This window comes from Sorex fumeus, unplaced genomic scaffold (assembly GCF_029834395.1).
Source record: "Sorex fumeus unplaced genomic scaffold, SorFum_2.1 ptg000030l, whole genome shotgun sequence".
In the NCBI taxonomy this organism is placed as follows: Eukaryota; Metazoa; Chordata; class Mammalia; order Eulipotyphla; family Soricidae; genus Sorex; species Sorex fumeus.
In genome coordinates this window covers 26568690-26638784 of record NW_026606087.1, presented here as the reverse complement: position 1 = coordinate 26638784, position 70095 = coordinate 26568690, and the positions used below count along the sequence as shown (strand labels likewise).

Below are 70095 nucleotides of genomic sequence, written 5' to 3'. Positions count from 1 at the left end.
TGGTATAATGGACAATAAGAAATTTTTTTTTTTTTAAGGATTCTCCATATTGCTTTTCATAGTGTCTGCATCAATTTACAATCCTACCCAAAGTGTGGTATTCATTTTCTCTAATACTCGTTTCTTGTCTTTTGAAGAATATCCTTTCTCACATCTGTGAGATTTTTTTTCTGGTTTTTCATCTAAAAACACGCACGATTTTAACTAGCTAAAAGATAATTAAATAATATAATATAAATAATACTATATAAACAATATGTTTAATTTATATAAATAAAAATAAGAAATAATATAAAATAATATATGATTTAAATAATATATGAAAGTGCCCAGGATTGCTTTGATAGAAAGTAGGAACTCAACCAATAGTTGCTAGTGAACAAATGGGTAATAAAAGTGGTTGACTTTAAAACCAGGGTTGGCCCTAAAACACAATAATGTAAAGCCCAGGAAGCATTGAGGAAGGGAGATGTGAGTCGGTGGTAGCGAAGACATCGGACAATCTCTTGAAAAAGTTTACATTTACGTATCATTGGAAAGCACACTAGGCTCAGCAAGTGCTATGGTTTCAATATGTTTCAACCCGATAAAACATAACCTAGTATATTCCCTGCTGTCTCAAATGCGAAGCCAAACAAAAATCACTTTAATAGTAATAATGAAAAGACTAAGTATAAATTGGGAAAACTAGTCCTAGACAGGGGAGTTGAAATTCAGATTCTTTTTCCCTCCAGAAAAGTGATTTTGAGAGGTTGCAGCTGGGGATTGAAAAGTAAGAGTGGTGCCTTAGACTTGAAAGCTCTGCTGAATTCATTTCCTCCTTGATGGGCCAGGAAGTATTTTCCGGAAGGAACAGGCAGGTTTAATGCAATTATGCAGGGGTTGGCCCTCCCCAGCTTGTCCATGTGCTAGGCAACTCCAGCTGGCCTCACACAAGAGAAAGCAAACTTCAGCTGCCCCTTGGGCCATTGTTTTAGCAATCCACAGAGAAGTGTTCCAGCGGCTGATAGAAGCTGCTTAAGCCGTTTAATTGAATGAATTCAACCTCATATAATAGGATCTAGGTCTTTAAGCACTTCTGTCTGGCTCACCGGATATTAGGCTATGGGCGGCTCAAGTTACTGTGCTTGTTGAGGCTCTGGGTGTCTCTGGCGTCACATTTTGCTAAAACCTCTATGGGCATTTGTCACATTTGGCTAAAACCTCTGTGAATTGAGGGTTTTATGCTGCACTCCACACTGATTCAGCTGAAATTGAGTTTTGAGTTAGCTAAGTGGGGTAAACTATGTGATATTTGAATGAAGCCAGAACAAAAGGAAAGTCTGTATTGGGAGGCTATAATTTTCCTCTTAATGTGAATTAACACATACATATCATCCATTTCTTTTGAGATATTATTTATGGATCATCAAAATTCAAATTTAAGCTTTTAAAGTGTATGACTCAATATTATGGTATATTAACAAAGGTTTGGAGCCATCATCATTATTTAATGGTGCATAATGGTGCAGTAACAACAAGTCTCACGATGGAGACGTTAATGGGCCTGCTTGAGCAAATCGATGAACAACGGGAGGGCTGTGACCGTAATTTATGATTCTCTAAAGAACTGCACCCACCAATAGGCAATTTTAGGAAACTTAAATAAAAATTTAATAAATTCATCAGAAATTATAGCAGGAGGACACTGTTTTTAAAATAGTAAAAATAATATATATCAGTCAGAGCAACGAATGCAGGTGCAGATTTTCATGACCATGACCACATTCAGTTCAACCACAGATAGTTTCAGGGCACATTATTGTGACAAATATCCTGTTCATCCAAAACTGGATGAACAGAATAAAATCAAAGACTTAGAGATTAGAAAAAGCAAGACGTTAATAACAATTTATTATGGTCTTTTAAGATTGGGTGGCTGATGAATAGGCCCACTCCAGCATACAGGAACAGGAGTTCCTACCCCTACTCTAGGGCCCAGACTATTTTCAAGTACTTCAGTACCCATTGGTCAGGGTACTTACAGATACCTGGTCCAAGTACTTACAGGTGTAGCTTTCAAATTTGGTTTTAAGCTATATCTCCTTTGGCTTTGAGGCCAAAGACTCCATTTTTTAAAATTTTATTTTCATGAAGTTGTTAACAATAATTGATTACTTTCAATATTTCAACAGCAATCCCACCACCATTACCCCTTCCCTCCACTATTATTTCAGTTTTTCTCACCACCACTAAAGCCTGCCCCACAGGCAGATGCTAAATAATTTATTTTGTATTGCTTGCTATGAACAGTATAAAACTTTAAATACTTGGGGTCAAGAGAGATCTCTGTGGTGAGCTGCCATCTTCCAAGAGTCATTCGTGACTCTCTGGATCTTGCCCGTTAATGCGCTTAAATGGTGCCTTGGGGCAGTTCATGGACATGAAAGCCAGGACACCTGAAGGGCAGGGAGATGGGGAGGAAAGGCCCATACCTGCCTCCATGTGGCCTGGAGTTTTCAGTCACTGGTCCCGTGTACCTGGGTTTTTCTTCCAGAGGTTTGTGGTCACTGGGGTCCATCTGGAGTAGGCGGGGAGAGAGAGAGAGAGAGAATACCTGCTCCATCTGAGGTACTCTGGTAAAATCAGCTTGGCACAGGGTCAGAAGGCATCTCTGTGGTGAACTGCCGTCTTCCATGATTCATTCATGAGTCTCCAAAGACTCCATTTTTATACTAAAGTGAATACCTCTCATCTTTAACAGGACTCTTTAATAGAGGACTTCCACATCAGTATTAGAAACAGCACTTAGGGTCAAGTGTTAGTGTTACTGCCCTGTGGATGATTCATAGTTCACTCTCACATTATACAACTAGGCAAACTTTTTGTACTTTATATTAATATTGAAGGAGGCATCCTCAGTTTACACATGCCAGCCAAAATGTTGGCTTACCCATCCTACATTTTTGACTCCCTGAAAATTCCTGGGATTTTCTGATAAACAGGGAGTTAACAATTGTTCATCATAAAATTCTGTTCCAGTGCTTAGGCTCACAGGGAGACTAAGATAATGGACAATACCCAAGGCAGATGGCCAGAAAGACTCAAAACAGCCCGACCACCCTATAAATTCCCTACATTCTCTGTAATAACTTGTTTATTGTTATTAATGCAAGGGTCCTTTAAAAAGGTCTACGCAGAACTCTTACTTTTAACTTAGTCTATGCTTAGTTCCTCCCCACTTGGGAATCTCCTTTTCTTTTCTCTTCTACTTTCCAATAAACTTTTCTATTTTCCAACTCTGAACCTGAGCATCTTCATTATTCAATATTTTCACTCTTCATCAATACTATATTAGAAATTCAAACTTGCAATTACAGGTGGTTGAGAATAACATCAAATAGCTGGTGATTATGTTAGGAAATTCTGAATATTTTGATCAAATCAGGCCCCTTGTCTGTTATTCACTCATTCAAGTATTCCCCCCTCCCTTTGTTTCTGGAAATATAATCTGATGGACAGGGAGCCTCCATCCCGAGTTCACTGTAGTTGTCTACTCAGATCTCTGGGATAAAGCATGGCTAATTTCAAATAACAAGTGGTAATATCCCCTGTGGTCATTGTAAAGCATAGGTAAACATGTAATCTACTTAGGGTGGAGCAATAGCACAGCGGTAGGGTGTTTGCCTTGCACGCAGCCAACATGGCCAACCCGAGTTCGATTCCTCTGCCCCTCTCGGAGAGCCCGGCAAGCTACCGAGAGGATCTCACCCGCACAGCAGAGCCTGGCAAGCTCCCCGTGACGTATTCGATATGCCAGACACAGTAACAACAAAGTCTCCAATGGAGACGTTACTGGGCCCGCTCGAACAAATTGATGATCAACGGGAGGGCCTTTACCTTTACCTTACTTTGGGCGAGTGAAATATTTTTCTGAAGAGAGGTTAATATTCTGTAGAAAATTATAAAGTCATCTAGTCATCTAGGAAAGGGCTTATTGCATTTTTGAAATATGTATGTTATGTCTGGAAGCAAATCAGGCAGCTTGCAACTAGGAGGCACTTACATAAGAAGGGAAACAAACACATCAAGGAAGATGGAGCCAAAAAAATGAGTGTGGGTTCATGGTTATAGTAATGAGCAGCTAAAAAAATACCAGATGTTTCTCACACACTTGCATCTGTCTAGCATCTCAAATTTTATCTGACCATTAGCCCAATTACAATGAATAAGAAGTTATAAGCCAGTATTTCCCAATGTAAACGATGCTAACCTCTCCATCCAGGGTGCTGGAAAAATCCAGGTATGTGTTAGTAACCTCAAGTATATTTGAAAGGAGTGTGGCTTTCTGGGTTTTTTTTTCCTGGGATGGCAGAAGTTTGGAAACCTCTGTAAAAACCCTAACTCAACATTTCATCATATATTAATCTTATGCTAATAATGTGCTTGAATACTTTAATCTGGGTGATGTTACAGAATGGAACTTCCAATTCCACTTTTGCCTGCATTTGCTTCTAAAAAGTATTCTTTAATGCTCCTTTGCAGTATATTTGTAAAATTTTGAAATCTTTCTTAATGATTGGAGGGCTGGAGCGATAGCACAGCGGTAGGGCGTTTGCCTTGCACGCAGCCAACGTGGCCCACCCGAGTTTGATTCCTCGGCCCCTCTCGGAGAGCCCGGCAAGCTACCGAGAGCCCCCGTGACGTATTCGATATGCCAAACACAGTAACAACAAAGTCTCCAATGGAGACGTTACTGGGCCGGCTTGAGCAAATCGACGAACAACGGGAGGGCCTTTACCTTTTACCTTTACCTTTCTTAATGATACATCTTTTATTTCCCTTTTGGATAATTAAAGAAAATAATCACCTGTAAGAAAAAAATTGAAATTATATGTAATAAACTCTTTTTACTACAGTTTAATTTCTAAAAACCCCATTGTGTGTGTGTGTGTGTGTGTGTGTGTGTGTGTGTGTGTGTAATTTTCCCCCCTTTAATTTGCTTAGTATAGTTTGGATCACATGCTTACACTAGTGTTGACTCTTGTAGCTTTTATGTCCATAGTTGCCTTGTTTTCACATCACCAAAAGACTCTGACCAATGCCCTTTTATAGTAACTGTCCACCTCCTATTTCCTCCCCACTCACCACCCACTACCCTTTTCTTCCTTGACATTTTCAATTCTGTACTCCTATTGTTCATCGATTTGCTGGAGCGGTCCCAGTAACGTCTCCATTGTGAGACTTGTTACTGTGTTTGGCATATTGAATATGTCACGGGTAGCTTGCCAGGCTTGCCGGCCGAGTGCAAGGCAATCACCCTACCACTGTGCTATCACTCCAGCCCTAACATATATTGCATTTGGGGGCTGGAGCAATAGCACAGAGGGTAGGGCATTTGCCTTGCACATGGCTGACCTGGGTTCGATTCCCAGCATCCCATATTGTCCCTTGAATACTGCCAGGAGTAATTCCTGAGTGCATGAGCCAGGAGTAACCCCTGTGCACTACCAAACATTAGCCAAGCAGCACAAATGTTGGCCGACTTCGATCGTGAGTGTGGAAAGGTCGGACTACAGCTGAATCTTACGAAGACAATGTTTATGAGAAACAGCCTCGTTCCTGACGCTCCATTCGCTCTCAATGGAATGACCATCTCCGAATGCAACAGTTACGTGTACCTAGGTCAAGAAGTCAACATGATGAATGACCTGGCACCCGAGTTGCGCAGGAGGAAGAGAGCGGCTTGGAACGCCTTCAAAAGCGTGGAAGAAATAGCTAAGAGGACAAAGAGCTCCCTGCACATCTCTTTGATTCCACTGTTCTTCCTGCATTAACATATGCCTCAGAGACCTGGGCCCTATGCAAACAGGATGAGAAGCTATTCAGGGTCTCCCAAAGAGGAACTGAAAGAGGTATGATTGGAGTATCACGTTTCACTCAAATGAGAGAAAGAATCCGGAGTTCCAACCTCCGACCTCTGTTGACGATCAAGAATCAGGGACGCTCTTTTGTTTGCCAAGGCATCAAAAATCAGATGGGTTGGGCACGTAATGAGATTTAGAGAGGACCGCTGGACAAGAGCCGTTACCGACTGTATTCCACGGGATGTCAAAAGACCACGTGGCCGCCCACCTACCAGATGGTCAGACTTCTTCATCAAGATCATGAACGATCGGTTTGAGGCTCTTCGTGTTCCTAAGAACGAACAGACGCCATTGGGCTACACTAGCACGCAACAGGGACAAATGGAGACGTTACTGGTGCCCGCTCGAGTAAATCAAAATTAATGAGAAGTCAAGTGATCAAGTTGTCAAGCTTTATGCGTGATTTATGTGTTTTTCATCTGATATACTGTGTGCAAATATCTTCTCTCATTCAGTGAGGTGTCTTCTTACTTTAATCTGAGTTTCTTTTACAATGGAGAATCTTTTACTTTTCATATAATTCCTTTGATTTTTGGTTCTGCTATCTTTGCCAGTAGGATTGCATAATTGAAAACATCTGTGAGGTCAAGATAACGTGCATTCTGCTTAAATTTTCTTCAATGTATTTTATAGATTCTGGTCTAATCTCAAGGTTTTAAAACACACTTTGAATTAACTTTTGATTTTAGTGTGAGGTATGGATTCAGTTTTATTATTTGAAAGTGATTATCCAGTTTCCCCAGCACTATTTATTGAAGTGGCGTTCCTTGATCCACTTCATGTATCCTATTTCTTTGTCTAGATTAACCATCTGAAGCTTAGTTTCAAATCTGTTTCTTCTTTATATTTTTACATACGTGTTCAAAATAATCTTATATGACTGTCATGCCCTTCTTTAAATAAAGAATCATTGCCCAAATAGCGGGTGTGAGTGGAAGCTATAGCCTTCAGCATTCAGTCACTGAGGGGTTCCTCCTCTTCCAACCTGACATCACATCATTTGTTGTATTTTATTATGGTTAAGGTGATAGAGTTGCAGGAGTATTCAAGGTTCTGGTATTGTTGTACAAACTTACTGCACACCACTGGCACTGAAGAATCCATGATTATCCTCCCCACCCCTATATCTCCTCGGATCAAACCTTTCTTCCCTCCCTCTGCTGCCAGCAATATTTGTTAGTTGATAGTTAATGTTTTCAGAGCATTATTACCTCCCTGAGAAACAACTCTGTCCTCCAGATTTTCACTAATGTTTCCATGTTACTTCCCACAACCATTTGTACCCACACCCACTTCCCCACAATCTGGCATTCTCAGATCTGCATTCCAGCACCCAAGGCTTATTACCAATTGGTAGTCTACAAATTCTTGATTTATTTCTCTTTATGCTACAAAAGAATGAGATCATCCTGTGATTGTCCTTCTGTCTCTCGCTTATTTTGCTCAGCGTGATACTCTCAAATCCCATTCAAGTTGTTGCAAACTGCTTGCCTTTATTTTTTCTAGAGGTTGTGAGGAATTCATTATGTATAATATATACCAAAACTTCATCTATTCATCTTCAGTTGGGCATTTAGATTACTTCTATGTCCTGGCTACTGTACTAAGAGCTGCCATGAACATAGCTGAACGTGACTATAACTGCTAGCTGGAGAAAGTGACCTAGGACTCTACTAACGGGTTATCCTTGCACTAGGGTCTCTCCAGACTTGCAGAGATTTGTCATATGTACTAAGTACCTGAGGTGGTCCCAGTCTGATGTGGCTTCCTTTTCTACTTCACAGGTCTCAGATCTGTACTCTAGTCGGAAGTTATTTCTGGTGCAACTCAGAATTTTCCCCCTTTATCTTTCCTAAGTATTATTCCTCAAAGCAACTGGCATTAGAAACTAATATGTCATCTATGGCATATTAAGTTCTCCTAGTATAGTTATAGCACAAAATGTTGTTAGATTAGTATTCAATGATTATTCTGTTAGTATGTAAATGCTATTTAAAGTACATCTATACTGAGACGGAGTTTACTGTAGAGATTATTATTACCTGGTTACACTAACTGCCTTGTTTTATGGGAAGCTTGGTCTTGTCTCCATATTTAACTAACTCTTACTTAAGAACATTAATATACAAATAACAACTTGTTGGAAAGCAATGAACAATTATCTAGTTAATCTGGGTAGCAGAATACCCAGCCCATAATTGATAAAGCACAGTAGGATTATCTATTTTGTCTTAAACAAGTCTGTAGTTCAGGAGTTCCAGTGTGGGTTATTTTAGCGACATTATGATATCATGGAAGATCCAGGGGTTGCTCATAACTTTTGCTCTACCAATCTCAGCATGCCGAGATTTTGTTTTCTGGCTTGACCCAGCATGGTCCTGAAAATGGCTTCAAGCATCATTCTCCTTTTTCTCTTTCTCTTAATTATTTGATTGATTAATTTATAGGTTTGGGGCTGCACCCAGTGTTGTTCAGAGCTTACTCCTGATTCTGTGCTCAGGGATCACTCCTGGAAGTTAAGGGGAACAGATGGAATGCTGGGGATCAAACCCGGGGTGGCAGTGCGTAAGGCAAATGGCTACCCTCTGTACTATCACTCCAGCTCAAGCAGTGGTGCTGAGGGATGTTCAGGCTACCTCCATCTTGTTTTTTAGGGGGAGATGGGGGAAGAAGGGCAGTTACACAGTGCTTGGAGCGGCCTCACTGTCAAGCCGCCTCCCTGGTACCTTCTCTCTGATTTTTGGGCCACACTTGGAGGTGCTCAAGTGAGTTTGTAGAATACATTAATTCTACAAAATTTCTTTGTTTTGAAACTATTAAATGTTTTCTCCCACATTTTTCTGACTCTCTTTTCTGAAATTACTATCAGAAATTATTATTACAGGCTGAACATTGAATATCTCTTTGACTAATTATTCTTTCTAGGTAATTTCCTTAATTTTTACTTCTCAGTACTTCTTTAAATACAAAGTTATGTGGATTTTTTTCTTATTTGTATTGCTAAATCCTCTGCAATTTCCCCCCCACGCCCCCCATTTTTCTGTTATGCATGTTAGAGTTTTTACCAAAATATTTGATGACATTTGGATATCAATGGTTATTTAAGAGTCCATAAATAAAAAGTTCATGGAAAACCATTTTTTCTATTATATAATTAACCCTTCAGAGAAAATAATTCTAAATTACTGGTAGGGTAGGCTGCAGACATGCTGAACTTCATATAATGTCATGGTTTTAGGAGGAAAACGTTCACTTTTCATTATACAGGAATTATCTAACCTGTGCCATTCTGGTTATGTTTCACAGAAAATCAACTGACTTGTTTTCAGTCTAGGCGAGAGAGAGTTTACAGGTGAGTCCATGCGATAAGTAAGGGATCTTAGAACTATTATTTCTTTTACAGGCTTCCAAACAATTCTGTTTTCAGCCTTACTCTGCATCATTGCATTTCAAGTCCTGAAGCTTTTGTGAGTTCTGTGATCCAAAAACTGTGATCCAGTTTTCAGATTTCTTCTTCCTTGTTTATTTTTGTGTCATTAATACAAATTATTAGATAGAGATACATTAACGCCAATATGTATGTTTTGCATTTTTATTCATCTTATTCACCATATGCAATTTAAAAGATACCTTTTTTACTAATTTAGTAGGAAAAAACCTGCTTTTGAGTCACTGATCTATTTTCAAAAGTTTGTAATGTAAGTGCAATATTATTAGTAAACAATGTAACCATTAACAACTGTAATGTGTAAAATATACTCAGTCTTTGTAATACACATACAACTAATAGGATGTGTTTATCAAAACAAGTTGCAATTTATGCGAAAGCCACTATTTTTAACTTAAACCTTATGAAATATATGCAAACAAAATTGTTGCAATCCCTTTTCCTTTGAAAAGACCACCTAGGGTTCACTGGAGTGATCATTCACCAGTAATTACAAGCAGAGTATGGAGGGGATAGGCACTGCTGACTTGTCCAGGTAAGGAGAATCCAGCACCATGGTCATGTACATAATGTTGATTGCCCTGGTTTATCATGACTCTAAGCATTCTATAGAAATTAAATAACCAATCACAGATGGATAGATAAAGAAGTTATGGAATATATACACACAGTGAAATACTATGTAGCTGTAAGAAAAGATAAAATAATGCAGTTTGCTGTAATGTGAGTGGAACTAAAGGGTAGGTATTATGTTAAGTGAAATATGTCAGAGGGATAAGGATAAATACTGGATAATCTCACTCACTTGTGGGATAGCGAAAAACAGGACAAAGGAATAGGCAGTACTGAGCAATGACAAATCCTTGGTTTTGGACTAAGAAACTAACAATGTGTGTGAGTGTGTGTGTGTGCACGTGCATGCAAGGAGAGGTGACTAAATAAAGATCACACTAAAGGTGACATAGGGACAGTGGTATAATGTCTGTGGGCCCTTTGGTGGTGGTGGAATTGAGTCACTTTTTACATCAATACCATAAACATTAATAGTATTGTAAGTATACTACCTTCACTTGATCACGTGACATCCCATTACTCATTAATTTGCTCAAGCAGGTAATGTCTCCATTTGTTTCTGTTGCATGCTAATGTAGTCCAATGGCATCTGCTTGCTCCAGGAACACTAAGAGCCTCAAACCATTTGTTCAGAGTCTTGACAAAGAAGTCTGACCATGTCGTAGGTGGGCGACCACATGTTCTTTTGACGTCCCATGGAATCCAGTTGGTAATGGTTCTAGTCTAGCTGTTGTCTTCAAATCGCATTACGTGTCTGGCCAATCTGATTTTTGACTCCTTGACAAACGAGACAGCGTGCCTGATTCTCGATCATCAACAGAGGTTGGAATTACGGATTCCTTCTTTCACTTGAGTGAAGCATGATACTCCAAGCATAGCTCTTTCAATTCCTCTTTGAGAGACCCAAATAGCGTTCTCATCCTGTTTTCGTAGGGCCCAGGTCTCTGAGGCATGTGTTAGTGCAGAAAGAATGGTGGAGTTGAAGAGATGTGCCCAGAGCCAGATGGTTCTTCATCCTCTTAGCTATTTATTCGACGCTCTTGAAGGCATTCCAAGCCGCTCTCTTCCTCCTGTGCAGCTCAGGTGCCAGGTTGTTCATCATGTGGAGTTCTCAACCTAGGTACACATAACTGCTGCATTCAGAGATGTTCGTTCCATTGAGAGAAAATGGAACATCAGGAACTAGTTTGTTTTTCATAAACATTGTCTTTGTGAGATTCAGCTGCAGTCTGACCTTTCCACAGTCACGGTCGAAGTCAGCCAGCATTCGTGCAGCTTGGCTAATGTTTGGTGTTATTAGAATGATGTCATCTGAGAAGTGGAGGTGGTATAGTTGCCGACCGTCTATCTTCACTCCCATTCCTTCCCATTCCAGTTGTTGTATGACGTTCTCTAGGGTGGCACTGAAGAGTTTCGGTGAAATGGTATCACCCTGCTGAACCCGTCTCTTGATTTCGATTATCAATTCCTTGTAGAATAGTGAGATCCTGGTAGTGAATCCGTAATACAGCTCATGGAGGATCCTGATGTACTGAGTTTGAATGCCATGCTTGGCTAGGGCTTCGATGACCACTACAGTCTTAACAGAATAAAAAGCCTTCTTTAAATCAATGAATGTTAGACAGAGCAGCATCTTGAACTCCCAAGAAACCTCAATGAGCTTGGTTATCATGTGAATATGATTGATTGTGCTGACCTCTTTTTGGAACATGGCTTGCTTGTATGGTTATCCTTCATCAAGTGTTCTACCAATCCTATTCGAGATGACTTGAGTAATAGCTTGTACACGGCGAACAACAGGCAAATTGGGCAATAGTTGCTGATGTTGTGGATGTCTCCCTTCTTGTACAGCAGAATGGTCTTGCTGGTTTTCCACTGGGATGGAACCTTGCATTCAGACAGGTAACATGTGAAGAGCCGAGCCAGTGCATTGATGAGTACTGGTGGCAGATTCTTCAGGTGTTCAGGTCTGACCTTGTCTGGGCTGGCTGCTGTTTGCTTCTTTACTGACAAAACGATGTCTCGAATTTTGGAAGGGAGAACGTTGGGAATAACATACCCATCCTGCAGAATTTGGTATGTGGGCAGGTGGACATGTCTCTCAAAGAGATCCGAGTAGAGTCATGGATAATCTTCTCCATTGCCCTTCTGGAAGACGTAATAGATCCATCAGGACGTCGGAGGGCAGTCAGCCTGGTCTTGTAGTTGGCAAAGGACAGACAGGCATTGGAATACTTTTTCCGGTTTCTGCTGCATTGGCCAGCACTACCGCATCAGGCTGATAAAATCTCAGGTCTGAAGTAGGCGGCCAAAACAAAGAAGGACTAAAATGATTGTACTTTCAAAGCACGTACGCTGGCATTGGAATCATCCATTGAGGACCAAGCAAGCGCAGAAGATCAAGTACGACAACAATGGTCTGACCAAGACGAGAAGGCATCAATCACATCACGCCACTTTTGACACTGGAGAAGAACTGTTCCTCAAAACATATGACAATAAAGGCATTGGTGGTATCAGTGTCCCCATCAACACAAACTTGGCGATGAGCCTTGTTTCATTTGAATGCCTAACAACCCGAATTGAACACTTACTCTTGCATAGATGTGGCTCATTGGCGGCTGTTTGTATCTTTGTCGTCTACACATCAATATCCAATTACTATGAAGAAGAAATTGAGAAGTTCTACATGGAGCTGGAGAAGTTCTATAAAGAAGACCACACCTTCTACAAGATCATTGTCGGTGATTTTAATGCCAAGATAGGACCGAGAAGGTTGCCTGAAGAACTCCACATCGGGACCCATGGTGGAGTTGGAATGGAACGAACAGGGTGAGAGACTGTCTGAGTTCATCATGTTGACCAAGACCATCCATGGTAACTCACAGTTCCAGAAGGCCGAATCTAAATGTTGGACATTGTAGTCTCCCAGTGGACAGTTCCACAACAAAATTGACCACATTATATTCAATCGATGGTTTTGCCTGAATGATGTTGCTGTTGTCCCAAAATTCTAAATGGGATCGGACGACCATCTTCTTCATGCAAAATTCTACTTTACAGAGTGGGGAGAAAGGGGCTGCAAAGTTTAAGAAGAGAATTCCCAGAATGACCATCAACTGGGAGCTCTTTGGCACTATTCTGGCAACATGGAAAAATGCCATCTTTGACAACATCAATATGTTTGACTGGTTCAGCAGCTCCACAATTGTGTGAGGAACGCCGAGAGAGAGGAAGCCAAAAGAAGATACCTGTCTTTGGAAACTCTCGAGCTTATTCACCAATGTGGCTTGGCACGAGCCTCAGGCAATCACAAGCTAATATCCAAGCTCGCAAAGCAGTACAGGGAAAGTCTTCGATAAAGGAAGACCTCAAAGAGAGAAGTATACTACCTAAATTATGAAAAACAAAACAAATGCCACCAGATGATCTCACTCCTCTGTGGTGTGTAGGGAAATAAATCAAAGAAATAGATAATATAAACTGACAACAAACTTGGAGTACTGGATTACAAATTGAGAAAAAACAGATGATGGGGGAGCAGGTGGGCTGGAGATGGCACAGGGATATGGGCTGAAAGTGTGGGGAACTTTGAGACTGCGAAGAACAGGTTAACTGTATACATCAAGACCATAAATGTCAACACTGTTATAAACACACACAGCAACTATAATAATTTTTTTAAAAATTAGACAAATGCGGATTGTTAGTATTCTTTGCAGCTTACAAAGCACTTTCACACCCATTGTCTTAATTAGAGTGGGCAAGTCAGGAATTATTTGGCTCCAGAGATAATTCTGAGGTATTCATTTTGAATATACTGAGTTCATTTCTTCAGTTGCATTTGATAGATTTGTTGGAGTATGGACTATTCTTGTCCAATGAAGACTTTTTAAAATTTGCTTATGAAACTTGTATAACAAAGCATTTATTGGCTTAAAACAAAAATGTTTTATTTCCTGTGACTCTTTGGACTGGCAATCTGTTATTTCTGCATGCTTTTCCAGAGACTTCTCAGGGAGATTTACTCTTTGGTGAATGAATGTTTGAAAAATAAAATGTGACCTGACTAGCAGATTTGTAGAGATGCTGACTGTCGGCAGAAGCTCCTCAGTTACTCTGAAATTGTTCATATCACATGATATCAGTGTTTGAAAGCACAAAAGTGGCAGCCTCAATGTTTCTCAGGTTGCAAAGTTGCAAAGAAATCTGTTCACTATATCCAGCCCCAGCCCCAAGGAAAGGAGCTCCTTTTGCCATATATCCCAATGGGAAATGTCATCAATATCGTAAAGACAAGGGACTTGGACTCTGAAATCAGCGATTCATTTGGGTCATTGCTATGACTGACCATATTTGCTGTGTTTCTATAAATAGAGAATTTGGGGGTTTGATTAGTTTTATGTTTTTTTATACTATCATAAGTTTATATGCACACAAATACATGGAACAATCACAATATTATAAGGAATGAAATAATTCGCCCTCTCCTCTCTGGAAAGAAAGATAGCGGCCGCATGGGAGCCTTGTGGAGAGCAGGTCTGAGCCGGGGGTGGGGGCGCGATGGATACCTCATGGGATGGGGGGCATTCCGGCCCGTCCTTCACGCCCTACCGAGGTCAGCAGTTGCCCCCCATGAGCGGCTCTCTGGCACGGCCATGGCCCCAGAAGCACAAGGACTTAATACAGAAAACCAGCAGCTTGGAGCAGAAAAGCGAACGAACTATGCATTAATCCATGCCATCTTGCCTGCCTGGAGGGGAAAGGGTGTTGCCCCATTTGCCCTCTCCTCTCTGGAAAGAAAGATGGCAGCCGCATGGAAGCCTTGTGGAGAGCAGGTCGGAGCCGGGGGTGGGGGCGCGACGGATACCTTATGGGACGGGGGCGTTCCGGCCCGTCCTTCACGCCCTACTGAGGTCACCAGTTGCCCCCCACGAGCGGCTCTCTGGCACGGCCACGGCCCCAGAAGCACAGAAACCAATCTCTTAATTATCTGACTCTCAGTAGAAATAGTTCCAGGGTTAATAAATAAAATAGCAGAAATCCAAAACCGCGCAGCCGCTATTGCGGCCGCACGACATCATTTAATTCTTGAACCCAGCTGTAGAAAGCAAATCATTTCACAATGCTTTTTCAGCATGGCTGATTTTGGGGGGGGGGGTAAAGTCTAAATAATAATGGTGCAACTTTTATCAAAACAATGAAGCTAGTCAAAGTAGACAGAGTGTTAACTAGAATTCATCTACCCCACAGACATTGGGGGTGGGGTGGGGGGGTTTATTGGGGTTCTTCGTGATGAAAAATAAGTATTGGTAAAGGGAAATGTGATTGATATTTGCATGACCGAGACCTAAACCTGAAAGCTTTGTAACTTTTCCCACAGCGATTCAATAAATAAATTTAAAAAAACATAATGTACAATTCTGGGATAAAATTATCTTAAAGTTCAAAAAAAGGAATGAAATAATTACCACAAACAACTTTTTCTTGGTTCTACTTTTGTTCTTAAAGCATACATCATCAGAGATAGATGAAGTATGTATTTGAATAATCTAATTAAAATGTCTTAAATTTACTTTTATAAAGCTTCTATGTGACTATGCCACAGTTTCAATACAATTAGGTTACTTTGTTTTACTTGGATTTATATTAAAAATCTTTTTTATAAATCTCTAGTTTTGTTTCGGAATTTTAAATAAACATATAGGTTTCAAAATGAGAGTACACCACAGAAGTTAATTGGAGAGTGGTTCTCTTCTCCCTATTTTTCACAGGAAACAGGAGCAAAGAAATTATATTCAGTAACACTAGGAAGTTGAATTAAGCTAATAAGTTCAAACACGTAAGAAGCAACACAAGATAATGACCCACTTTCTTCAACAACCAATACCAAGGTAAACAATGTAAGGTTTGCTCAGGAACAAATGTAGTTCTTTCTTTCTTTCTTTCTTTCTTTCTTTCTTTCTTTTCTTGGGGGGAGGGGTCACACCCAGTGATGCACAAGGGTTACTCCTGGCTCTGCACTCAGGAGTTACTCCTGGCGGTGCTTGGGGGACCATATGGTATGCTGTGAATCGAACCTGGGTGGGTCACGTGCAAGGCAAACACCCTACCCGCTGTGCTATCACTCCAGCCCCATCAAATGTAGTCTTATGAGAGCTTTATCCACAACTGTGAAATCCTTATGTTTCATTGTAATCTTTGTGATACTGTGTTTTCCTAGAAATTAGAATTCCAACTTTTTAGTATTTTCTGGTAAATTCCTAATGTAAAGTGAACTTCTGTCAAGTGTTATTTATATTATAAGATCTTTAATTGTGGGTTTGTAAACCTTTTGGACATCTATAGAACTGATTTAATGCTTTTGAAATAATACTGCAGACTACAGTTTTGCCATGCTAAATGAGATAATGATTAGCAACTTGTTTCCAAACTTTTCTGGAGATCATGTTGTATTGTCAAACTGGATTGTTATAAGGAACTCTTTAAATTGTATTTGAGAATTTTTTTAATACTTTTTTGTGAGATCTATTGCAAAGATATTAGACAGATGATCTAGACTACCATTACAGTGCTCTTAGATAATTGGATACTTCAAAAAGTTACAGGAAATCAAAATTCTCAACTGACGTTAAAGTGTATGCTCTATATCGATAGATCCCAATGCTTCTCTTTAATAGGACCCACAGCAAATGAGTATATTGCATCTCATTGTGAGTAAAGTGAGACATTTACTTTTCTCTTCCGTGCATCTTCAGTACATTTTTGATGCTACATGGAACTATGTTGGTTTGCATAAATCCAGAAAAATCTTTCCTTTCTGTCGTAGGGTCTACTCCTTATACAAACAGGAACACCAGCTATGGGACTCCAAAGCCCTCTTTCAGGGAAACAGAGTCAAAGGGATTGGTTAATGACAGAAACAGATATTTAACAGGTGCTGTTAATAGCTCCCTACACATTTCAGGGAGACCCTAGAGGCAGGCAGGCTCAAGGAACGAATGGTAATTGCCTCTGCTGTAGAAAATGAGGAATCTGTAGATCGGGAATCACCGACTCAGCCTGGGCCCTTCTCTCAGTGTCAAGAAAAACCTGGAAGCAAGAATCTCTCCCAGCATGAAGAAGAGATGGGTTGGACTCCTTTCTGCCAGGACAATCCTACAGAAAGTGAGAGGCCCAAGGCCAACTCCAGCTTGCCCAGCAGTCTTGAGGCCACCTCCAGCTCATTGTGGGGCCTGATCTTCACATCTTCACAATGGCTAAGCCTATATAGCCCTGAGGTGAGAGGTAACATGTTAATGCCATTACTGGCGTGTCTCTTTCTCTGTTTTAACCAAGCCCCAGGACTTCTCAGTAAATAACTGGGTATCCCAAATAGAAAGGACTCCATATTGCTGTGCTTATGAAAAAGAACAAGTCAGGTTTATTAAGTCATCTGGCAAATTTAAGGTGAAGCTAGAGGGAAAACTTTATTTTTGTAACTTGCACTCTATAGAAATCAGAAGCTACTCCTACAGAGTTATTGAACAAATGTATTCTAATGGGCTTGATTAAAATACAATTTAATAAACCTAACAGTCTGGTTTGTTGCCCCAGTTGTAGGACCTTTAATTTTAATAAGGATATCTTGTTGCTTGAATCTATGTTTTCTGTTTTGCACCCTCCCACCTAAATTTCACCTTGGTGTGGGTATGAAAATCTCTGGGGTAGGGCATCTGCCTTGCACGCAGCCAACATGTCCGACCCGAGTTCGATTCCTCCGCCTCTCTCGGAGAGCCCGGCAAGCTACCGAGAGTATTTGATATGCCAGACACAGTAACAACAAAGTCTCCAATGGAGACGTTACTGGGCCCGCTCGAGCAAATCGACGATCAACGGGAAGGCCTTTACTTTACTTTTACTTTACCTTTAATTACCTGCATTCCTGGTTGCCAACTGACACCCTCCTCTCCCACCCACACATTGAACCATAACTACACCCTATTCCCGCCAGATGTAGCTAGAGAGATATCAGCACCCACTTTTAAAGAATCAAAACCACTAGTATGTAAGATTTGTTCGGAATCAAATGGCAACCAGCTGATGAGATAGCAACAAAGATCACCCTGCACCCAGCACGGAAGTCAGAGCTTATGGTTCATCTGGTGACAGGAAGCCACCAGGCTGCATCACCTGCACCCACCTACAGATCAAGTGCATTGGTCCCACCAAGATGGGTCTTGATTCCCCATACTGCCCAAGACAACTTAAATCCGGCTTAGTCTGTCCCAGGATGTGGCTCTACCCCAGCCTCACCCAGGGCCAGAAGGATCCTCCTAGCAGCCCACATCAATAAATCTCTCCTATTTCTTCACTTTACTGTCTCTGTTCCTCTGTCTGCCTATGCCAGGTGAGGTCTCCAAACTATCAAACAAAAGGGTGTGGGGGGCATTATAAATTAAAAGAGGTCTAAGAGATATGACAAATTTTTGCTATTTTTTCATTAAGGGTTAGAGTCTAATTTTCTTCCTCTTAATTCTACTCTATTTTTAAGAATTTGCTTGACTAAAAGAACATGGTTTAAGAGTTTGTGGGACTAGGTCATAAGCAGTCTGCAGGCCCTTTGAACCCTCCTACAACATTTTCTCTAAATTCTCTGAAATTGATTATTTCAGAATTTTGGCTGGGTCATATTCATCCTAGATGCTGGCAGATTCATCTGGTTATTTCCAGTTCAGGCAGGTCAATGCCATATGGACTGGAAAGATCACCAATCAGTTGTTACGCAAATTGTGGACAAAATATTGTGAGCTAGGATAAAATGCCATTTCGAGTCACTCAGTTTGGGAGTGGTTTGTTATGTGACTAAAGATAACACACCAATGTCTCAGATCCACTGCTTCACTAATATTCTCTGCAGAGATGTCAAACTGCAAACAGTTTCACATACTCTGGTGCCCAGGTTGAGAACTCTGTCGTCTTCTCTGAATCAGGATGGGCAGCTTCCCCCAAGCTTCTGTACTTCCTGAAGCCCAGGGAGCCACACCCACTTCCCATATCTCCCACCACGTCAAGTCATTGACCCAGTCATAGATCCTGAAGTCTCTGGACCTTGCAGCTGCATACTAGCCGAGGAATACCTCCTACTTCCTCAATACTGAAATTCTAGTAGGAGTACACCAAATTGGATGGTAACATAGAAGCCCCCCAAAGTTAGCAAACAAGAACAATAACACAGAAGGCTCAACTCACAACAAATGGCTTAATAAATTCTTAGACAAAGATGAACAACACCGTGATGAAATATAACCATTTCCACATGATTTTTAGACTTATTGACTTTATTTTTATTTCTTTGTTAATATTGGAGCTATGTTATCTAATCAATTTCAAATCTAGAATTGTATAGAAATCTGAGGCTTTTATCTACATTAAAGTAAAATTTAATTTTAAAAAAAGACAATAAGAGTAAGGTTAGCAGATGAAAAATAAGATCCAGTAGATTGAATTTACAGTAGAAAAACATGAGAAAGAAAACAAGGACTAGCTTTTGAAGAATATACTGTTACTATTTGTCAGTCTAACACTACTTTGATGATTGTGGTACTTTAAAGATTGTGTGGTGAAATGGATGAATTGTTTTTCAAGATATCAGAAGAAACCTTGAAGCACTGAAAATTTTTATGGGTGGGGGAGAGAGAGAGCTCAGGGTGGCGGGAAAGATGCATAATTATTTTTCTCTATGAATGCACATTCCTGACATCTCTTGAGGACTAAGATTGTCCTGCAGGGAATATGATTAAAGTTACAAAGAGGAAAACAAAGTAAGTAAGTCAGCTTTTAATCCTGCTGCTATATTTACCCACAAGAAATCAGGCAGCTCTCAGGTGGGCTTTTGTCTAAGTAATGTCCCGAAATCCAAGTGTAAAAGAACAATATGAAATCTCAATTCTCCCAAATGGTTTGGGAGTGAGTTCAGCACTCAGGTCCCTAGGGGGCTTGGTTCCCAAGGAGATTAATCCCACTTGCTCAGCATTAGGTATCACTGGGGCAAAAATCTCTAGTTTGAAGCTCTGCAGAGAGGCCCGAGTGCAGCAAAACCCGTCCCTGTGCCCCATAGGAAGTGAAATGTATTAGTGTCAAAGTTACTCAAGTGAGCCTGCTCACTCAGGGGGTAGGAATGGAGCTGACAGCCCCTGCAACGCTGGCCACTGACTTTGCTGAAAGAAATCCTATTCCAGATAGAACTCTTCCATCAAATAAAACATCACGAAGGAAAGAAACTGAGATCACACGTCAGGGTTTTTCATGTACAGTTTAGCTGGAAATTAGAGGACATCTATTGCAGGGTTGCTAAGGATTTATTTTTGTCTATAGCAACAGAATTATTTCAAACAGAAGCTGTTCTTTGTTGCCTTGTTATCTATAGTTTTCCACGAACTCCATTGTTTTTGTAGGACCAGTTCTTCTGCGCAGAATGTTTTCAGGCAAATTCCTTATTTTCTTGGGAGATACCACTATATTACTAAAGTCAGCTTGTATGCTAGATGTCTATACAGACTTCCACCTGTCCTCTGGGGACTCGCCCATTGCCTATTTTATTTTCTATTTACTATTATTGAGACATGTATGCTTCTAAAAGAGCTTGTCTATCACGATTTCTTCCCTTTATATCCCCAGTACTAGCATAGCACTGGACACACTGTTGGTATCTTTATCTTAGTATTGAATGAATAAATGATGGGAATGAATATTTATATCATCAGTTTTCAGAATAAAATGATAATCAATGTTGTGAATTAAGTTGTGGAACTACGAAGCCATAATAATCTTCTACTTGCGGATGCAGCTTTATGGTTGACAAAGAACTCCCACTTTCATTATTTTATCAATTGCCACAATAGTCAGACTTATGTCATTAATTTTATTTTTCAGATGCAGCACTGGGTTACAAAGGGTTAACAAACTTTTCTTTTTCTCTTTTTGTTTTTTGGACCACACCCGGTGACGCTCAGGAATTAGTCCTTGCTCTGCACTCTGGGTGGTGCTCAAGGGATCATATGTGATTCCAGACATCTAACCAAGGCTGTACTATCTCTCTGGTCCTGGGTCAATAAGCTTTTCTATGTTCAAAATGGATAGGTAAAAAAGGCAAAGATTGGATATCTTTGTAGTCTCAGTATCCAGCTCTAAATTTAGGATTCCTGATATTAATTACACTTGCTTTACTTAAGTTTCTACAGCCCTCAAGTATTGGGTCATTCTTTAAAAATAATTACTGAAAAATATGGATATTTATTACTCTGCTAGATCATATCACAACAACTTGGAGAGATTGAAATGATCTCTTGAGCAGATGAAAACAAAGCAGAACAAACAGTGGTATTGTTTGTGTGTTATGTAACTCTACTCACAGTATATCTATCTCCATTTTCCAGAAGAAGGAAGTGAGCCTCAGGTAGACGAACAGATATGTTCAATGGTGCTCTCTCCTATCAAGAAGAAGACCAGAATTTGAACCTGGTCTCACAGACGCTGACTCAGCTTTGATGTTTAGCATGCCTATGACGTATGTATGCTTAGCATGCCTATGACGTAAGTATGCTTAGACTGTCCATGATGTCTATGATGAAATGAGAAAACTACTACAGATGAATACTTTCATAATTATTTCTCATTTCTATAGTGACGTTAGGACTTAGTGAACTCTGGAAATTAAAAAAAAGATTTTTCAGATTGAAAAGATTAATTAAATGTAGTTTTATGCAATCCATGCCTAGGGATACTGTTGAGAGAAGGTAAAAAGCAGAATTCATATACTTGGGTGCAAAATGGAGGTCTATGGGCCAGTCTCTTGGGAAAGGGGAAGTGGAGGGGAGGTGACATACATAGCTGTGGAGTGAGAAATAACCCAGCAATAGGTTCACTTGGAAAGTTGAGAAATGTCCCCATAATAAAGGAGTCAGAAAAATGTCACTGTAATACAGTGAGTACGGTCCAGATCACATCCTGGGTGTTACCTAAATGGAAGATACATAATAACTGAGTTACTTGGAAAATCCAAGTAAGGTAAAAGGTAAAGGTAAAGGCCCTCCTGTTGATCGTCGATTTGCTCGAGCGGGCCCAGTACTGTGTCTGGCATATCGAACACTCTTGGTAGCTTGCTGGGCTCTCCGAGAGGGGCGGAGGAATCGAACTCGGGTCGGCCATGTTGGCCGCTTGTAAGGCGAACACCCTACCGCTGTGCTATTGCTCCAGCCCAAGTAAAAAGTTTAATTCAGCAATGTCAGTTTGAGAAGAATCTAGTTCATCTTCCCAATGAGGAGAGTCAGCAGGCTTTCTTCAGTATGAGTGTACTTTAAGGATGCTCAAAGATGGGTCCTTCCTACCACATCATGGAAAGGAAGGCTAACAGATAAGTTTCTCAAGAGATAGGATCTACATTCCTTCTTGTAGACTTCACCTAAATTATAATTACTTAGAGAGCACTCTATCTCACACAAAATTCACATGTGAAACTTCACTGGATCTGTGTGAACACCTTATCACAGAGAAGGCATGTAAAGGAATGCATGTCTTACCTTTATATGTTTTAGACAAAGGCAAATAGTCTCAAAGGCTATGGAGTAGCAAACAAATATACATTGCAGAAAATATTTCCTGCAAATATCACCAGTACACTGTGGGGTGGGTAATCTTGCCTGTGTTTAGCATGGGTAAGCCAGGCAAAGAATGCTCTCTAATGGTTGACAGATTTGTCCAAAGCACGTACTTATCCAACTCATTCACAGAGGTATCAAGTGATGGGGTTAGGAGTACAAATCAAGAGGCTGGAGCAAGAGAATAGCAGGTAGTGCATTTGCCTTGCACGCAGCTGACCCGAGTTCAATCCGAGGCATCCCATATGGTCCCCAAGCACTGCCAGGAGTAATTCCTGAGTGCAGAGCCAGGAGAAACTACTGAACATTGCCAGGGGTGCCTCCCCCCCCAAAAAAAAGAGCAGAACTCAAGTCTTCTCTAATCTTTGTTCATGATCTACCCACTGCTCACTTCCTCTACTCCATGAGCATTGCCCAGGTGAGACTGGGTCTAAGTGGACTCATGGTGATGGTTGAAATACGACAGAAGTTGCAGAAGGACAGACAAAACGGCAACATATTTGATCTATTCAAATGGTAGAGGAGAGACTCTAACCCACATTTTTTTTTCTAAAAAAAAAATAGTGGAATGGGTAAAACACTTGCTTTGCTCTTGGCCAAGGTCAACCAGGGTTCAATCCTGGCCACCACATCTGATCTGTTCAGCACTGTCAGCACTGAGCACAGAGCCGGGAGTAAGTCTTGAGCACTACTTGGTGTGGCAAGTAAACCAAAAGAAGCACCAGCAGACATAGGGTGAAGCTAATCATTATTTTTTCGATCTGAGATTTCTGTGGAAACTCGCCTTAGAATATTAAGACTAGAGCAACTGCTGGAAGTGATACCAATGGCCAAATCAGGTGGTGTTCTGGGTACTGCCTGCTGGTACTAGACATGAAACCTGGGCCCCTAGACATGCAAAGCCTGTATTTCAGCACTTGGAGCTGTCTCTCATCCCATTCTGTAGACAATGAAACAGAAGCCAAGGCAAATATAGCTTATGACAAAGACCAAGACCTGCATCAAGCGGGGCTGCATGGGGCCGGAGTGATAGCACAGCAGGTAGGGCATTTGCCTTGCATGCGGCCAACCCAGGTTCGATCCCCAGCATCCCATCTGGTCCCCCTGCACCGCCAGGTGTTATTCATGAGTGAAGATCCAGGAGTAACTCCTGAGCATCGCTGGGTGTCACCCAAAAAGCAAAAAAAAAAAAAAAAAAAAAAAAAAAAAAGAGGAGCCGTATGCTACCACCTAGCCTTCCTGGTCTCAGTGTCTTTGTTCATTAGACGGCGACAGAGACATGAACTTCATAGGGTGATTGTTCAAAGCATAAAGCAGATCCTGCCTGCGAAGTGCCTGGCACAGAAAACGCCCAGTGGCTATTGAAAGATAAAGCCTCAGTTTCCCCTTGCCAATTGCTGTGATGGGCTCCATTTTACTGTCTCCATCCAACATTTTAAATGTTCCTGGAAAAGTTCCGGGCTCTTTCTGAGAATAGAAAGTTAACAATTTCCCAAGATCCGTAGATTCTGCCCCAGACCTTAGGCAGGAAACAAAAGAGGCAAGGGGCAACCCCGAGACAAAGAGAAAACTTAAAAGCCTAAAATAGCCAGACCACTCTTGCAAAATGCTCGCGTTCCCTATTATATATGCTTATTTGGTAACACAAAGACCCAATTTTCCTACCAAAAAAAAAAAAACTTACAAAAAGGCAAAAGAGCCATTCCAAACTAAGTTCTTCCCTGCCTGGGGGGAGTTTCTTCCCCTTCTGCTATTCCAATAAACTCTACCTTTCCCACCCGGAATCTCAGCAACTCTGCTCTTGGGTATTTTTGATCGTTGTAGAATTGGAACCCAAGCACAAAAATGTGTAAGTCTGCATGCAACTGTACCTCATGATGTCTCACTATTAAAAGAAAAATTTTAATTAAAAAAAAATCTCAAAAAAAAAAAACAAACCGAAGAACCGGGGAACGGGGGACTAAGGCTGAGACCCGCAGGCCCCGTCCCTGCCTCGCCACGACCACTGTCCACGCCGGGACCGGACCCTCCTCCGCGCGCCCCGCGCGATGCTCGCTGGCTCGCGCGCTCGCTCGCCCCTCCCTGCCCTGCCGGGCTGCAGCTGTTGGGGACCCCCGAGTCCCCCTTCCCGGGAGGCTAAGGGTTAAGGCGCGGGGCCGCCCCGCCCCCGCCCCGCCCCCGCCCCCGGCCGGCGCCTACAAGAGCGGCCGAGCCGCGCGCGGGGCCGCGCCGCCAGCCGGCCCGGGCCGAGCCGAGCCGAGCCGAGCCGCCGCCGCGATGACGGTGCAGGCGCTGCCCCGCGCGGCCCCGTTCGCGCCCCTGGGCCTGGGCCTGGGCCTGGGCCCGGCCGCCGCCGCGCTGGGCTGCGCCTTCGAGGACGACGCGCCGCCGGCGGGGCCCGAGGGCGGCGGCGAGGTGCGCGAGGCCACCCGCGAGCTGCTCAGCTTCATGGACTCGGCGTCCAGCAACATCAAGCTGGCGCTGGACAAGCCGGGCAAGTCCAAGCGCAAGGTGAACCACCGCAAGTACCTGCAGAAGCAGATCAAGCGCTGCGGCGGCCTCGTGGGCGCCGCGGCCCCGGGTCCGCCCGCGCCCGCGCCCGCGCCCGCGCCCGCGCCGGCCGCCGACCCGGCCGTCGTCAAGCGTCCGCCGCTGGCCCTCGGGGCCGGGTCCGGGTCCGGGTCCGGGGCGGCGGGCCGGGCCGGGCCGCGGCGGGACGCGGCGCAGGCGGCGGCCAGCAGCCTGCAGAGCCGCAGCCTGGCCGCGCTCTTCGCGTCGCTGCGGCCCGGGCGCGCGGAGCCGGCGGGCGGCGGCGCGTGCGGGGCGGGCGGCGCGCCGGGCGCGGGGAAGGTGCCGCTGCGCGCCCGCAACCTGCCGCCGTCCTTCTTCACCGAGCCCTCGCCCGGCCCGGGGCCCGGCGCGCCCGCGGGGGACCTGCTGGAGCTGCTGGGCGCCGACTTCGCCGCGGCCGGCCCCGACGCGGCCGTCCTGCTGGAGCCGCTCGACGCCTTCGCGCCCGCGCCCGGCCTCTTCGCGCCCGCGCCCGCGCCCGCCGCGAGCCTGGCCTACCCCGCGCCCGCCGAGGAGGACGCCGCCGCCTTCGCCGCCGCCTGCTTCCCGGACTGCGCCCTGCCCGCGCCGCCCCCCGCCTACGAGTGCGGCGCCTACGGGGGGCTCTGGAGGCCCGAGCCCGCCTGGGACGGGGCCCCCGCGGCCGCGCGCCGGGACTGAGCGCCGGGACTGATGCGCCCGGACCGAGCGCGGGACTGAGCGCCGGGCGGCCGCCCCCCCCCCCGCCGCGGCGTCGAGGACCGGGGGTCCCGGCGGAGATCCTCGCCCAAGCCGACCGGGGTCCGGGGCTCGGGAATGCGGTTGGGGTGGCGGTCCGGTCCGGACTGCGTGGCCGCTCGCCCCGGCTCCAGCTGGGCCGCCCCCGGTCAGCGTGTCCACCAGGGCCGTCGTCCGTTCCCAGCCTCGCCCTCCGAGCGCGTCGTGGATTAAAGCCTGTCCTGAAAAAGTACCGTGCCCAGAGATGTTCTGGGGTCTTGTCTTCCTTACGGGACGGGTTTTTCCGTGTGGTCGCTTGCCTTTTTGTGCTGAGTGGCCCACTGCTGCGCATCCCCCCAGCCCCAGCCCCCGGCCAGTGAGTGGACCGCTGCTGAAACCCCCACCCCAAAGTCCCCGGCCAGTGAGTGGACCTCTGCTGAAACCCCCCACCCCAAAGTCCCCGGCCAGTGAGTGGACCTCTGCTGAAACCCCCACCCCAAAGTCCCCGGCCAGTGAGTGGCCCTCTGCTGGAAACCCTTTCTCCCCCTCATCTCTTTCCCTCCAGCCCAGGCCCCCTTTACTTAAAGTCTGACTTTCTTTTAGTGTGTTTCTGCGCTCTCTCTCTCTCTCTCTCTCTCTCTCTCTCTCTCTCTCTCTCCCTCCCTCCCTCCCTCCCTCCCTCCCTCTCCCTCTCCCTTTCCCTCTCCCTCTCTCCACTGCTTACTTTCCCTCCCCTTCGTTTTTTTCTCCTTTCAGCTTTTCTTGCAAGTTCAATGCAGATGCCCTAAATTTGGCAAATGGAGACCTATTTGCCAGTCCAGAAGGTGGAAAACCTCCACTTCTCATCTGCACAGCGTGCTTGCTAGGTCACTCGGAAGGAGAAATTCATAAAGAGCCTTGAAGTCACTTTGGTGCTCGACTCGTTCTGTGGGGACGTCTTCCATGCATTATAAATGATTTCTAAGCGTGGAAGCTTCTTGGCTCATTACGTTGCCTACCAACTGCCAGTTCCCTTACCAGCTCTGCACCCTCTCTTGTCTTTTCTCCTCTGATCTCATACGCACTCCCGTTCCGCCTACCAGCGCCTCCTCACCCTAGGAATAGTCTCACCAACCGCACTCCCCAGCGAAGGGGATAGTAAGGAGTGAAGTTTGCAGAGGAGTTTGTTCTCTGACAGGTAGTTTTGATAAAAGGAAACTGGGCAAGGGAAAGAGAAATTAAGCATGAGCTCTGAAAGATAAGTCAAAGAAATGCTTTAACTAGTCTCAAATGTGGAAAGAGTGCATGTGGATGACATGCTTAGCATAGTTCTGGGACATAGGGGGACAGGGCTGGTGGGAGGAGTAGTTGAAGAAGGGGCCATTGTGCAGACTGAATACGTGTGTGTGGGTGTGTGTGTGTGTGGGAGATTACCACAAAGCCATCCACATTACCACATTACCACAAAGAAATGATGCATCATCTACTATGTTGCAGACAGCCAACACCTGATATGCTATCTGTTTGTGAGAAAGTCAAACCCCAGCATAGCGGTAAAAGATTATGAAATTCCAGTTGATGTACAAATCAAAAGTGCTGCTATTTTCTGAAAGGCGTCTGTGAAAAAAAGGGCTATCAGCCCTGGCAAAGAGCATTAAACACTATCACTGAATCTCCTTTTCAATAAAAACTTTCTTATGCAAACACCATGGGAAATAGAGCAAGGAGTCTCCTTACCAATCAAAAGAACTCTTGCAACTTCAGAAACCTGTTGTCTATTGAATGTCTTTCAGAATGGTGAAAAGTGATGGATTACCTTATGTTAGCAGAAATATTCAACAATCATTTATCTAAACTACTTTATTGTGAGCACAATCCAGGATGAAGTTGCGCAGTAGGAAAACATTAATAATCCTGTGACAATTACTAAGGCTATCATGTCATGTCAGTGTCTATTTCTTAATTTTTCTCTCCTTTACTTTACCTAATAAAGTAAGGTATCTTTCTCCCAGCCCTTTTCTTGCGACATGCTTCACCAATGATACCACCAAGCTGCGTGGTTCCATATGCCAGCATGGAGGTCAGCACCCACTCACTGAGCCTCCAAGCACTCTGGGAGATGAATGCTCTTCTAAGTCCTATATGGAAAAGAAGCTCAAACAGACTAGCTGAAATCAAGCAATGGATGTAAGACCTGGATCTCCAAGGGGCCTGGACACTGGAAGCTGCTAATGCTGAACTGCTTGGCCCTTCTTGGTGAAGCTCTGTTCTCTTGCTGCCTCTGTTCAATGATACCCCTAGTTATCCTACTAGCAGAAGTTTTTCATCCTCACCACTATTAATATCTTGGGAGTGATGTGCTGTGAGGCTATCCTATACGCAATAGGATATTTATCTGTATCCCTGACCTCTTCGCCTTAGATATCAATAATATTTCCTTGACGGTGACGATCAAAATCATGTTCTGGTCTTTCCTGATTGTAGAGGGGCTGGGGCGGAGAGGCTAACCTGTGGTCAGGTGAAAACTACTATGCTAGGACACATTCATAAGTAGCGGCGGTGGGGTGCCTGGTATGTTCACATACGTAATCTCATTTCATTCCTTACAAAGGCCAGTGCTTAGGAATTGTTATTAACCTCATTGTTATATGTGAATACACTGAGGGGCAAGGATCGGATCTATCAGTTTAGGTCCATCTCACCTCAGCTAATTTAACAGCCACAGACCAGTTACTAGCTGTCCTGGAAGGCAGTCTCCCTACTGCAGGAATGGATCGCAATCATCTAAAGAAGGCCATTGTCACAAGAAGTCAGTTGTGGGTTATGTTTACGTGCCCATCAAGAGAGAGGACATTGTGTCAGGCAGCACCAGGTTGCCAAGGCTTGGAAATTTGTCAAGATTCCAAACCATTGGGGGCAGAAGAGAGTTCAGTGGGCAGGGAGCTTGCCTTGCATGTGGCTAACCTGGGTTAAATTACTCATATCTCATGATCCCCTGAGTACCACTAGGAGTCATTTCTGAGTGTAGAGGCAGGAGTAAGCCCTGAGCACTGCTGTGTGTTGCACCCTCCCCCCAAATAAATTCTAAACCATTATCCAGGATATAAACAATGAATTTTTGTCCTCCACATAGCCTCCACCCCCTAGTCCCCATTTCTGAATTCTCTACACTTCCAGTCAGAGCATGTATGTATGTGACTCTTCACTCCCTAAATGCAGCAGAAGTGTCCATTAGTGACAGTCCTGGAGAGACTGGAGGGATTACAGCCTGTTAAGAAGCATTTTTCTTTGTCATTTATGCATGCAGTTGGCTGTAGAGATTTTAAGTTCATAGATAATTATTTTTCAAGACCCCCCAAATGACTAAATATGGGATGACTTTGGGTTGGCTGGGAATCCTTAACTAGTCAGTAATGATAATGTATGCTGCAAATACCTGATTCCCCCTCCTTAGCTGGGCATTTTCTGGTGCCTAAAATGTGTTTTAATGTCTTGCATCTTCTAAGTGGCTCTTCCAGGCCTTTGTTCATCGCTGGTCAAGTCCACCCAACACCTCTCCTCACTCTTACATCCGCCAAGGGGGAGAGCACCTGCCATAGTCCCTTTCATTCCTGTCTCCACTTCCGCATCTGTGTCCTCTCGGGCAGGCAGGACCTGCTCCTGCCTTCCTTCCAGCAACCTGCCTCTCTTCATTCCTGACGAGAAAATGCTGCCCCATCAACTATCCTTTGTCTCCTCTATCTCTGCTGCTCACACCACATGCCTCCACATTTTCCCCTCTCATCCTGGAAATAAACTTTTAGTATGGGTTGAAATCAAGGGAAAAAAGAAACAAAGAAACCAAAAGCCCTCTTAACCTTATTTTCTTTGTTGAACATTATTTTCTCTTTAGAATTAAATCTCTCTGAGAAAGGATTACACTTTTAGTCTCCATGTCACCTGCTTTCTTGAAGGGAGGTGGTGGTTGATGGTTTGGGCAGTACCCAACTGGTACTCCTAGCTCTGTGCATAGGGATCAGAGAGCTGCTGTGCCCTTCCCTTTCTCGGGGAAACTTAGTTGTGGCAAGAATTACGTATGTGGCAATAAGAGCTCTACTGGCAATTTAATCAAACTAGAAGTTACTCTTCTTAGAGCAGTGCATTTGGTGGCAGGCATAGAGGATATTGTGACATGCTTTCAATCATGAGCTCTGTCCACTGAATAGAATCATAACTTCCCTCTGTGAGATCATGCTATCTGTAGCACTGTCCTCCCATTGTTCATTGATTAGCTCAAACAGGCACAGTAACGTCTCACAACAAATTGTGAGACTTGTTACTGTTTTTGGCATATCGAATACATCATGGGTAGCTTGCCAGGCTTTGCCGTGCAGGCAAAGTACTCTTGGTAGCTTTCTGGGCTCTCTGAGAGGGGTGGAGGAATCAAACCCGGGTCAGCCATGTGAAAGGCAAATGCCCTACCCCCTGTGCTAGCACTCCAGCCCCATGGTAACTAGAAACCCTTATATCAATGCGTATAAAATTGAGCTGGATAGTAAGTTAATATATGCATGAAATATAGGAGAGAAGACAAAATATAGGAAACCACTGTAAAAGATGTCACAAAGTACTAAACAATTCCAAATAAATGGGAAAGGCATTTTAAAAAAAATTTTGGCTAGAGAGAGAACTCAACGGGTTGAACATGTGTTTTGCATGAAGAAGACCCAAGTGTGACCCTCAGCAACACATGGACCCCTCAAGCACCACTAGAAGCTACTCGAGCACAGAGTGGGAAGCAGACCCTGACCACCATTGGGTCTGACTTCAAACAAATAAATGAAAAATAGCAACAACAACACCACAACATCAAAAACTGATGTCCTTAGAAACACATTTTCTTCTGTTTTGGGGGGAAGTACCCTATGAGGTTCAGGGATTACTCCTGACTCTGCATTCAGGGGTCACTTTTGGTGGGGTTCTGGGACCATATGTGGTGCCAGGGATCAAACTGGGGCCCCCCACTTGCAAGGAGAATACATAAACATTTGTACTATCTCTCTGGTCCCTAGGAACATATTTTGAATAAGGATATTGTATTTGTTTTTATCACAGATTATGAGTAGATTATGGCTGGAGCGATAGCACAGCGGCAAGGCATTTGCCTTACAAGCGGCCAACATGGCCGACCCGAGTTCGATTCCTCTGCCCCTCTTGGAGAGCCCGACAAGCTACAGTATCTCGCCTGCATGGCAGAGTCTGGCAAGCTACCCGTGAGGTATTCGATATGCCAAACACAGTAACAACAAGTTTCATGATGGAGACGTTACTGGGCCCGCTCGAGGAAATCGATGAACAACGGGAGGACTGACTGACTGATCAGTCATATCATATCTGATGAGTAGAAAATGGAAAGAGAAAAAGAGAGTGTGGAGGAAGAGAAAAAGAGGAGAAATGAGAGGACCAAAAATGAGGAGAAGAGAAAAAGAAAGAGACCAGCAGTAGGATAGAGTGAACATATGACAAGATTCCTGGCAGGAGCTCAAAGCCCACTTTTTTACTCATTGTAAATGTTATGGGTTGAATTCTGTACCTTGACGGAAATATCAAGAAGTCCTAACCTCTAGATCCTCAGGACATGATGTTTGGAAATAGGGCCTTTGCGCAATTAATCAAGTTAAAATGAGGCCGCTAGGAAGAAATCTAACCTAATTTGACTGCTCTTCTTATAGAAAATGGAAACTGGTTGCTGAGATGGACACACAGGGCGAGAGGCAGGTGAAAACATATGCAAGATGCCCTGTACCTGGAATGCTGCTGAGGATTGCTGACAAACACTGAAAGCACAGCTGCTGTTGCTTTATGCGTCTCTGAGCTTTAGAATTCCACCTCTAGGACCAATATCCTAAATTGTTGTTATGTTTAGCTGCCTACTTTGGGACATTTTGTTACAGTGGTTCCAGAAAGTTATAAACTAGTGTATACCATAACAAGCAAAAGTTAATTCTATTTATTGTGCTATGTGCATGGATATATATATGTCCCACAGGTGTACTTAAACAGAACAATGTCCACATAGCTATGCACCTATTTTATTTTAGGTAATAATAAGAAAGGAATTCTGCATAATGTAGCAAAACCTCTAGAACGTGCAGTCTGCATATTTACTATAGCATCAAAAATAATAAAGTACTTAGTAATAATTTAAACCGGGGAATGAAAGGTATATACACTAAAAATGATAAGGAATTGGGAAAGAAATGAAAGACGTGAATAAACGGAAATACTATTAAAATACTGGAATTAGCAATACTGTTAAAATGTTTGTTTTATAATAATCTAATTACCTAGTGTCCCTATGAAAATTCCCATGGCAATTTTTAAAAATTAAAAAAAAACCTTAAAATTTTATGAAGCTATAAAAGGCCATGCTCAAAGTATTACTTAAAGAGAATAACAGAGTTTCATTTTTCTCATTCAAACTATATCCATACCTTTCAAAACTTTACAATAAAGACACAAAACCATCAGTTGTTATATGCATAAAATTTACACAACGTTATGTATCAATTATATAGCAATAAAGTTGGAAAAATAAGTATTAGTCAGCGCTTGTCATGCAAAGATCTCTCAGTAAATAATCTGTGCGCCAACCTGTCATTTCACAGTGTCTAGGTAGCAACGGTTCTGATAGTGACGTATGAAATTAACGTGCGCCCTCACTTCTCCCTTTGGGATAGAAGTGTAGGACTTGGAAAACCGTGTGGAGAAAGAGAATGTTCCCGGTGAGGTAGCCATCCTAGAGAGGGGTTTCATTCACATAACCTCAATTTAGCTGCTTGCTCAAACAACATTTAAAGAACTTCAGTTCTGTGCCCGCTATGTACCAGAGAAAAAGATGTAGATAACAAGTTTCTAATATCAAGCGAACTACAGGGACATATAAACAACCAACACAAATATGAACAAAAAAGGTCACCATTCTGTTGAGATACGTTACAGGTTACTTCCATGAGCTAAATTGTCATTTATTTTACTTGTTTTTACTAGGTCCCTACTGAGATCAGATATTGTGCTAAGTAAGTGGGAGGGACTTGCTCCTGGGAAAGATGGACACGAAAAGATGTGGGGCCCAAAACTTACAGGCTTCTGGGTAATTTCAAACAACAATAGTGAAAAAGTGCTGATGTGCCGTTCAAAAAAAAAAAAACAAGGTAAATGCTATAGAGGCATTTGTGGTAATCTGAAGTCTAGGATTGGCAAGTGTGGGCCAGAATCACTTCTGACTCCTGCAATTATGGATTCCTGCATAGCTAGTTCAATACTCCTGCTCTCAGAGCCAATTTACTTCTAGATACTGCCACCTGCTAAGGTAAATCCCATTGGACATTTGATGGTGCTAGCCATAGATTTTATCCAATTTTGGATCACTTGTCAAGTTCACAGGAGATTCCTATGGATAAATTTTAGGCCTCCTTTTAGCAATACATAGTGAGAAATAGAAACTTAAGTCAGTCCATGTTTTTTCAGGAGAATCCCTCATACATACCTTCACAGGAGCAATGAACACAACACTACATCCTAAGCAGGCACTTGGAGATGGAGAAATAGCCAGGGTCTAGTAAAAAGTTCCACAATTTGGGGACAATTATGGCTGCATTTCTTCTTTGATAGCCTCACAAGCAGCCAACATGGCAGACCTGAGTTCAATTCCTCTGCCCCTCTCGGAGAGCCCGGCAAACTACCGAGAATATCTCGCCCACACGGCAGATCCTGGCAAGCTCCCCGTGACGTATTCGATATGCCAAACACAGTAACAAAAAGTCTCACGATGGTGACGTTACTGGGCCCGCTCAAGCAAATCAATGAACCAACGGGAGGACCGTGACCATGACTGTAGTTCCTCAAGTACATACTGTTTTATTTTTATAAAATCTTTGTATCTCTTTGGTGGAGCTTTCCCTTCTTCCCAGGGATTTATGTCCTGGAGGCTTAAGTTATTTGAAATATATGTATATATATACATATATATATTTTATCTCATTCTTACTTTGGACAACCTGTCTGGCTACCGAATGTAACCTGCCCACACGGCAGAGTCTGAAAAACTCCCTGTGGCGTACCCAATATGCCAAATACCAGTAACAATGATGGATCTCATTCTCTTAATCCTGAAAGGGCCTTGAATATGGCACTTTAAAATCTCAGGGCTAGGGAGAAGGAGACGTTACTGGTGCCTGCTCGAGGCAATCGACGAACAACAGGATGATCGTGATCTTGATCGTGATATGTATATATATCCAGGCACAAACACAGTAACAACAAAGTCTCACAATAGAGACATTACTGGGCCTGCTCAAGCAAATCGATGAACAACAGGAGAACAGTGCTATATGTATCCAGGAAGAGGACACAGAATAGCTTTGGCATCTTAGTCTGGAACTAGGATCTGGCATATCCTAGTTCCTGTTATTTCTTGCCATGTAACTCGGAATCACAGAGCTGTACCACTCATATTCGATGGAGCTTGCACAAGTCTAGGGGAAAAACGAAAATGAAAATCCAATCCATGCTCATTTTGATGCCATTAAACTGTGAACTCAGGAAGCAGATATCTTTTTCTTACTTAAATGCCCACAGAGATGTAGTAGAAGCAGTTGTGACCCTAGGACTCATGTCTGGAAATTGGTCCCACTCAGAAGATCACACCTGTTGGTGCAGCTGTTCCTGTTCCATGAGACAGGTTCCATGAGCACTAGAGAAGATGATGTTCTCTTTGAAACCAGGTCCCAGAATCTCCAAGCCAATGTCCTCATGACCTAGCCATCACCCCTCAAATTTCCTTTTCCTCTAATTTTAGGATCAAGTTGAGTTACTAGATTTTCCTTTGAAAGAATTTCCCTGAATTATAGATGTTAAAAATGACAGATGTAATGAGTGTTGGTATTCCTTTCAAATTCACATTTTGAAACCCTATTCCACAATGTGGTGGTATTCAGAACAGGGGGGTTTGGGGAGGTATTTGAAGCTTAAGAGCTGAGTCTTTGAAACAAAAATAATACTCTTCCCTATTTATTCAGTTGTCTTGGGGGAGAGAGGTTAGGGCTACAACTCAGGGTTTACTCCTGGTTATGTGCTCACAGATCACTCCTTTTAGGGCTCAGGGGGATGAATTTGAGTCAGTTGTATGCAATGCAAGTGCTTTACCTGCTGTTTGACTATGAAAGCTGCATATCTATGCACCGCAGTTTTATAAAAAGAGTCCACAAGACTGGAGAGATAGTATAGTGGGTAAGAAAGGTGCTTCTTTTGCATGCAACTGACCTGAGTTCAATATCTTTTACTACATATGAGCCCTTGAGACCCACCAGGAGTGACCACGGAAAGCAGAGTTAGGAGTAAGTCCTGAGCACTGCCAGGTGTGGTCCCCAAACAAAACAAAAGGTCAAGTTAACACTCTTTTCTTTTTTGAGATGTGGGGACTGAGTGAGGACACAGGAAGGCAGCCATGTGCAAACCAGGAAGTGTGTCCCCATTAGGAGCCAGGTCAGGCTGAGCTGGGATGCCTCAGTCTCCAGAAATGTGAGAAATCACTGTCTGCTGCTTAAGCCACCCAGTGCATGCTGTTTTGTTATTGTAGCTTCGGCTGATAAGGACCATGCATCTCGTCTCTTTAATTCTAGAGCTGCTCCTTTAGCATTCATTTCTTTCCTGTCTGTCCCAGTATAGCTGGCAACTTTTGTGAGTAGAGAAAAACTTCTATTCTCTGGTGGGGGCTGTTGTGAGTGGTTCCTGCTAAATTTGACTGTCTCGATATTGAAGTATATTTTTGGAGCACCTGAATATTAATTCCGTTGCTTGCTTATAGCTGTGTGCCCTCAGGAAGATTACTAGACTCCCAAATGTTCTCTTCTGTAAGATGGTAATAACGATATCACAGGGTGCTGTGACTGCATGAGGTTCATCAACAGAGACATAGGCATTCTCTAAAGACTCTTTGAAAATGGTAACTGCTGGGCGAGAGACACATCTCTGCAGGCTAAGTACTTGCTTTTCATGTAGGAGGTCCCCGTGCGGTCCTTCACACTAAATAGTCACTCAGCATTGTTGGAAGCACAGAGAAGAGTAGCCCCTGAGCACCTCCACCTGTATCTTGAAACTCTAAATATGAAAATACAATAAAATTTCAATGTCTGTTCTTTGACTATGATTGCAGAAAGAAGCCGCAGTGGAGAGCTGGAACTTCTGACCTCCTCCCATCTCTGCAGCCAGCGAGGAAGGCTCTGGAGGGTTCAGGATTTTCATCTCGGGATTTAAAAGGTCACTGGATGCTCTGGGACTGAAAAAGCCCCCTGGCCCCACAATGACTCGGAATCCGTGACTAACTGGCCCCTTCACACGAGCTGGTTCCTAAAGGAGCAATGGCAGAGTGGGCCTTTACTCAAGAGGACAAAACAAAGTCCTCACAAAGGACTCGCAGCCGCCGCTGCTGCTGCACCGGGGCAGGAACGTGTGTCTCCCCCAGGCCCCCACTGTCTGCTTCACTCCTGGTGGGAAGGAGCCTCCTTCTAGGAGGGCTGACAGTGGGTGGGTGGTCAGCTTCGTGCCTGCAGGGAGTCCTGCACGCAGCCTTGGGTGCGAGGGCCGCTCAGATTCCAATCTCTCAATCAGGTCTGTCCACAACAAAAGGATTTCAGTGCACGGCCCAGAGAAACTCAGGACACATTGAACAGTAGCCCAGGAACTTGGCCAGAATCTGAATCACCTTGGCACAGGCTCGGGTCATGGGTTGCTGCCAGAACATTGTAAGAAAGCCATTCTTGTCCCAACAAAGGCGCGAGGAAGCAGGAAGCGCGGCCGCTGGGTTTCAAGGATGAGCTGCTCTCTGACCAGGGCTCCATTCAGGGCCCGGTTGGCGAGGAGGGAGGCTTTACCTTTGCTCTGGAGAGCAAGTGGAAAAACTCCGCAACACTGGGAATCCTTCCCAGTGACAGCAGTGCTCCTGGACCTGGAATTCTTAGTGCCGTTCCTTTGCGTTGGTCACAAACCCCAGCTGACCAGCTTTGGATTCTGCTTCTGCCCTTTTCCTAGTGGCACCATTGGTAGTTACTGAACTAGTTTCTAGTGCCTGCTTTCTCATCTGGGAATACCAATAATCCCAGTCTTCCAGGGTTGCTATTAAAATTCTGTCAGAAGGTTCATAGCAGACTCGCAAACAATAGTCAGTCTGTATATTTGGGGTGGGGGTCACATCCAGCAATGCTCAGATGTTACTCCTGGCTCTGCACTCAGGAATTACTCCTAGCGGTGCTCGGGGGCTGATGTGGGATGCTGGGAATCAAACCCAGGTCAGCCGCATGCAAGGCAAACTCCCTACTCACTGTGCTATCGCTCTAGCCCCTAGTCTGCATTATTTTTAACACCTGGATGTAACCAAGTGTGCAATGCACAATCCCACGATAACTCAGTCCCTTGGCCTCTTTCTTAGTGCCGTTGTTTCTTCTGTTTCATCTATGGAATTGGGGCACGGGTGTCTCCACACGGTGAAGCACAAACAGCCTCTTGTACCGTGCATGCAAAGGGTTCGTAAGTATGAGTGGAATCAGAAAATTACTGATCAGATGCTACATCCCCTCTTTTGCTCTCTTTCCACATTTTATCTGGTCTGAGAAAAGATCCAAGTCCAGCGGTTTATTTACATAAATAAATATGTGCAGCTAACTTTTAGAACCTCTTGATATTTCAAACATAAGAGCAAATCACGTACTTTTAGAGTCTATCTTACCTTGAAGAGCAGAACAGTTTTCTCTTCATCCAAACTGAGCTTGAGAATCAACCTGGGCTGATGAAAGGGCTTTAAAACACAGCTCCACTTTTACTACATTTGCTGCAGTGTTTGGAGCCCCTGAGTCAGGTTTGTAGCCCAGTTTGAATACAACAGCTCTAGGGTGCACCCCTTATGGAGTTGCTGGGTGACTATGCATATTCCATTACCAGCCTTCTCCTCACTCAGCCTCTGGGAATGCTTTTCTTTTTTTTCTTCTTTTTTTAAAAAATTTTTATTAGTGAAACACCATGAGGTACAGTTGTAGATTTACAAATTTTTGTGCTTGGGGTTCGACAATACAATGATCAAATACCCATCCCTCCACCAGTGCCCATTTTCCACCACCATGGATAATATCCCTCCCACCCCCATCCCCCATCCCACCCTGCCTCTGTGGCAGGGCATTCCCTTTTGTTCTCTCTCTCCTTTTGGGTGTTGTGGTCTGCAAAAGAGGGAATGCCTTTCTTATGCTTCTTTTTTCTTCATTCACTTGGTTGACAAAACAAAACGTCTGGTTAAGTTTGTCCAAAAGAGGGCTAATTTTAAAAAAATTTATTGGATTACTAAGTTACAAAGTTTTCAGGATTGAGTTCAGGCTGTACAATGATTGAACACCCACCCCTTCACCAGTGTCCATTTCCCTCCGCCCGTGTCCCCAGTTCCCTTCCATCCCCCAGCCTGCGTCTAGGGCAAACACTTTTCCCTTTCCCCTTTTTCCTTTAAGGAACTGTGGTTTGTAGTACAAGAGAGCTAATTTTAACGCTGGTGAAAGTTATAGTTTGGAAATATCTCAAAAGAATGAAAGGCACTTTGTGGTGGAAATGGGGTGAAAACCAACCCTTTCAGCCAAGAAAGATGCTAACAGTTGATATTAGAAAATCTATTTTAAACACGAACTCTAGAAATATGAATTACGGCCAACCTCTGCCAATATAGGCAGGCTTCTGAAGTCTCTCTACAGACCGGTTTCTGCTATAAAAATGGAAAAAGTGACATTACATTACATTACTGTGTACTTTGATACGCCGTCAAGAGAAGAAAGGAAGACAAAAAGGATTGGTGTCGTTTGAGAATGCAAAGCACCCCCAAACTTGTAAAGAATCACATGTCCTACATCTGTCTACAGTCTTCCTTGTAACCCTAGAAAGTTTTATTTTCATGTGGACCCTCAAGAAAGACCCACCATGCCTTGTGTCGCCCTGGCTAGGATGTCAGGAGAGCAAAGATGTTTTTTTTAACATCCTAGTACAGGCAGGAAAGCTGTGTTCAATCACAGGCCCACGAGGGCCCCGTTTCCCCAGTGCTGGAACAGAGCTGGTGTGAGGCAGGCAGACCCCACTGAATACTGAGCTGCAGAGGCTTCAGCAGGGCCCCAGATGGGAGCAGAGGCCTGCAGAGGACTCCCCTGGCCCTCCTCAGCAGCGTTGACTTCTTTCTCTCAGTTGCTAACCTCCTCGAGGTGGAGGCAGGTCCAGGCCTGCTCTTTGGGTGAAGCCAGAAGAATAGGCCCATTATGGGTCTTCCTGCTCAGATGACCAGAAAATCCTTTTATCCTGCTTCACTGACAAACGCCTCAGAGCCAAGTCTGCGGGCTGCAGAGGCATTGGGCGCCACCTGGCGGTGGGCGGAGGAACGCGCTCCATCTCCTCTGCTCTGTCCAGCAGCTTCGTGGTCCCAGACCCAACCCAAAGGGCCCGTTTTCTGTCTTTAATCTGTGTCTACCTTGGAACAAGCAAATGGAGACGGATGTAAAAATCCACCTTTTCTGTTTGTAAACCAGACTCATGAGCCATTCATGTTTCCACTCTCTGCTCAAGGCTTGCAGTTGGATGTGTCCCATCTCTTCGGGTTACAGAAACGTGTGTCTCAATCCTCTTTGCCTGTAAGTGCTGGCCTAGGAAACTTCTTGCATGTGAACCACTACAGTATTTTCTCTGACTGTAGTTTGGTGCAGGTGCGTACGACAATCTTGGAAGTCATGTATGGAAGGTGTAACTCTCCAGCTCATTCAGCAAACAACCAGTTAGGGCAGGGAGAACGCATCTGGACTTTAGAAGAGCAAGAATTGAGTGATTTTGGAGTCATGATTTTCTGCTAGTGCTTATTGCAAGAGTCAATGTTATTTTAACTGAGAAAGGGGTGGCTGCTTGTGATGACGAATCACGTCAGTCTTGGGAACTAGAGACTTGCAATGAAGCTTTGTCTTTATTGCTTCTCAGACAAACCCTTTCAAAGATGTGTGTCTATGTGTGTTAAGTGCATACTCCTGTTTAAGTAAGTCTAGCAGTGTGTTCATTTAGTATTTCTTTTGTGAAATGCACACAAATAAGTTTAGTAGTATTTAATTAAGACAGTTATTTCCTACTTCAATTTTCCTCCTTCACATGTTATGTTTGATTCTGTTGAAGAAAACATGAGAATTTTTCGGGATCTAGTTAATGGGGGGCTGGAGCAATAGCACAGTGGGTAGGGCGTTTGCCTTGCAGGCGGCCGACTCGAGTTTGATTCCTCTGCCCCTCTCGGAGAGGACGGCAAGGTACTGAGAGTATCTCGCTCGCACGGCAAGCCTGGCAAGCTACCCATGACATAGTCGATATGCCAAATACAGTAACAGCAAGTCTCACAATGTTACTGAGCCCCCTCGAGCAAATTGATGAACAGGACAGTGTTACAGTGCTAAAGTTAATGGGAAGATGAGTTCTAGTTTAGTGTATATAGTTATTGTGTTTGTATATCTTTCATAATGTGCTAACTTGTTGCTAGTTGTTTAGTATAGGGATGGTTACTGTTATTCCTGTAAACTTACTTTATAGGTGTTAAAAATTCCTAGACTTACTTTATAGTTATTAAAAGAAGTTGAAGACTCATAGGGTTTACTGTCCTAAAGAGCCTGCTTTAAAAAACATAAAAACACAACAAAAACAAAAACTGAAAAAACAATCCTGACCGATAGAGGAGAATCACTGTTTAAAATACAAAGAGCCAGAGATGGTCTATATAAAAATTTTTAAAAATCTGTTAGAGAGCTGGAGAGAGTGTACAGTGAATATATCATTTGCTATGCATATGGTCAACCCATGTTTGAGCCCCAGCAGCTCATATGGTCCCTTTGTCGCTGCCAGTAGTAATCCCTGAGCACAGAGCCAGGAGTAAGCCCTGGGTACCAACAGGTGTGGCCCAATCACATCCCCTAAATCTATTAGATTTGTAAAATTATATGTATTTAACTCTCACTCATACTTTGTCAACTTGTATCTCTTCTCAAAAACATTTTTCATAATTTCTAAAACATATTATACACATAGTTTTTATATCCCTCATCTTTTTTTTGTTTTTAGAGAACTGGAATAGGTTAATTGATAAAGTTTCAACAGCATTTACGTACTTCCAAAATATGTTTTGTGGAATTTAAATAAAAGGGAAATTTCAGTTCTTTGATTTGACCTTATTTTAACTACTCTAATTATTATTAAAAAATTGAGATAAAATGTTGGCCAAAACAATAGAATATCAAACCAAAGTGATAAACGAGGAAAATAAAAGTTACACTGACTTCAAGAAGTGAATTGAACTTATGGTTCTGGAGGGCAAAAACTAAAAGAAATAAGCCAGAAGAGAAAGACATGCAATGTGTGTTTTCATGCACACTCATGAATAAAGAAACACTGTTGCAAAGAGAATCTCAACAAATGAACCAAATAAAACAAAAATAATTGAAAACTATCAGATCAGTTTAGTGAAGAGAAGAGAATGTGGGGATGGGCACATTAATTAAATGAAGTCAATTGTATGAGGAAAGATAGAATTTTACTTGAGAGATGATTTTAATATAGTTTTTATAGTCCTTGGTTCATTTTGATGTTCACCTAAAGCTTATGTAGTATTTTATTACAGTTGCTTCAATAAAAAAATAGCAAAAAAGGAGCACACCAACGGCCTCAGTCCAGAGACACAGCAGTGAGTCCCAAAAGACAACAGCCTGCTGGAGATCTCTCCGGATCCAGTGCGGAGCCATTTCCACCAGGGCACCTCAGAAGGAGCAGGTGTGTCTTGTCCGCCCACTCCAGATGAACCCCCGGCAGCCATGAGCTTCCAGAAGCAAGACCCAGGTATGTGGGTTCCAGGACTAAGACTCCAGGCCTCACGGCAGCGGCAGAGGACTCGGGCTGTCCCTCCCCATCTCCCTGTCCACTTGGGGTCCTGGCTGTCATGGCCACAATCTGCCTCTAAGTGCCACCTTGATCCAGAAACTCCCAAATGAATCCCAAAATGGATTAGCACCCTACAGAGATGTTTCTGAACCCCAACCATTTACAATTTTAGAATTTCAGAAGTACGGGGCCGCTTTTGCGACCGCACAACCTCTCATGATATTCAAAGTGAGCAAAAGAAAATAAATTATCTAGCATCTTCCCCTGGCAGGCAGGCTTGAATGGTGGTGGGAAAATTCGAGCAAAGCATAATGCCCAAAAGTAGAGAGAGTATTGGGGAAATTGCCTGCCACAGAGGCAGGGAGAGGGCTGGCATGGCGGGTGGGGGGGGGGATACTGCGTGGAAAATGTGCACTGGTGGAGGTATGTGTGTTCCATCATTGTATGGCTGAAACTCAAACACGAAAGCTTTGTAACTATATCTCATAGTGATTCAATAAAAATAAATAAATAAATAAATTTAGTAGAGCTGAAAAAAATAGCAAAAAAGGAAGCTGAGACACACATTTAGTAGGTTCTTGAATTATTTAAAATTCAGTTTACCAAGGAGGAGTGAACTAAACAAATGAATTTAAGAAAATACAGATTTCTTACTGGATTGACACAAAATTCTGACATTGAAACTATAACGTGGGCTGGAGCGATAGCAAAGCGGGTAGGGCATTTGCCTTGCACGCAGCCAACCCGGGTTCGATTCCCAGCATCCCATATGGTCCCCCGAGCACCGCCAGGAGTAATTCCTGAGTGCATGAGCCAGGAGTAACCCCTGAGCATCGCCGGGTGTGACCCAAAAATCAAAAAAAAAAAAAAAAGAAACTATAACGTAAAACTCACAAAGGACCACCACAACAAGAATATTGATCACAAGTGGATTCACTATGTAGTAAGTTAAAAATAATGGAATCATATGCAGCTGCAAGGAATGATGAAATCATGTAATTTGCTGCAACATGGTTGGAACTGGAAGATAGCAGGTTGAGTGAAGTAAGGCAGAAGGAGAAAGACAAACTCAGGATGATCTCACTTACCTGTGGCATGCAGAATACTGGAAGGGGAAATGTGATAAAAGGGGGATGCTTAGATCATCCTTGACCTCAGGGTTTAGTAAGAACGGAAAAGGAAAGAAATCAAGGGGGAAGAAGATAATGGGAAGCAATAAGTGAACAGGCATCACGGCTTCAGTTATAATGGTGATATGGGTGAGTGGTGTAGCCATAGATCCAAAATATAGACTCAACAAAACTGAAAACATGGGATTTAAGCGGCAACTGCTGAAACTTTGTAATGTGCCTGTAAATTGAAAGGGAAAGATGAGGTAGAGGTTGGATTGGGGAAGGAAAAACAGAACACAGGTAGAAGGGAGTTGACACTGATGGTGGGATGGTGTTGGAGTATTATATGCCTACAGGTCAACTATCAATAGCTTTGTAAATCACAGTTATTTAATTAAAAACTTTTATAAACCGGTTTAAAATGAATAAAATTAAAGAAAGGACTAATCATGGTCTAAAGAACTTAAAGTACATTTAAATATCAAAGCTCACACCTGAGGGCTAGAGCCATAGTAGAGGGGGGTGGGGGAGCTCTTACCTTGCTCACTGTTTACCTGGGTTACATCCCTGTTACCAAAGAGGCTCAGAGTTCAAGACTTACTTCTGAGCTCTGAGCCAGGCATAGCCTTCAGCACCTCCAGGTGCAGCCCCCAAACAAACAAACAAACAAACAAGCCCCAAAACAAAAAAAATAAAACCAAAGCTCCAACATGAAAGAAAATGGATAGAAGTGTCTTCATATTTCACAGCAAATCTAAAATTGTCTGTGATATTATTAGTATGTAGTTGTAATGGCAAAAATAACTTTTATTATGTCTATATGCATATGTATGTATATATTATATACATATATGTACACATATGTTGAGTGGAAGTATAGAATATCTAACATATATTATTATATATTATATTATATATAGAATATATATATAGAACTTAATATAGAATATAGGGTGTTTGCCTTGACCGTAGCCAGTCCGGATTGAATGCCTGGCACTCCATACGGTCCTCCAAGACACTAAGAGTGATCCCTGAGAACAGAGCCATGAGTAAGCCAGACATCACCAGGTGCAACCTAAAAACACTAACAACAACAACAACAACAACAAAAAGCTGGGAGGAAAAATGAAATCTTGCAATTTGCTGCAACTTTGATGGAAATGGAGCATATCACGTTAAGTGAAGTCAGCCAGAGGGAGAAGGTCACATACTGGAAAATCTCACTCATGTGTGACATAATGAAAAACAAAAGAAGGGAATAGACAATTAAATGATGACAACCTTTGGCCTTTGTGAACAAAACTGAAGTTATGAGTGTTGGTATGGATATGGGGAAAAGGGCTCCTTGTCCACTGTTGCTGGTCCAGCCTACTGGTTCAGCCTCCTCTTTGGGAAACAATATGGCACTTCTCAAAACACTAAAAGTTGAGTTTCCATATGAACAAGCAATTCCATTTCTTGGAAACTTCTCTAAGTGCCCAAATCCATTTTCAAAAGATATCTGCTTTCCTATATTCTTTCCAGCCTATTAGCAATAGTCAAAATTTGGAAACAAATGGAGTGTTCAAGAACAGATGACTGGAAGAAACTATGGTACGTATGCACTATGGAATACTACTTGGCTGTAAGGAATGTTGCGATTTTCTTGTGCATGGATGGAAATGGAGGACATCATACTGAGTGAAGTATAGTCAGAAGAGAAGGATGATATAGAACCATCTCTCTCATCTGTGGGATATAAAGGAACATCTTAAGGGAGTAAGAAATGTCAAAAGAACATGAGAACTGGTTTACACAACTGAACTTAGTAGGGAAAGGGTGGTGTATAGAGAGGGGGGCAATGAAACATTTATGTAGAGAAGTGGATGCTGGTGGGCAGTGGGTGTAGTATTGGAACGTTGTATGCGTGCAACCCTACCTTTAATAGTGTATTATCAAGCAGTGGGAAGAGGAAGCTTGGGGTGTGTGTGTGTGTGTGTGTGTGTGTGTGTGTGTGTGTGTAAGAGAGAGAAATACAGACAGGAAAGGGAATCCATTTGTCTCTGCTTCTGACCAGGCTCATAGCCGTCACCTGAGGGATTAATGTCACCTGAGGAGATAGAGACTCCTAGAGGAGGAACAATAGGTAAAGGTAAAAGGTAAAGGCCCTCCCGTTGATCGTCGATTTGCTCAAGCGGGCCCAGTAACGTCTCCATTGGAGACTTTGTTGTTACTGTGTCTGGCATATCAAATACTCTGGGTAGCTTGCCGGGCTCTCCGAGAGGGGCGGAGGAATCGAACTCGGGTCGGCCATGTTGGACGCTTGTAAGGCGAACACCCTACCCGCTGTGCTATCAGTTCCTAGAAAACAGGTCTTTGTACCAGAACCTGTTAAAATTCTCTACAGTTTTGTTTCACCATTATGATAGCACAGCGGTAGGGCGTTCGCCTTACAAGCGGCCAACATGGCCGACCCGAGTTCGATTCCTCCGCCCCTCTCGGAGAGCCCGGCAAGCTACCGAGAGTATTCGATATGCCAGACACAGTAACAACAAAGTCTCCAATGGAGACGTTACTGGGCCCGCTCGAGCAAATCGACGATCAACGGGAGAGCCTTTACCTTTACCTATTACCAACAAATGTGTCTGGCTTTGCCAGGTACTTAGTGCAATCATTTCAAAAACCTTTTATATCAAAGACTGTGCAGAATTTGTTGTTGGTACCACCATTTACTAGTTATAACCATTTGATCAAATTATGTAACCCCTCTATTATATACAATAAAGATTATAAGCAGATTTACTCTTAGGATTATTAGGAGAACACAATTATTATGAGACCACATTTTTGCTTGCTTGGGATTTGGAGAGAATGCTTAATTAGTTAAGCCTAAGCTCAGTTTTTAGACAAAAGGAAATCACCTTCCTAACTGCAATAATTACTCACCTAACATTCTAGTTGTCTATACCATAGGCAGATAGAGTCCAAGAAAAGGGGAGAAGGAGGAGACATTTGATTTTTTTACTTTCTGAATGTTGACTCTCTGCCATATGTGTTTATGGCTCTATGCTGAGTACTGGGGATAGAATGAAAGCAAAATATGCATAGCCACTTTCCCACTGGAGCTTACAATAAACCTGGGCATGTGTTTTAATAATTATTTATAGAGAATATGTTATCAGACTATGAATTCTGATAAATGGTGTGAAGGCAGAGCACTTATCATGTAAGAACTCAAGGAACACCAATTAGTCTGATAATGCACACCCATATGTTGACCTGAGAACCTGGGTCACCAGTGACCAGTTTGTTTGAAGATCTCAAGAGTCTTCTTAAAAAGATCTTACCTTGGGACCAGAAAGACAGGACAGTGGTTAAGTTACTTATCTAGCATATAGCTATCAAGGTTTAACTCCTGGTACTGCATATGGTCCGCTGGAACTGACAGGAATGATCCTTGAGCACAGATCCAGGAGTGATTCCTGAACACCACCAAGAGTGTTCTTTCCACCTTCCTACTTCTCCAACAAAAAAGATCATACATTGAGGATTAAAGGAACCAGACTGGCTAAATTTAACCAACATGAAGGTTTAAGGCAGTTGGTTGGGAGGGGAAATTGCAGTACAGTTTCGGCATCTGTTTTTTCATTATGTTTCATCCAGTTACCACTGGTTCTGGTTTGAGTTACTTGGAAATTAGAAAAGGGATTGGTTGAAAGATGAGAGAGAGACTTTAGACAACACATAATAATTTCCAGACTTTGCTCCTTAGCTTATATAAGAATTATGAGATTTCTTAGGAATAATCTACAGTTATTTTGCTGAAGTTGAATTTATGCATACACAAATGGAAGGAGGAAAGAATTTATATTTTGATCAATATTGTGACTCCAGTTTGAGGTTTGGTGTAATGTATGAAACTTTTTATAAGACACATGAAAAGAACCTGAAGTCCTTTCAAGTATATTATTTGATTGTATGAAACAGCTTTTGGCTCTGGATTGTATCATTTAAACTAGACTCTGGGTTGGAGTAACATTACATAACACAGCTTGTGCTTTGAGTACAGTCTGGAAGGGGATACAAGGAGTTCCCCTTGAAGGCTGTCCGAGACTAGGGATTTTTGTTAGGGATCCAGATTCTTCCAGAACTTCATATTTTAAAATGCCAGGAATAGGAATTGAGATTTATAATATTGATATAGCAGCAAAGACTCAAAGAAAACTGCTTATATACTTGGAATCACTGCAGATATCTTCCCCTTAAGAAAGGGAGTGGAAGACACATGGCCTGTTTTTGTTTTTGCCCCAGGACAATGATCTCCGTGTAGTTTTTACAAAACAATTCTTTGCTGGAATCAACTTCAATTGCCATTTAACTCCCTAATTAAATTACATTTCTGGATTATCCAAACACATCCTGGGATCAAATATTTTACAAGGTTTTCCTTTAATTAATCCCACTGGGACCTAACTGATGCCTAGTTAGTTCTCTTAATTGGAGTTTTCTGTACAGAAAGGTCCAAGCCAACTGCTGATACCACGACGTTCTCCTTCTGCTCAGCGTTGTAGCCTCTGGTTGTTGGCAGTTAGTACTGACCTAGACAGTTGGTAATAACACCAGTCATCCCAGTGGCTTGCATATCTGGGAAAAGAGAAAAAAAATGCATGCTCAAGTCAAGAATATTAATTATCTCTTCACAAATTGGATTGATAGTGTAAATAATATTTGTTTTTATTTTTGTAGCCTCCACAGCTCTGGGTTACTTTTGAGTTTCTATTAGAAAGGTACCATGGGCCATCCTTCTTACTTGGTTTGTATACAAAGTTATCTTCTTAGATCTTTTTCACTTAATAGCTCTCAAAGTAGTCACCTTTGTTCTGTAAAAGAAGTAACATGTTATCTTGGAAAGACCATACATTTAGCACTTATTCTTGTATCCTTTCCCATTGGTAGTTAGCTTTGTGATGCTACTCATCTTATGTCACTTTTATGAACTAAGTCTCTTGAGTTGAAGGAAGGAGCTAACATATACTCAGGTGTGTTATTATGATAGTAAAATCTGGTAAGCTAGTCACAGATGTTAAGTATAAATGAATTATTTTACTTAGTGGACTTTTCAATTTAAGTTTTTAGTGTTAGTGTTTATGGTTTTGATATACAGTTACTATAACTCACTACCCTCAAAGTGCCCAAGATCCTTACCTCTGTTCTTATATCACCTCCTCTAACCAGCCTCTTTATTCCCCTCAAATTCCCTCTCGCTACTGTTGGTAATCTGAGGGATTGTCATAATGTGATATTGTTTATTCCTTTGTTTTGTTTCTCTATATACCACAGATGAGCAAGATATAATAATTTTCTTTATATATACCTTACTGAGTACACAATTTGCATCTCTATCAACAAGCTATTTCAAATTGCCTTGACTTATAGTCAGTTTTTAAACTGAATATGTAGATTCGGTCCTGGTAACAAGAACATTCATGCACATGGTGATTTAACACAACAGAACTTTATTTCTTTCTCTTTCAGAGGTACACTGAAGAAGATCTTTTATTATGCCACAGAAGACATGGCTGAGAAAGTCTGTAGTGTAATGCAATTTTTTTTCATTAAATAAAAGAACAGTAAAGCAAGTACCAGATTAAGGGTATTTTTTTCCACTCAAGTCTTTCTTTCAAGTGACCTAGATGCTGACCAAGAGAGAAGCATGAAAGATAGCTAGAAAAATAAAACAAAACAGACTTTCAAAACTGTGTCTGAGGAGGAAATTTGACTTCAGTAACTGTCACTTGAAATTGACTGAAACCAAACACATGCCAGATAAGCAGACACCTGTCTTTTCTGTTAATAAGTTCCACAGGAGAAACAATTTTGTCCAATACTCTCCACATCTCTTTTTATAATGTCTGGCACTCTGTAAACGCAGAATTTGAGTTTATTGAGTCTTCTTTGTATCCATTGTGAGATGTATCACTATTGGAGATTTAAATGCTGATATCTGGCATTGTACATGTCTCGTGATGACAACTGGCTCAAAGTAAGATGCCAGAAGTGCTGTGTGTGGCCCAGGAGGATGAGATACTAAGCAACTGTTTTATGATCACAGAAATTATTTTGCTACTTATATATTTATTTATACCTTTCAGGAGGGCAGATCAGTGGCAGTTCTTTGTTCTCTGTAGTAACCTGATGAATTTGGTTCTCTTGTATGTGAAGGAATTGTAAGTTTGGAATTACTTGTATAGGGAGGAAGAATAGACAAGAGTTCCCAGTGTAGGGACAAAGACTAGCTTGGAATTCCCAATGTATGGGCAGAAGGAACGAGGTGAGGGATGGAGAAACGAGAAGGGAGGTTTGTATACGGAAGCTGGGACAGGTGTGCCAAAGGATCATGGGGACTCCGTGGATCCAGGGCCAGAGGGAAGAGGGGGGAAGACTTCAGAGATGCCTCTTTACACTGCTTGTGGGCTCTGTTCTCTAGTGCGCCCCTACACTTTCGGCAATACAAGGAAGGCAATTTACACATATACATTGTGCATTGAGGGAAAGCTTTTTTTCCCTAAGCTCATGTAAACAGAGAGAAATGAGGAAAAACTGGATACCTAGAAGACAGTTATGGTTGAGAAAAAAATCTCAGGAGTTCTTCCACTATTCAGGGGTTTTTGTTGCATAAGAAGTTTGCCTATTCAAGCACAACGAGACAAGAGACTCAGCAGGGAAACAAGGTCTTTATTTATACCCATTGGCTGGATTGGGGAGAGATAAGCAGCACGTGAGGCTATCAGCCAGGGATCTGGGGTTCCAAGAGCACTTACACAGAGCATACTCTCCCCGCAGACCTCCCACCTCCCTGCCTCCATGAGGAAGCGGCCGCTCTGCCCAGTGCTCCTGACATAGCATGGTGCTGGCTGGCGTGAAGCTCGGACCCAGAGGCCAGCGTGTGGTTGGACGAGGGACAGAGCTGTCACGGCCAGGATCCCACCTGCGGCACTCAGCCAGCAGGTGCGGGCAGGACCCCGCGGAGTTGCCTGGAAACAGTCAGCGCTGGACTGTTCTTCCTCCCTCTCCCCTCCATGCGCCTCCCAGCTCTGTGGCTGCTGGCGCCCCACCCCCAGTGCTCTGCAGGGCATGTGACTTCTAATCTAGCATAGGACAGACAGTGCTGTCATTGGAGCTACAACATGACATGAAGTACAACAGCACATTGGGGTTCAAGTACAGCAATGACATCATAAGATAAAGAGTTATAATCATAGTTGCATCAAGGAATTTAAGCAAGGTCATTTGCAGCAAGGGAAAAAAGAGTTTCCTGCAATCAGGGCATCTTGCAGTTAAGCACGTACAAGTAAGTTATAATTACACATTAGATTTTGTGCTTTTATGATTTTTGGCATTGAGCTCACAATAACCTGGGTTTCCAAGAGCTTGAGCAACCAGTTGGTGTCTTTCCCTCAAAACGTCCAGGTTTGAGTATCTGGCCAGGTGCTTGATTGCCTGTGCTTGCTTTTGCTGTATGCAGGAGTTGAATAAAGGGATAGTTTTAGCTGCATGTGAGTTGTGGTCCTGATCTGTGGATCCTACTCCAAGTTGGGCCATATGTTGAGGGCTCCGTTGATCAGACTAGAAGCAGGGTTGAGAAGGCTTCCTTGGGTGCCCTTTGGTCCTATCCCTCCCAAATTACAACTGTTAATGGACGTAGACTGACGAGGTACCAGGTCCTCCATGTGATACATATTATCAGCCAGGGAGAGACAATGGGCTCTTGGGGGAGAGAAAGTGAGGGAGTGAGGGAGCAGAGAAGGTAACACAGGTACAGGCAGATGATGAACAGGTCAACAGAGGATTTATCCAGTCCCATTAGCATCACTCCATCTCCTGTTTTGTGATCTCTACTCCAGGCGCTGCAGAGAGAAAATGCTCTATTGTGATGTGTTTCTTCATGCCAGAAGGCAGATGCAGGGCTAGGGGCTTTTTTAGCCTGAATCTTCCCCAAGAATGTTCTCTTTCCATGAATGTGCAAAGTAGGCTTGGGCTTACAGATGACACAGAGTTGTGAGTGGAGAGGAGGCTCTGAAGGCTGCTGTTGTGCATCCTCACTTTTCCGAGGGCACATTTGAGTTCCTGGGTCATGGTTTTTACTTTCCAGAAAGACACCTTCTCTGGGTTTCCCTCACGAGACTTGCGCATCTCAAAGGCCTGTGCTCCAGCCCTTCTTACTCTTGCTTCATGGTTGCCCGTGTAAGACCCAGAAAGTTTATTGAGTGAACCCTCACTTGCATATGAACAGTGGGATCACAGAGAGAGCAGATTGGTGGAAATCAGGGACAGAACCAGAATCTGCAGAAAGTAGGAATCAGCAGGGTAAATCATCAGGATTTAGGATGAGACAGAGGGGAATCAAAATTTGTGATGAGGCCAGCTATTTCCTGTGAATTGGATCATGGACTCCTGTCTGCACAGCAGATGCCAGATTTATGGACATAAGGAAAACTCTGGAGCAGGCTGAGGGAGGGATAGGGGCCTTTCACAGCCAAGTTTCCTTTTTTCAGTTCCAGGATTAGAAGTATCTAAACCTATTGTCAGAAGGTCCTAGGAAGGGAAATAAGCATTTGTCATTTGATAGGGCTTAGGTAGGTGCTCTATCTAGGCATTATGACATTGATTATCTCTCAGCAATAAGGTGTTATTATTTCCATCTTGTAGTCAAGTAACTGGAATCAAAGAATTTAACATGTCCAAAAACATATGGTTAGGAGGAAACCAACTTGAGATGCAAATTTAGTCTATTTTATTTTGGCTTTTTGGGTCACACCCGGCAATGCACAGGGGTTACTCCTGGCTTTGCACTCAGGAATCACTCCTGGCGGTGCTCAGGGAACCACATGGGATGCAGGGAATCGAACCTGGGTTGGCCACGTGCAAGGCAAACACCCTACCCTCTGTGCTATCACTCCTGCCCCAAATTTAGTCTATTTTTAATTAACACATTTACTTCCATTTACTTCTTATGATTCAATAGCACTGTAGCACTGTCTTCCCATTGTTCATTGATTTGCTTGAGCGGGCAACAGTAATGTCTCCATTGTGAGACCAGTTGTTACTGTTTTTGGCATATCAAATATGCCACGGGGAGCTTGCCAGGCTCTGCCATGAGGGCGGGATACTCTCGGTACCTTGCTGGGCTCTCTGAGAGGGATGGAGGAATTGAACCCAGGTTGGTCGCGTGCAAGGCAAATGCCCTACCTACTGTGCTATTGCTCCAGCCACACCGGGTAGGGCATTTGGATATGTGCTAAGGGATCACTTTTGGACTGTATCTTGTGCCAAAAGACATTATTTGGGTTTTCATTTGGGGGTTTTTATTTAAAAATAAGGAAGTGTCTACTTTTGGGGGCCGTATATGAGGACCTGATTAAATATAAACATATACCCGAAAGAATTCATGTAGTCACCCATTCTTTATTCATGTAACATGCGTGTTTGCTCTCTATCATATCCTAGCACTTAAAGCAGGTTGTTGGGGTTACCGAGGTGAAACAAGTGTGGCCTCATATATCCTCTCCAGCTGCCAGCTTCCTTGGAAGCACACATTTATTCAGTAATCACAGAAATATTTAGTTTCAAACTCTAGTAGATGCTATGACTATTACTTAAAAACTCAGAATAATGATCGAAGGAAAGACTGATGTGAGAGAGCATTATGGGAACTATGCTTAGTGTCATAGAGGATGTGGCCTGCAAGTGCCTATCCCGGTGGCCTTTGGACGGAACTTATGTCTGAAACCAGGAAGATAGGTATTCAAATTTTTTGTTCTGTTTCTTACTAGGTGGGCTGGAGCGATAGCAGAGCGGGTAAGGAGTTCGCCTTACAAGCAGCCAACATGGCCGACCCGAGTTTGATTCCTCCGCCCCTCTCTGAGAGCCCAGCAAGCTACCGAGAGTATTTGATATGCCAGACACAGTAACAACAAAGTCTCCAATGGAGACGTTACTGGGCCCGCTCGAGCAAATCGACAATCAACGGGAGGGCCTTTACCTTTACCTCTTACTAGGTGGGCCAGTTTGGGGAAATAGCTTAAACATCATGTCATTTGATTTTGAGTGATTGAGTGGAATCATTTTTCAAGGACTTATTGTGGTCTTCACAATATGCAGTTGATCCGAATTCCTTAAGCAGGTTGTTATGAGGATTAAACAATCTGAAGCATTTCATGTGCATAGCACAGGATGCAGCACAAAGCAGGAAACATAAAACAGCCAAAGACAGTGATTTGTCAAGGTGGGATGGTGGAAATGCTTGTGTGTGTAAACAGTAAACAGGTATAGTTTTCTGTGGAATTTTTGTGGAAAATGTATAACTTGTCATAAAGCTCTCTGAAAATTAATTTGCTTTTTATTGTAACCATAAAATGACTATTATAAGTAATATCAGTTACAAAATTCATGACTCTGTAAAAAAAGACTTTTGTGGTGGCCATTGTGGAGCTTAAACACATTTAATATGCACACATGTATATGCTTCATATAGTATTGTCTGGTTACTAATAATTTATTAAAATGATAATTTATGTGAATATTAACTTGGAGACCTAGTGATTCAGTGGGTCTTCATTACATATATACTGCGCTACAGATGTGAGTTAGGAAAGTAACTTCATAATACTGTGTAACTGGTTCAATTAATTTTGGGTCAAGTTCCTATTGTCCTTCATATTTCTATACAAAGAAGTAAAATCAAAATGAAGTTAGAAAGTATAGAGAAATCCTCATCAACAGCTTGTGGGAATGTTGACTGGTTCACCTTTTTTTGGGAAACAATATGGACCTTCAAGAACTAAGCATTGAGCTTCCATCTGACCCAACAATTACATTTCTGGACATCTTTCCTCAGGGCTCAAAACTCTATTTAGAAAATACATTTGCACTCATCTGATCATTGTAGCACTATTTACAATAATCTAGATCTGAAAACAACTCAAATAACCAAGAACAGATTACTGGATAAAGAAATTATGGTGCATATACACAATGGAATATGACTTGGCTAAAAGGAAATATAAAATTATGTGTTTTTCCACTGTGTGGATGAAGTTAGAGGGAATCAGGCAGAGTGAAGTCAGTCAACAGGAAAGAGATAGATACAGAAAGCTGTCTCTCATAGTGGGATGTAAAGGAGCATAGGCAAGATGCCCAAAGGTAACAATAGAATATTAACTAATACAGTTACACAGTATTATGAAGTTACTTTCCTAACTCACATCTGTAGCGCAGTATATATGTAATGGAGACCCACTGAATCACTAGGTCTCCAAGTTAATATTCACATCTAATAATAGATGCCCAAAGGTAACAGAACCCGGGAACCCGTCTACAGAACTGAGCTTACCATTGTGCGGACAGGGGTGGATGGTGGTGGATGGAGTTGGGGGCACTGAGAAAAAGTGGAAGAAAAGGAGAAACTCTGGGGGAGGCCGAGGAGGTGATGTTGGAATACTATATGCATAGATGTGGAGCATGGGGTTGGGCGCTGGAACAGATAAGACCCGACTTTGAAAAGAGTCCTGAATTGAGGCCCCGTGGAAGGGTTTATCTGGGCAAAAGTTGGCAAAAACAGAGTGTCAGCACGGGGGGTTCGGTCTCGAGTCTCACCCAACATCCCAGCCACATGTGCCAAAGTATGAAACAGTCATGTATGCTTAGCAGGTCATCCTAACTGCAGCATCTTACTTTAAATAGGATTGGACTGGGCAAAGCAGAGTAGAAAAGGTGATAGGCTAATAATGCTAAACTTTATTTGATTGGACTTTCCTGTAAGCCTAGGCTTTCTATAAAAATGTGTGTATTTGCAATGAAGTGAACAGCCATCAATTGCTCCTGGAGGGTTTTTCTCTGAGCGTCCATCATCCTTTGCCCCATCCTTCATCTGCCCGACCTATTGCACAACTTGTACAGGCACCTTGGGGAAAAACTGTTTCCCAACACATGAGACTATTATTAGCCACATTGTAAATCAAGGCAACTAAAATGAAAAAGTAAAACACAGTAATCAAAGGACAAAGGAAGCACTTAAACTACATCAGTCATATCCTCTGCAACTCATCCCTTATTATTGCACGGGCCACACCCACAGAAATAATTTCTTCATGTGCTCATCTGTTCTTTGCTTTAAAGGACAGTAATGTAAGTACAAAGTTTCATCTGACACTTTTCTTTTTTAATAGTTATATCAATTCTATTTGCTCGAGCGGGCCCAGTAACGTCTCCATTGGAGACTTTGATGTTACTGTGTCTGGCATATCGAATACTCTCGGTAGCTTGCCGGGCTCTCCGAGAGGGGCGGAGGAATCGAACTCGGGTCGGCCATGTTGGCCGCTTGTAAGGCGAACGCCCTACCCGCTGTGCTATTCTTATTGCCCTGCATACACCTGTAGTGGAAAAATGGAAAACTTTCACTGCTACAGTCCTTGGCTGTTCATCTGCTTATTTTATTTCCTGATCATTCCAAAAAAATTGTTCTATGGAGGAGAGAGGTGCTTAAAGCTAGTCTTCAATCCACACCAGGTGTGAGTATGAACATTAATATCATTTTCCTTACTAAGACAATTTCATTCTTTTGGGGGCATAAACCTCTGGATAAAATTTTTAACTGCTCCTTCACTACTCCGGTCACCCCTGTCTGGTATGGAAGTTAGGTGGAGGTTGAACCAGGATACTTTAACTTTGCTGTGACCATGAAAGAGATTCCCAAAACTCAGACAATAAGTAATTGAGGGCATAGGTAATTAATTTTAGGTACAATAACAACAAGTCTCACAATGGAGACGTTATATACTGGGCCCGCTCGAGCAAATTGATGAACAACGGGAGGACCATGACCGTGACCGTGACAAACGTCAGGTGTGGAGGAGTGTGATGACTATACATCAGGGTGATCAACCCTTAACTGAGTTGAAGGAAGCAGGGGTGGCTACTGAACCCAAGTGTTGGAGTGATGGACCAATCCTCAGGCTCAGAGGATCTAGGCAGTCCCTGAGGCTGTTCCTGGCCTGTGAGAGGAGCTCTGGGTAAGGGAGGAAACATCCTCCCTTCAGTGCAGACGCAGGAGCCGTCCTTGCTGAGAGATCCCAGTGAGGGCTATGGGACTGCTCTGTTATTCTTTACGCCAGTTTTTGTGCATTCTACTGTTCCACACCAATGTCATTGTTAGGCATTTACTGACTGGTTGAGATGGGCACGTGATGAGCTGGGAGAGGGGGCGGGGAAGAGGAGTGAGCGCGAATACATTTAAAAGATGCTTTTTTTTCTTTCGGATGCTATTTTTTTAAAAAATTTTTATTTTATTTTATTTTCCTTTTTAATTAAGTAGTTACTTCTCAGATGGTCAGACTTCTTCATCAAGATCATGAACGATCGGTTTGAGGCTCTTCATGTTCCTGGAGCGAACAGACGCCATTGGGCTACATTAGCACGCGACAGGGACAAATGGAGACGTTACTGGTGCCTGCTCAAGCAAATCGACAATTAACGGGAAGTCAAGTGATCGAGTGATCAATTAGGTAATTAATTTTTAAATGAACCACCATTAGGTACAGTTAAAGACTTACAAACTTTAGTGGTTAATGTTTCATTCATACAATGATGGAGTACCCATCCCTTTACTATTACCTATCCTCCACCATCAATGATCTCAGTATCCCTCCCGCCACCCCCACCTCCCTCCCCCCACCTCTGTGCAAGGGAATTCCCTTTTGCTCTCTCTCTCTCCTTTTGGGTGTTGTTGTTTGCAATAGAAGTATTGCAGTATGTTCAGTCTATAGTCTACTTTTAGCCCACATCTCCCATCCTGAGTGGGCTTTCCAAGAACCCTTTACTTGGTGGTCCCTTCTCTATCTGAGCTGCCTTTTTCCTCAGCATATAAGGCCCGCTTCCAAACTGTGGAGCAATCCTCCTGGCACTCATCTCCACTATTCTTGGGTGTAAGTCTCCCATTCTGTTACTTTAACTGTATCTCTGTCATCCTGTTGATCATCAATTTCCTCGAGCAGGCACCACTAACGTCTCCTTCATCCTAGCCCTGAGATTTTAGAAAGTGCCACATTTGAGGCTCTTTCAGGGTCAGGAGAATGAGACCCATCATTGTTACTGGTTTTTGGCATACTGAATACACCATGGGGAGTTTGCCAGACTCTGTTGTGTGGAAGGATACTTTTAGTAGCCTGCCAGGTTCTTCAGAGTAAGAACTAGATAATAATATGTCACACGGCCGCAAATGCGGCCACGCGTTTCAGAGCTGGGTTTTATAGTATCTGGGTCTTGGCCATTGATGGGATTAGACGGGACCGGGGGCCGTTGGTGGGTGTAATGCCTACATACTGGAAGATGGGGGATCTGGGTGGAGGAGGCCCAGTCCCAATATGAGCTGGCTTGGAGATCTAAGGTCCGGGTCCCACACACCTGGGTTCCTCTGCTGGTTCCTTCATGCGTGAGGCTTGTCCGAACGAGTGGAGAGTGGTCTTAAGCATGGCTGTGGCTGGAACTGGAGGTCTTAAGCTGCTGGGGCTCTGCTCAGGGTGGGGAGGGAAACTCAATCCATCCCACTCCAAGAGGCCCCATTGAGGACAGCCAGGCGCGGAGACAGGAGACTCTGCACTGTTCTCTTCCGGGAGCTGGGTTTTATAGTCTCTGGGTCTTGGCCATTGATGGGATTACATGGCGCTGGGGGGGTGGGGGAGGGGGCAGCTAGTGAGTGTAATGCCTACATATTGGAAGATGTAATCCCATCAACGGCCAAGACCCAGAGACTATAAAACCCAGCTCCCGGAAGAGAACAGCACAGAGTCTCCTGCCTCTGCACCTGGCTGTCCTCATTGGGGCCCCCTGGAGGAGGTGGGTTGAGTTTCCCTCCCCACCCTGAGCAGAGCCCCGGCAGCTGATGACCTCTGGTTCCAGCCACAGCCATGCTTAAGACCACTGTCCACACGTTTGGATAAGCCTCACGCAGAGGAATATAAGGAACCGGCAGAGGAACCCAGGTGTGCGGGACCCGGGGCTTAGATCTCCAAGCCTGCTTGGTTTGGGACTGGGCTCCTCTGTTAGTTTATATCCACAGATGAGTGCAATATTTCTATGTCTGTCCCTCTCTTTCTGACTCATTTTATTTAACATGATACTTTCCATGTTGATCCACTTATACGCAAATTTCACAACTTCATCTTTTCTAACAGCGGCATAGTACTCCATTGTGTAGATGTACCAAAGTTTCTTTAACCAGACATCTGTTCTTGGGGACTTGAAGGTGTGTGATTTTTTTTCATAATTTTATTTACTTTTTTTTCTTCTTATATTTAATTATTGAATTACTGTGGGAAAAGTTACAAAGATTTCAGGTTTAAGTCTCGGTCATACAATGATCAAACACCTTTTCCTTCACCAGTACTCATTTTTCACCACCAAGAACCCCAATATACTCCCCTCTCAATCCTCCCAATGCCTGTGAGGCAGATGATTTCCACTTAACTCTTCTCTAAATTGATGACATTCATTATTTCGACAAAAGATGCACCGTTATTGTTTAGAATTTCCCCCCCAACAATCAGAATTGCTGAAAAGACATTGTGACATACTTTGTTTTCTATAGCTGGTTGTGAGAATCACATAATAGCAGCCACGCGATTTTGGATTTCTGCAAAGAGCCAGATAATTATGAGATTGGTTTCTGTTCATCTGGTGTTATGGCTGTGCCGGAGAGTCACTCGTGGGGGGTAGGGCGTGAAGGACGAGCTGGTACTGACCCCCTTCCCATGAGACTGCAGTTGCCCCATCACCGCTGGCTCATACCTGGCTTTTCTATAGGCTCTGTGGCGGTGGCCACCTTGCTACTGGGGTGAGGGGGGTGGGGAAAGGAAGAAGGAAGCAACACCCTTTCCCTCCAGGGGAGGCATGACGCCATTGTTTAACGCATGATCCATTCACTTTTCTGCCGCAAGCTGCTGGACTCTGGATTAAGTCCTTTTGCCTCTGGAGCCATGGCTGTGTCAGAGAGCCGCTTGTGGGGGGCAACTCGTGACCTCGATAGAGCATGAAGGATGAGCCGGTACTGCTCCCCTTCCCATGAGACTGCAGTTGCCCTGTCACTGCCAGCTCATACCTGGCTTTCCTATAGGCTCTGAGGCAGCAGACTCCTTGCTGCTGGGGGGAAGAAGGCAGACGGGATTATTATATAGCTGAGCCGGAGGTGGTTTGTGGGTGTGTCTCCCAACTACCTAACTTTTAGCCGTTTACTTTCTTGGTAAACTTTGCCCCAAGTTTTTGGGGTCTGGTCAAAGGCAATTTTGTGTGCCTTTTCTGAAAGTCTGACGATGCCTTCAGGCTGCTCAGGCACTCGCCTCACAGGTACACATTGACCTGCTGGTGGCACCATACCCCCAAGAGGTTGTGATTTTTGCAAGACATTGAGACCCCGAGAAACAGAAATGAGGAGGAGGCTGGACTTATCAGTTACACTGACCTCAATTTAAACAGGAACACTCTCAGTTACAAGCTGGGTAACCACAGGCAGCTTATTCCTGATTCTGAACTCAGGAATCATTCCTGGCAGTCTCAGGGAACCACCTGGGTCCTAGGGATCAAAATGATTAGTCTGCATGCAAAGGCAATTGCCTCACCCATTGTACCATCACTCTGGCTCCTCCATATTTATTTCTTACCAGGGAGTACACTGCTAGGCTTCTTCTGCAAGGCTGGCAAAGCTATGCACCTTCTGTTCGATGAGAATTTCTCCAGATGAAAGTTCTGATGGAGGTGATGGAATCAAATATAGATATAAGCCCTCCAGTGAGAACCTGGTGATTGTAGGTGTGGTGGGGGCTATGTTTCAGAAGAAGAGTCTGATGAACCTCACACACGATAGGTAGTATGAGTGCTTGGGAGAGAGAACAGGAGATGTTCACTGCAAGTGGGGAAGACAGTGCCCTCTTGTAGTTTTACACTTTGTTAGCTAGTCAGAGTTACATCCTTGTAACTCTTGCCTTTCTCCACGACCTGCAGATATAGAGATTTCTAGGCGTTAGCGTGGTCAACCATGACTCATGGGAAGCTTTGGTGATGTTGATGTGAAATGTGAAGAGTTATTCTCAAATTTGGTGGGGAACTCCCTGGACCGTTCCTCTAGTGGTGAGGACTCTAGTGACAGCTGAGGTGTCCCCAAGAATGCCCTCGGTGACTGTAGTTACAGAAAGGAGAGAAAACCAGGTGGGGGCTAGGAAATGTCCCAGTGGAAGGGCCTCTGCTCTCTCTCTTGAATACACATGCCCAGAATGTACTTTTTGAATGCATGTGGGAGATGCTTATCACATTTCCCCCCATGAGTGGTATGTCATATGGCCTAGGTAAAACACACTATTAGGTGACTCTATGCTCTATTTCTTTGAGTTACTCTAGAACCTCGAAGAGGTTTTATTTACCAGGAACCAATTCATCTGCTTTATCCGTAGTATGGCCCTGTCTATTCATCAGCTGACAGAAGCAGAAGAAACAGACTAGTTTGAGCTTCAGCTGACAGATAAAAAGAATTAATCACCTATCCATTTTTTCCCTAGTACCTGGAGACTCAGAAATTGCTGGCTGAGTAGATGCTGTCTCAGAGGCTGTGTGGCAAGGCAGACTCTGGTAACAGTGTTCTTTGGTTCAGTCTTCAGAGGAGAGGGGCTGGCAGTACTATAGGCAGAGGGAGCTAGGGGTCGTAGAACCCATGCACTATGCTCTGGGGCAAGAATGACCCTTGGAATGGCCTCCAGTTGGGTTAAGATAACCAGGCCTTTACATCACAATACCAATCGGTGGGGTCACTCAGAGGAAACTTGACCTTAGGTGTGCTGGCCCTCTGCCAAAGCTATTCCTGGAATTGAAAGTTTAAGACTTTCTACAGCGAGTGGTCAATGCAGAGGACGAAGAGTCCTTAACTAAAAGATCCTATAAATTGAGTGTGTATGTGTGTGATCATTATTGAATATCAGATGGAAAAACGATCCATTTGCGTGATGTGCTGGGTGACAAAATGGCCTTTGAACACAAGGTGGTGCTGCCATATCAGTTCTGAAGCATTTTAATATGGTCAGGAATTCTTGAAGTAAAGCGGCAGGATCTTCCTATTCTCTTTGCAAATAAAAAAAAAAGGGAAACAAGCAGAGATGCTATTTTAAGGCACAACCCCCAACTAAAACGTTCATAAGAGTTAAACTCAAAGTTATATGTGTGTTGTGTGCTTGCTTATGTACATATTGGAAGTCATGAAGAAGGGACTGAGAAGCCTGCCTTCATTTTTCCTTCCCTCCTTCCTTCCTTTCCTACTTCTTCCCTCCCTCCCTCCCTCCCTCCCTCCCTCCCTCCCTCCCTCCTTCCCTCCTTCCTTCCTCCCTCCCTCCCTCCCTCCCTCCCTCCCTCCTTCCCTCCTTCCTTCCCGCCTTCCCTCCTTCCCTCCTTCCTTCCTTTCCTTCCCTCCCTCCCTCCCTTCCTTCCTTCCTTCCTTCCTTCCTTCCTTCCTTCCTTCCTTCCTCCCTCCCTCCCTCCCTCCCTCCCTCCCTCCTTTCCTTCCCTCCCTTCCTTCCTTCCTTCCTTCCTTCCTTCCTTCCTTCCTTCCTTCCTCCCTAAAATATCTTAGTGTCAGCTTCTCAGTTCTAAACTCTGGGTTTATCACTGAAATGAAAGGAAAGGAATAGTATCTTTCTACATTGAAAGCTTTAACAGAATAAGAAAATGACATTTCCATAAAATACAAATGCCAAATGGCTGGAACATTTTTAAGTTAGGGTTTAGGCAAAGAGGAGGCTATAAAGAAGCTGGCACTAAGATTAGAGACTAGAGCACTTAGCTTTTTATTCCAGAGGCGAGTTAGCACAAGAGTTGATTGAGTCCATGCTTCTGGGTCACACGTCTGTGCCTATGTCTGAGCTCTACATCTTTGTAGCTGTGTATTTGGCAAAAGATTTCTCCACCCTGTAACTTGAAAATGGCCTCTTGGTTGAAACTGTAGCTATAGTTCCTAAATCATAGAGCTTCCGTGAGGTTTTGAGAGCTAATTCATAGAAAATATTTAAGATTAGTGTCTGGCCTAATGATAGGACTAGATATAAATTTTATTTACCTTTGTTTTGGGGGCCACACCTGGCTGTATGCTGGGGTTACTTCTGGTTCTGTGCTCAAGAATCACTCCTGGTGTGAGGCTTGGGAACCTTGTATGATCAAACCCAGGTTGGCAGCATGAAAGTCAAGTGCCCTACCCACTGTTTTATTACTCTAGCCTCCTATTAATATTCATAACTTCTAACTTCAAATAGTGAATTCCCAAATAACCTTGACCATCTACATGGTGCCTGATTCTATGCTAGTTGACTGTGTAAGAGTAAAAAGTGAATCATTCCCAGGGAAGCAGATATTTATCTAGAAACTAGACCTCAGGTGCTAATGTGGAAGTTCTGCAGTTAAATAAAGGTAAAGGTAAAGGCCCTCCCGTTGATCGTCGATTTGCTCGAGCGGGCCCAGTAACGTCTCCATTGGAGACTTTGTTGTTACTGTGTCTGGCATATCGAATACTCTCGGTAGCTTGCAGGGCTCTCCGAGAGGGGCGGAGGAATCGAACTCGGGTTGGCCATGTTGGCCGTGTGTAAGGCGAACGCCCTACCCGCCGTGCTATCGCTCCAGCCCCTGCAGTTAAATATTACTGTTAAAAATGAGAGAAAGTCAGTTAAAATTCAGACCTTGGTCTTGAAACCAGAGGAAATATACTTTTAAACCAAATTTAGATGCTATGTTTGTAACTAGTAGCAGCTCAGACTTAAATATGATCCAGGATTATTTGACAAATGGGAAAACGGACCAGGTTTTTGTGTCAGGAATAAAACCGTTGCTTCTTTTCCTTCTATGCTGGGGTGTGCTTACTCATCTGCTTACTCACTTGATCTTGAAAGACAGTAATCAACAGCTAGTAAAGACTCACTTTTATTGGTCCTTGAGTTTCTGAATCTATGAATTTTTGGATGGCGGGATATTTCTCACAACTGGGAATGGGATGAAGACAGAACCTCACAGGACACAAGTGTACTTATCAAATTATTAAATCAAGGAATGAAGTTTTGGATGAGATACATGCAGGGGCTGTAAGAGTAGAAGGGGAGATGACTAACTTATTTGATGGGAGCGTTGGTGAAGAATTTGGGAGGTTTTCATGACTTAATATTTCTTGAACTGAGTCATTAAAAGATGAGTCAGAATTCAACATGTAAGATAAGATTGAGTGACTGGGAAAGAGGATACAGAAGAGAAACTACAAACAGACATTTGTAAGGATGGAAGGTCTAATGGTTTAGAATAGTCCAAGTAGAGAGTGTAAGTACAAAGTGCCAAGGGTTTAGATACAAGAAGTCTTGGATAACAGACTTTATCTTGACTGTGAGAAGTGTTTGTAATATCCAGCAGGACACTGTATAAGACGTCAGACCTGGCGCTCAGGGAGTTGTGGTGGGGGATGAAATGTTATGGATAAATAAACTGGGTAGAATTTTACCAAGTCGATACTTGGAATATCAAAGGGATTTGGTTTAAGGTGGACTGATGGCTAAATTTAAGTCTAACTATTCTAAACATGTGTCTGTATGGGCAAAGTATATACATAAATGTACTTATATAATAAAGAGTTGTATAGTCTAGAATCATGTATTGAAAGGCAAAAGGTTCTTCCATTTCCTCTGCTTTCTAGTTCTGATTCTTGAGGTGACTAATTTTCTTTACAGATACAGTTATTCTCTGCTTTATAGTTCTGATTCTTGAGATAACTAGTTTTCTTTATAGATACAGTTATTTTTTTAGGCATACACACTTATTCTGAAACAATGAAGATTATATGGTCTCATACTAGACTCTTAGAATCATACTTTTTGGCTTTAATGTTAACTCTTAGTCCTTGCTAGTTTTATGAGCCCATTTTAAGTGTATAAACTCAGTATACTCAGTTTTCCTGTTTGTAAAATGGATGCTTACTCCACAGGATTGTGAAGATTAAATTAGTTAATATATGTAGAGCACTCAGCATGCCTGCATTGGGTGTTAGCTATTTTTATTGAGAACCTCTTAAAAATGACAAAGGAGGATATTTTAAATGCTTTGCAGTGTGCTTTTCCTCCACTAAAGAATTCTGCACATTTTTCCACAACAGTAAATATAAATCTACCTCATTGCTTTTAACACTGCATGATACTGTATGATATGGATATACTATACTTTATTTAACAAGTTTCATATTTATGGACAATTGAGTTGTTTTCAGTTTTTCTCTCTTGCAAGCAATGCTTACAACAGCTATCTTTGTGCATTTGTTTATTTCCATCAGGCAAATTCCTACCAATCACAAGGAGAATTTTACCACATTTAAATTGTCTTCTTTTTCAGTGAAAGCATTGCTATCAGCTCTCACCTTGAAGCACTTCTTAAGGGATACATTTGAAATCTGAAAATGTGCACCTGATTGGGAGCCTACCCTATTTTTAGGCCACCTCCAGCTATGCTCAGGCCTTATCCCAGGTTCTGTGCTCAGAGATCACTCCTGGCAGTGCTCAATTCAAGCTGGGTTGGCCCTGTACAAGGCAAACACCCTGCCCACTGTTCTATTTCTCCAGCCCCAATCAAATATATTTTACTTATTTATGTAAATAAATAAGTAAAATATATTTGGACATCTTTTTTATGACATCTTTTTATCTCATTCCTACTTTGGACAAACTTGCAGGCTATCCGAATGTAGCCTGCCCACAGGGCAGAGTCTGGCAAACTCCCCGTGGCATACCAAATATGCCAAATACCAGTAACAATGATGGGTCTCATTCTCCTAAAGAACCTTGAATACAATCTCAGGGCTAGGATGAAAGAGACGTTACTGGGGCCTGCTCGAGGCAATCGACGAATAACAGGATGATGAAATGAAATGAAATGAATGTAAATGACAAGACTTTTTCTAAATATATGAGGCAGACAGTAGGCAAAAAATCACAGAGAAAAAAAATATATATCTGGGAGAGCCCAGCAAGCTACTGAGAGTTTCCCACCTTGCAAGACAGAGACTTGCAAGCTACCCTTGCCATATTCGATAAAACAGTAACAATAATAGGTCTCATTACCCCGACCCTGAAAGAGCCTTCAATACAGCAGGGTTGGGAAAGACGAGTAAGGAGAGAATGATAAAAATCTCAGGGCTGGGACGAATTGAGATGTCACTGGCACCCACTTTAGTAAATCCATGAGTAACAGGATGACAGTGATACAGTGACAGTGATGTAAATGAGAATAGGCACTGTGTTATATTGTATTAAATGATTTGAATTTCTTTACATAGATTAAAATCATGCAAAAATCAATCATCACAAATTGATTTTTATTTATTTTCTCATAATTCCATTAAGTTTTGGTGGAGCAAGAAATATGATATAAATTTGTGATGAGCCTGGCAAGGGGGTAAACTGGGGGCTAGGAGGGACCCTGAGGACACTGGTGGATGGTGGTCTCATTGGTGGTAGAATATTGGTGTTGGAACATCGTACGCCTGAAACAGCTCTGTTATGAACAACTTTGTAAATCACTTTGCCTTAATAAAAATAAAAAGAAAAAAAACTGATTTGAAGTTGAATGAGAAGCAACAATAGAAGCAGACTCATTCAATTTTCCAGTCCTATTCCTGATGCGTGCTGTGAGCAGGGCAGTAAAACCAGACTGCTGCTAAAAGGAGACAGCTTGAGTTTCAGAAAACTGGGACAGACCTCTATGAAAGATGTCTTGAATCTCCAAATGAGTATATCTGCGAAAAAACAAGAGACTGGTTTCTGGCCCTTACACTTTCCTAATTTTTTTTTTTTCAAAAACTTGGGCTAATGCATATTCCCATGGTGTATGAAAATATGTTTCCCTTTACTTTGTTCAACCATGGGTACTAGCTAACTGTAAATATTTTGCTATATTATATGGACTTAAAGAAATATCTGTTTGTTGATTTAATATATATTTTCTTAATTACAAGTGCAATGGAACATATTTAGTGTTGCTTATAGGACATTAGCATTTCTATTGCATTACCTGTCTTTTCCTTATTGTTTTGTAAAGCTATCCTGGATTCCACACCAGGCTGTGGGGCAGGTGACAGCCCTCCTCGCCCCAGGGACCCAGCCCCTTCCCTGCGGCCGACCTCCACTACTCAACCACCACCATGCTCCAGGCCACTTTCTGGACCATTCAAGATGCGACACATTATAAGACACTTCCTACCCATTTTCCACTACTACTACACCTTATCTGATGGGATTCAGACAATAGGCAACAAATCATAGAGAAAAATATATAAATATATGCCTCTTGGAGAGCCCGGAAAGCTACCAAGAGTATCCCGCCTGAGCGGGCAGAGCCTGGCAAGCTCCCCGGGGCGTATTCAATATATCAAATGCAGTAACGACAACCAGTCTCATTCCGCTGACCCTGAAAGAGCCTCCAATTGTTGGGAAAAGATGAGTAAGAAGGGGCTGCTAAAATCTCAAGGCTGGGAGGAATGAAGACGTTACTGGCGCCCGCTCGAGTAATTCGAAGATCAACGGGATGACAGTGATACAGTGATACAGTGAACCATATAGTAAAGAAATTTGCCCTTTACCAAGCAAATGTATGACCAATGTACTCATGTTTCCTGTGTTTTTTTTTAAACTTTTTTTCTTGTGCAGAAGTACAAACATTCTATGTAATAATGAGATGAATTTTTCTTTAAGACTTGAACTGCAAGATCACAAAACTATTGATATATTCTTTCTTATTACTTCTGTGGTTTTTAGTTTTTTATTTATTTTTTTACTTTATTTAACTAATGTGGCTTACCTAACTGTTCATAATACAATTATTATGGGCATTAAAACGTTCCTACATCAGTCCTACTACCAGTGTGAACTTCCCTCCACCATTGTTCCCTGTTTCCTTCTTTTCTCCCGTCGCCCCCAAACTTCGCCACTGAGAAGGCACAAAATAATTTATTTTATATTGCTTGTTAATACTAAATGGTTAACAGAATTTTCAAAGATACTTCAGTGAAAATAAATTTGTAAAAGTTGTTATATCTCATCATTGGGTCATTAAATCCTTATCTAGGGGTTTAGTAAACTGTTGCTAGTTAAGCCTTCTGTGTTATTCTTTTTGTTTATTGAGCTTAGTTGTGGGCTGAAGCGATAGCACAGCGGTAGGGCATTTGCCTTGCACGCAGCCAACATGGCCGACCCGAGTTCGATTCCTCCGCCCCTCTCGGAGAGCCCGGCAAGCTACCGAGAGCATCTCGTCCGCTCGGCAGAGTCTGGCAAGCTACCCGTGATGTATTTGATATGCCAAACACAGTAACATCAAGTCTCACGATGGAGACCTTACTGGGCCCGCTCGAGCAAATTGATGAATAATGGGAGGACTGTGACTATGACTGACTGTGAGCTTAGTTGTTACTTTCACATCTAATTTGGAGTGCTCCTACTGGGATGTCAGTGTTGTGGAATTTGGAGGTGTCCAAATGTCAGCTGCGTGCAGCTGCAAATAGAAACAGTAGGCTGATGAATTTTATATTGTGGTGGCTGCCACGGCAAGGGTTTTTGAATTATGGGGGTTGAGGAGATGCTGTCTGTCCTCAATCCAAGATGACCCCAAAGTTTTCATCCTGAAAACAAGTGTACTTGGATTTTTTATAGACTTTGTTCTCTGCAGAGATTAGTTATGAAGAAGTGAAGTTGGGCAGCAACTGTGAGGTGTGAGAATGGCTTCAGCATGTTGGGGACTCAGTTTTCTGCCTCCTCAAGGTGCTCCAGCATTTTCAGCTGGGGACCAGTGAATTTTAGTGACTTGTCTTGCATTGTTTCTGAGATTAGTGGTGAATCTGTAAAGCTGACCCGATAAATTTATATGGTGGTGGCTGTCTATTTAATTTTTTACATTAAAAGAGAGTTATTTTCATGTAGGAAGTGAAGCAAAAATTTAACTTTGCTTCCTTTTGTAAAAGTATTCAGCCAGTCTAATCAAGGCTCTTTAAAGACTGTGACACCTTCCCTCTGCTGATCTAAAATGCCCCTTATTCTTATACATCAAAGCCTTTCTCTCTCCACTTAAGAGAACTGAGTTTTCACCCCAGCATTGTCACTAATTCTCTTTTCTTTTATTTCTTTTTTTTTAAAATCTGTGCGATAGACCCTTACAAAGCTGTTCATGATTCGATTTCAGTCATACAGTAGTCCAACATCCATCCCTCGACCAGTGTACATTTCCCAGCTCCAGAGTCCCCTGGTTCCCTCCCCCTCACCCGCCTCTATGGCAGGTGCTTTTCTTCTCCCTCTCCCTCCCCCAACCATGTCACTAATTTTCACTGTTCAGTGTCTTCCTGTTGTTCATCGATTTGCTCCAGCGGGCCCAGTAACGTCTCCATTGTGAGACTTGTTGTTACTGTGTTTGCCGTATCGAATATGTCAAAGGTTGCCTGCCAGGCTCAGCCATGTGGGTGAGATACTCTCGGCAGCTTGCTGGGCTCTCCGAGAGGGGCGGAGAAATAAAAAGTGGGCAAAGGCAATAAAACCCGAGAACTGGTCTACACACCTGGGCTTACCATTGGCATGGAGACATGAGGGTAGATTTGTGGGAGGACTCACGTGGACTCTGAGACAACGGTGGAGGGAAGTGGACACTCTGGCAGAGAATGTAGCAGAATGTGTTGGGATGTCCTATGCGTAAAATGATTGACATACCATTTATAAACTGTGAATAATAGTTAAATAAATAAAAAGAAAAGAAAGTAAAGGAAGAAGAAAGCAGTCTATGGGTCCAAAGCCTAGAATTGAAATAATTATATTGATGGGATTAAAGCGATAGTACAATGGCTAAAGAGCTTGCCTTTCATATCATTGATCTGGGTTTGATCCCCAGCACCCAATCTCCCCTGAGCCTTCCAGAAGTGATCCTGGAATTTAGAGCCAGGAGAAAGCCCTGAACATCCCCAAAACAAAACAAAACAAAAAATATTTATGTTGGTATGAGTACCCACCAGGTGGCACTGCTTGTTCAGTAATAAACTGGGTTTTCATAAAATAGTTTTGCAAAGTTGAGGACCTGAGCCTATATTCGACATTCCAAGTAGAAGGGATTTCCCTTTGTTTTCTCTGAGCTATGCCAGGTGCAGATACAGCACTTAGATTCTCTTTGGGTCAGAGTGGACCCCAGGTTATTCTCCATTTTCAAGACCTAGAACTGATGAAAGGTTTTGGTTCTTGACAATCAAGTGGCCCATGAATGAATTCCTGTTATATTGAATGTTTTACTGTTTTTTTGTTTAACAGACTATGGTATGGTTTTCGTTTAGGGTAAATCTTTTTGTATTGTATTATTCATGATTGTGGGAAGGAGCACTTAAAATGCAGATTGCAAGGTCCTTATCTGGAGTGTAAGAAATGAGTCACACACAAACTGGGATCTTTGCACCGTTTAAACACCTGCTAACAAAGTTAAAGTTAGGAATGACCATATGAACCCACACAGAAGGAAGGTGGAAGACATAGTATACATCTATAGACTATGGAACAAGACTGTTTTCTTTATACGGATAGACTTGTATTTGAAACTTAGTTATCCTATTTATTATCCTGGACTTGGGCAGAAAAAGTGACCACCTTTCCCTCCCTCGTAGGAAACATTCCTCATAAATTCCTCATAAATCTGATGTCTAGTATTGTGGTAGAATGAAAGAAGCAGAATATAGTGAGAGAATAAATATTTAGTTTCATCTCTGGACCAGGCACTGAGAGGGAAGCTTTATCCACTATTATTGTTATTATTATAAAGAGTCTCCTGCCTCCGTGACTGGCTTTTCACACTGGAGCCCCTTGGAGAAAGGCCAGTTGAGTTTCCCTCTCTGACCCGAGCAGAGCCCTGGCAGCTGAAGACCTTCGGGACCCAGCCACAGCCATGCTAAGACACTCTTCACATGCTCGGAAGAGCCTCACACAATGCATGAAGGAATTGGCAGAGAAACCCAGGTATGCAGGACCCGGGGTAGAGATCTCCAAGCCTGCTCAGTTCAGGACTAGGCCTCATCCACCCAGATCCCCCATCTTTCAGTAGCTAGACAGTTACATCCACCAACTGCTGTGCAACCCAATCATCGGCCAAAATCCAGAGACTATAAAACC

General features: G+C 43.0%; 1 protein-coding gene across 1 annotated transcript; it reads left to right on the top strand.

The window, feature by feature from the left end:
* The first annotated feature begins 24842 nt into the window (after positions 1 to 24842).
* FAM181B (family with sequence similarity 181 member B) lies at positions 24843 to 25796 on the top strand. Its single transcript, XM_056116433.1, has one exon. The coding sequence runs from the start codon at positions 24843 to 24845 to the stop codon at positions 25794 to 25796; it is 954 nt and encodes a 317-aa protein (XP_055972408.1).
* Positions 25797 to 70095: the final 44299 nt, after the last annotated feature.

What these genes read in the sequence shown, in the direction of transcription:
- FAM181B (XM_056116433.1), top strand. Translation starts at nt 24,843, where the DNA reads ATGACGGTGCAGGCGCTGCCCCGCGCGGCCCCGTTCGCGCCCCTGGGC.